Source organism: Clytia hemisphaerica, unplaced genomic scaffold (assembly GCF_902728285.1).
Source record: "Clytia hemisphaerica strain Z4C2 unplaced genomic scaffold, Clytia hemisphaerica genome assembly, whole genome shotgun sequence".
Lineage (NCBI taxonomy): Eukaryota > Metazoa > Cnidaria > Hydrozoa > Leptothecata > Clytiidae > Clytia > Clytia hemisphaerica.
In genome coordinates this window covers 1228036-1300124 of record NW_027103289.1, presented here as the reverse complement: position 1 = coordinate 1300124, position 72089 = coordinate 1228036, and the positions used below count along the sequence as shown (strand labels likewise).

The window sequence follows — 72089 nt, the reverse complement described above, 5'->3', positions numbered from 1 at the left end:
ATTTTTAAATGCTAATTTACATTGTTTTATAGGGGTCGTAATTAAATTATTAACATATAAAGGCTTTATAGAGAACAGGTCAAGTTTTCCAGCCCTTGAGAAATTTTCCAAAAGGGTTTCAATTTCAAATCTAATATAAATTGGTTGTGGTTAATTTCATGGGAGGAGCTTCGACTAACAACAAAAGATTAAAACTTTTTGACTAGAAATAGACTTTATTTTCATTTTCAAGATGAAAACTTCACACCTTTTACTAAACCATCCCATTCACCTCCTAAATGTAAAATTTACTTTATTTTTACACTTTATTGGACAAGTTACACTGACTAACTTCTGCTTTCGGTCACTACAATGGGCTGTCCCATTATTCACACCCATACAATACCGATAGGATTTTTACAGCCAGCTCAGATAAAATTAACGGGCTGGAACTCGCTGGAGAATAATATTTCCATGTTTTTTTTTATAGCTGGGGATTTTAATTCTATTATAAAGTCAAAAAGGTGGGGATGGGTATAATTATATACCAGTGGATACCCCTTAAAACCACATACCCCTTAAAACCTACAAAGTTGCACTTGGGTTCTCTTAGCCACCAAACTCAATTCAATATTGTATAATTCACTTTTTTACAACCTCTTATAAATGTACATTTCATAAAATACCTAATTTCGAGGATTTTAATTATCGCAAAGTGTCGTAAAATTTGAAGTTATTCAAAATTTTACCAAAAATCCCGTCAAAAAAGTTTTTCGGACCTAGAGATTACACAATTGAATTTAAGGACATAAAACCTATACTTTTTAGCCCGGGGGGCCACTCGATTTCGAAACGACGGTATGTGCCGCGCAAAATCTGCTTTTCAAAATCGTACCTTTACAGTGCAGTTCAATATGGCTTAAAAGGTATCCTTTCAGTGCATTTTCTCTTGATTTACCCAACCCTTATAGTGCACTATATTGCTCAGCTGTAAATCTGCGTGAAAGAAGAAGCTTGGGAAATTTTCTGTTTCAAAGAAAAACTGAGAAAATTATGCTTGTCAGCTGTAATTATCACACAGTAGAAACTTTTTCAAACAAACAAGAAAAAAACCTTTCTTTTTAACAATTATTTTGAATTTGTTTTAAAATTCGACCCTTGCAGTGCAATCTCACAGAAACACACCCTTACAGTGCATTTTGGGATGCTGAAAAACCCCACCCTTAAGCGCGGCACATGACGTAGGTCAGATCATACGAGTGCCCCCCCCCCGGCTTTTTAGGTACCAATACTTTATGGTAGGTATGAAAAAAGTATTTTCTTTTTCATCGTTAGACCCGAAAGAGATCGTAAGGCCCTCAAAGTTCTGTTTTGAAGCATCGATTTAGAGCTAATTTATGGTAGGAGGGTTTCAGGGGTACCCGATATCACAATTGCACCAACCGTCTAAAAATGAACCAAAATTCCGCCACCGAAAATTCCTTTGAAATTCAATATTTTCGTCAAAAATTCCGCGAATTTTGCCAAATCCAAAATTCCGCAAAACTTTTAGCTAAATTCCATTTTTCCGCACTAAAATTGTCTAATTTTCGCCAAATTCCGCCACTTCGTCCGAAAAAAGGGCCGATTCCGCTCCTCCGCCAACTATGAAACCCCCCATGGTAGTGGCCAATAAAATCTGAAAATCGACTTTCTCAAAACATGGTCATATTATTGCATACCAAAATGTCACAAACTTGATGGAGATTTAAAGTCTATTCACGATAAGTGTGCACTCTTTTTTCTTTTTACCTATAACTTTTGAAGGGATTCTTCAATCTTTATAAATTTGGTATCATTGGAAAGATATTAGTGAGTGGAACAATTTAAAATAAAAAAATCTTTAAAAAAATTCTAAAAATGAAGATGAAAATGAAGAAGAAAAAAATGAAGATCTTGTAGAAAAGTGCTATAACTTTCATTTTCACTGGAGAGGTTCTTTGATCTTAGGAGATCATCACTGTGAAGACATTTTATTAAAATATTTATTCAATATAAAGTTATGATACAAAGTTAATAAGTGATTGACCCCAAAAAACAGCAAAAAACTGCAGAAAACAGCGTTTTTAGACGTCAATCAGCTTATAACTTTGTTTGATATCTTTTGACTGAATGATTATTTTTGAGAATTTTTTTCACAGTGATGACGTTCGATGATTAAGGATTTACTTCAGTAGACTTTAGAAAAACATTCGTCAAAAATGAAGTGAATAAAATTTTTGACCCTTCAAAGCCGTTTTTTGACAAAAAACAGGCGCAATAGCATTATGGGTATGAAATCCTGAAAAATACAAATATTGTTTTGGAAATGGATTTCTAGCAAGTATCTGATCACAGTTCAGCACCTGGTTTGTAGTTTAATAGTTTCAGTAAGTTGTGAACAAGGGGTCAATGTTTTTAGGTTTTATGGTGTAATGTAGGTTTTAAGGTGTATTTTGATTTTAACGTACAGTTTTGAAAATATTTAGGTATTAATGATCTAATTGTAGCATTAGTAACTTTGCAGTGAATCACTGTCCAAAATTTGAGACTAAGATAACTATTTTATAAAAAGTTATTCAAGAAAAACCATTTTGTAGGTTTAAAGGGGTAAATGGCTAAAAGGGCATTTTTCACTTTCTCGTGAAAAACTGAAAACTGTTTTCTACAAAACATCACTGCTAGGGAAGAAAACCATAGACAGCGTACTTTCAACACAAAATGTTTCAGCCTCAAATTCTACCTAAATTTCCAGATAGAGTGTACCTCTTTTTTTTGTAGGTTTCAAAAAGTATCCACGGGTTGATGGATAAATAGCATAATATTTGTGATAGAACCAGTTTTAATCAAATTCAGGAAGCATTAATCACAGTCTTAGTCGTATTTCGTGTGAAAATTTTTATTTTTATCACCCAATAGACCTTTTCATAAATTACGTCACGAACAATATCACTTGCCTCGCATTCAATCAATTACCATGGTGATTATGTCCCTTGAGACATTAATGATTCTTTTATGAATGGGAATTAGTTTTAATAAAATCCGCTGGGAGTTAATCACTATGGCAATGATTTCAAAATGAGGTAAGTGATGTTCGTGACGTAATTTATGAAAAGGTCTATTCGTGAAAGAAAGAATTTGGGCTATCTTTCATGGATCCTATTAAAAAAATGCAGAAGAGGAATTGGAGATTCTCAGTTTGTCAAAGTCAAAGTTATACATTCAAGATCATTGAAGCCCTCATGTATACAGAAACAGTTGACCCAGATGACATGACAAGTTTAGGTGGATTGCAACAATTACCGATGTTTTTCAATTGACAAAACTATTTTGAGACGGTTCGTTACTGCGCTTGTATAAATTGTTGGGTTGGATTGAAGTGAATCGATTGATGTAGTAGTTTATGATTCTTTACATAATATAAAATCTAAGATGTCTGATATCTACAGTGGTCAGTGAGAGAAGGATCGAGCTAATCTCGATCTTCCCATAAAATATAAAATAACAATAGAAAACAAAGTCGATATAATCTATTCCACCTCATCCGCCCAACGGCTCATTTCGATTATCGTGAAACTGTAAGCGCGCGAAAAATACGCAGATTATGTAATAGTGAGGTCAGGTAGCACATAAAAACGTAAGTATACTTCAGATGGTGATTAAAGCATGAAATTTGGCACAGATGATCCTTAGAGGGTCTAAAACTTAATTTTAAACAGTAACACCAAAATTTGCCACCTGGCCACCTGCCAGATGACGTCATCAGGTGGCTGGGCAAAAAAATATTTTTTTGAAAATATTCAAAATCTGATGGTTTCAGCGGAAAGAGCATGAAATGCTGATAAAAATTGAGGTATAAAACATGCCTTGAAAATCTTCCTATCAAAAGTTATAGAGGTTGAAAGTTTTTTGATGACGTCATCATAAGCCTTTCCAGGCTAAACTTAAAAACCTCGTAATTTTGGTACAAATTGACCAAATTTCATGTTTTATACATGAAATCATATCAAAATTCATTGCTTTTTCCGATTCTGATGTTCAAATTGAATTAAAAGCTTTAAATCCTACAGAACACTAAAACTTAGATTTTGAGCTTTACAAGGCAAATCAACGCAGCGTTCTCCCTTCAGGAACACAGTGTACAACCAACTAATTTTTCTGGATGTTTTAAGCCTTCCTATGTTGTTTAGACCCAAGCATCAGATGGAACTTCGAATTTTGACATGGATTCATGTATAAAACACTAAATTTGGTCAACTAGTTCCGTTATTACGGGATTTTAGGTTTTGCCTGGAAAGGCTTATGATGACGTCATCACAAAACTTTAAACCTTCATAACTTTTGATAGGAAGATTTTGAAGGCATGTTTTATACCTCGATTTTCATCAGCATTTCATGCTCTTTCCGCTGATACCATCAGATTTTAAATATTAAAAAAATTTTTTTTTTGCTAAGCCACCTGATGACGTCATCTGACAGGTGGCCAGGTGGCAAAATTTGGTGTTACTGTTTAAAATTAAGTTTTAGACCCTCTAAGGATCATCTGTGCCTAATTTCATGCTTTAATCACCATCTGAAGTATTTTTGTGCTAACAGACCTCACTATAACAGATGTAAGAATCTTTACAGCGTTCTTCCTGAAATGTTTGTGACTATTTGAAATGAAATGTTTTAACGAATCTTATAAGCAAGCTACTGCTAAGCTGTATGGTAACCGTAGAGCAATACCCACCACGTGAATATACTTAGGTTGGTTTTAACCGCCGGGGGTCACTCATATTGTTAGACTAAATTTGTGGCCAAGAAGGCTAGGTTTTTAATTTTGATTCGTTCCATTTCGTATTTTTGATTTCCACGTCGGTACCATAAGCACCACATTTTGGCTTTCTCTGAAACTCAATTTTTTGCCCGATCAATTTAGCAAAAGTTTAAAAAAAAGGTTTCCAGGACAGTGCGACATTACATGGAAAGAATTATGGTTTAAATCGAGATTTATGATACAAATATTAAGAATTTTTTCTCTCTGTTAAATTCTTATATAGCAACAAAAAACCAGTGATGCATTGGGCCATTCCATTTTATATCCATACAGGGGGGGCGGTAGATGAAAATTTCCAGAGGGTAATCTGAGAAAAATTTCCAGGGGGTGTTTTTTAATTTTTCCAAGGGGTAAAAAGTTATTCTAAAATTCCCGGGGGTTGAAAAGTATTTCAACTTTGAAGAGCTTATTTTTGGTGAAGAAAAAACACTCGGAAAAGACTTTGGCGGTAGATGGTGTATATTTTACCGAACTTAAAATAGATTTTCGGGAAATTTTGCTAAAAGCTTATTTGACTTGGGAGAAAAAAGGAAAACAAATGAATAAAATGAAAATTATAAACATAATGGGTGTTGGCTAGAAGTTTAAATGTACGTGGTTGATGTTTTGATGTGGCTTTTAGTAGTTTTAGAGCTTGCTAAAGAGTATTTATGGCAAGTTGATTATGCATGTAGTATGCATGGTTATGCCTGGGTTTCCAAAGTTCAGAAAATCTGTCAACAAGGGTTCACACACAGACTGTGTCAAACATTCAGTATCAGACTATCTACTTGCACCAAGTTCTGTAATTTTTTAGCACTTTGGGATCTGAGATTTTTTTAAATTTTGAGCTTCGATTCCCAGGCTACCTGGTAAAACATAACTTTTATGTTCAAATACCAAAATCAATTTTTTGACTATGGTCAGAGCCCTTAAAGTGATTTGTGACAGGAAACGGTTTCAAACAAAAAGATACTTCTATAGTCACTTCATCGAAAAAAAATCTGTTCAACTCATCATTTCTTTGATTCTAGCGATGAAAATACGAACGAACATAGGGTTTGACAAATCTTCGTAAGAAATAATAAAAGACCCATCAGTTCGGAGTCTTGGTGACCCACTAATGGAGTCAAAAACATGAAGAGTAAGCAGCTGGCGAAAAACAAATCCACGTTCGGCGATCTGAGAACCTGTACGATGTTCGATGATATTGATGTTTAGAACGCCAGGGTCAGGTTGTAGAAACATGTCCAAGAATTCAACTTTCGAAACAAGACGAGAGCTCATTATTTTGCTACTTCTATTAGAATGAAAAAGAAATTCGGCAAACCCATCATATAACGAACGGTTATGGGCATGAATATCAATCAACATCTTCACCTGAATATTGGAGAATGAGCTGAAAATACTCAAGAAGTAATCATACAGCGGATCGGATGCATAAAAACGTCGACGAATCGAAAACCGCAAAACAAGTTTTCTACTTCTAGCTCTGTGTCCATCAAGAGAACCATAGTCTTTATATCGATCATAATCGGAGTTCATCATCAAATCGTATAAAGCTTTGTGAACATAACGGTTTGCCCTTTTGTTTTGAAAAATAATGACCCGATTCCTTGGTATCCAACCAAAATAATATTGATGATTTAGCTGACATAAAGAAATAAAGGTTACGCACCAGACCACAACACTCGTATTTGGGACACTATCTATTTCTTTTAACAAAAGCGACGATTCAGTGTAATAGTGTTCATGTAAAAAGTAAAACTGTTCGATGATCAGAAGCGTCTGTATCTCTCTGCCAACCATAATTGAAAAGCCGCGTAGAAATTCAGCGAATAAACTCCTGTCTGGTGAAGTCATACTTTGCATCTCCGTAGTTAGAAATTGTTTATAGTTATGTCTTTGTTGGCGAATCGAACGTGCTTGCAAAGGTGGATAAATCCAAACCATCACACATGGAGTGTCCAATAATGACCAGGATTGCTACAGGTTGTAGAGTATCTGCATTTTGATCCTGACACCGTGATAACTCAGTTTGAGTATTGAGCACGAGAGTTACATTTCTTATTTCGTCACACGTAAAGAATCCTTGTTTAACGTCGTCAAACATTCCCTCCACTGACATCGATGACCAAATGAGAGTATTAATGAACATGCAAAAAAAATTTAGTTTCATTTTCGAGCTTGAAAAGAAGCTTTTTTCAAATTCATGATACGCACCACTGCAATGTCTTCTGACATTACACCACGGACAAAACAGCTGATTGGTTGTTAGTGACGTAAAATCAGTCAATACGTCACTTTCAACCAATTAGCTGTTGGGTCCGAGGAAGACATTGCTATGGTGCATGTCATGAATATTCAAATAAACAATAACCCCCTTATAAATTGAGGTGTTTTTTAAGAGGCCAGTTCATCTTTCCTCACAGAGAATATGGAGTTCTCTTGATGCAATACATACGAGCAAAATATGACACTTCTACTATTTTTTGTTTATTTGCAAAATGACACTTTGGGTGAGTGCAGTGGTTTGAGAGCATTGTTATTGTTTTGAATCGATTTTACCGTCTACATATACTAAAATTCTGAATGAGCCGTGGGGGAGCCATTATGGATTTTTGAATGGGTGGTTCGAGAGTTACGTGGCCGATTGTGTGGATGGGTGGTTGAAAACGAAAGCGAAAGTGGTCAATGGAAGAGTGTGAAAATTAGCGTTTTTGTGAAGAAGTCGGGCAAATCTTTCGCAAATTTAAAAACCCACTTTCCCTTGGAAATGATTGACGTTTTTTGTTTTTTTTGGGACCCTCGGGGCATAAACTACCCGTTGACCGCAAAAATTTCAAAATTTGCGAATTGACCGTTGACAACATTAGGGATAAAGGGACCCAATGACGTCACAGATTTAGAAAAAACTTAAAAATGCGATATCTCGAGTTTGAATTGGATCGAGAATTCTATGCGGAATAAGATGGGAGGGGTTATGAGGCTTGAAAGCGACTTTGAAATTTGGCTGGATTTTTTTAAGCGTTTTCACTTGATGACCGTTTTAACCATTTAAAGTGGTAATTTTTCGTTCTTTGGAGAAGAAGCTGGTAACAGACGAACGAACGAACGAACGAACGAACGAACGAACGAACGAACGAACGAACGAACGAACGAACGAACGAACGAACGAACGAAACGAACGAACGAACGAACGAACGAACGAACGAACGAACGAACGAACGAACGAACGAACGAACGAACGAACGAACGAACAACGAACGAACGAACGAACGAACGAACGAACGAACGAACGAACGAACGAACGAACGAACGAACGAACGAACGAACGAACGAACGAACGAACGAACGAACGAACGAACGAACGAACGAACGAACGAACTGTAATGCCCAGTTTGAGTTAGAAATCGTCATTTTTGGTCTAACTCGTAGGAATTGGATTGGCATAGTGGGCCATAGTGGGGGTTGAGGAATTTCAGATTTTTAAAAATAGGTGGGTGTTGGGTTGATGAGAAATTTCAGGTGTAACCCTATGTAGGTAGGGTGACATTTTTCAGGTGGGGGTTGTCAAGTTTTCTGTATTTAAATCTTTGTTTAATTTCTTTCAAATATCTTTTTCGATATCTGTTACACATCTAGAGAGAAAAATATAACAAATGAATGCCAAAAAAATGTTATCTAGGTTACGAAATGCGAATATTAATTTTTTCTCAAGTCTCTTCCTCTCCAATTTGTACTCCTCGGGAGTTTTAGCCGGAACCTATCGTGCTCCTAACATTTAGGCAGGGGTAACCATATATAGGCGGGGGTAACCATATGTAGGTGGGTGACATTTTTTCAGATGGGGGTTGGAGGAGTGTTGCCCACTATGATTGGGCTTCATGGTCAAGCAAAAAAAAAAAAATCAAAAGTGAGTCTTTCCAGCGAGACTTTAAGCCAAAAAGTCAAAAAAATGCAAAAATTTGACAAAAATCCACTTTTTTAAGATTTTGACCAGTTTTTAACAATTTTTGGTCAACGAGTGATCCAGGAACCTCTAAATTTGGCTCTGTTTTACTTGATTCTGTCCTCTAGCGAATCGAATTGAAGTTTTACCACTGGGCACCTTTCCCCGGTTTGCATTGCACACCCTCTGCCAGGCCGCCACTGATTCTTCTTTATTTTTTATATTTGTTTCTCGTAGTTAAAGTAATGAAAATTATTTTTTCAATACTGGCAGTTTCAATGTTTGTTGTTCATTTGTTTCTCAATATTTTATATTCTTTTCTTTACGATAATAACTCACTCGTGAATATATTTTCAACGAGTGTTTGATAATTTTCTCCGAGCACAGGGTACCGTAAGCAACTGAGAATTACATGGTTGATTCGCAAAAGACAGCTGAAAAAACTTCCGATAGAATTCACTGAAATAGGTCGATAGGTGACATTTTTTCTATTTTAACATACAGTACGTCAACGCTTTGTTTTCATTCAGTGTAGTCAGTAAAATAATTTATTTTTGAAAAGATATTAAAAAGATTCAACTGAGTCTTAGAAATTATAGTACGGAACTACGATAAATAATTCATCGAGTTTCGCGATGTAAGAAAACCAAACTCGAAACGCAAAATCTTCAAAATCATAATTTCTTTAGAGTGGAAGAAGTCTTGCGAAACCAACAAATTGAAAAACCCGACAAAAAAATTCACCAACTTTGGATTCTTACAAAGTTTTTCTGATTGTTTTTATTACGGATTCCACGACTAGCCGGCTCGGTTATCTACGATCTAAACATTGAAAGGAGTTGGGGTTCGAACTAAGAACCCTTGATTTGCGGTGCTAACATTTTACACTTCTCAGCTACTATATTTCTTAAACACGATGGCTGGTGAAGTTGTTCCAAGTGCGCAACCTTCTTTTGGGAATGATTCAAGCGGCTCTGGTTCAGGCGGTGAAGACTTCAGTTGGCCAGGATATATTGATAGTTACACAAACGTCAGTGAACAAATAACAGGTTTTATAATTTTGTGTTTGGGATTTATTGGACTTGTAGGTAATCTATTCATAATTTGTTATTTTATACTCAAAAACAAGAAAAACTTGAAGAAAATGAGTATTTATCACTACGTTTTGTTAAACTTAGCAATCGTCGATGTCATGATTTGCTTATCAGAGATACCTAATAACCTGATGGTTTCAAAATTAATCTCATTTGACAATCTAGTTGCATATATGTTAATGTCGATTCCTGAGCCACTACATATACAGTCAATGTTTGGCTTATTTTTTGTTTCACTACTGAGATATCAAAGTATCGTCTATCCGTTTAAACGTAAATGGTCCAAAAGTCACTTTTTCTACATTTCACTGACAACTCTGGTAATATCATCCTTGGCTCTTTCACCAAATATAATTTCTATAATATTAGAAACGAGTTTGGATTATGACATACTGATGATCAATGCAGCTATTTCTTTTGTTTTTCTGGTGATTCTAATTGTTATGTATTACAAAATGTCAAAGGCATTGAAGGAAAGTCAAGAATCACGATCAAAAGAACGAAACCAAAAAGCGCTAAAGACTTTGAGAATTCTGATCTGGCTGTTTGCAGTGTCAATGGTTTTAGCAAAAACGATAGTTACATGTATGGCGAGTCTGATTTCGATTGACTCTATGGCAAGTATGAGTGATACTGAATATAAAATTTTATATGGCATTGAAACATTTTCGATAGAATTAATGTATTTAAATAACATTGGTAATTTATTCATTTACCTCAAGATGATGCCAGAGTTTCGTCGTTTCATGCGAAACTTGATATGCTGTTGTTATCAGAAAAGGGAGTAATCGAAAGAATAGTTTGTTATAAATGAATAATCCTTTCATAAATTAGACAAATTACAATATCACCTATGTGTCACAGATCCCCTGGGACCCAACACCCACTAGAAAATTCGGCTAAAATTTCTTCCCCGGTAGGAAAAATACCCTACAATTTCAGCAAATGGACTTTAACCCGATTTTAAACCCATCGGGATTTCGATAAATAATTCTATTCCCGCTGTAGCTGTAGGAAAAAGTTCCACCTGGGCTGTGAGTAATTTTCCCGGGGGGGTATCGTCCTTGGGGGCAATTGTCTGGTGATAGTATGAAGGTAATTGTCATGTGGGGCAATTGCCTGGAGGTTAATTGTCCTGGGGGTAATTAACCGGAGGGCAATTATCCGGGGGCAATTGTCACAGGTTGCAATTGTTCTGTCACCATCTTGAATTTCGCTTTGGTGATAATGTAAAAAAAGAAAACCGATTTATTTTCGGATTTTGCAAGAGGGACAATGGTCAAATATCCGTCAACAGGAGAAGAAAATGACCAGTCACCTCTCATGACGTTCGTCTTCTCTAGTTTTAAATTCTCAGTCTCAGCTTGAGATGGGGCACCCAAGCATAAATTATTTATCTTATTAAATTGTCTTGTTTTATTTCTCGTTATCTCATAGAAAGAAATCAAAACAATCCCACTGTGACTTTTGAGATGAATTTTCCATAAAGACCTTCGAAATAAATTGAAGCTATTTCAATAAAGAGAATGTCACCACTTTACCATGAATTCAATTGGGCTATTTCATTTCCATTTCCAGGGGAGGGAGTAATCCAAAAAGGATTTCCTGGGGATCATAAGGAGTGTTGAAGACTTTGTTAATCCTGCTATGGCTTTATGTAGTGTCAATCGTTTTTTCAAGAATGATTCTATTCATTACACAAGTTTTTGATTTCTGACGATTATTATTAGTGATAGTGAAATATTCATTATAACTGTTATTGATAGCTTGTTGGGAGTTGACAGTTTTGAATAGCATTGGCAATTACTGTAAAATGAGCGACCGTAGTGCAGTGGTGGAGAATCCGGCTACGGTTTGCAATGTTGTGGGTTCAACCCCCAGCCGGGTCATATCAAAGATTCCCAAAACGGTACTTGATGCCTCTCTGCTTGATGCTCAGCAATTAAGAGAAAGGTAAGTGCAGCTTGCGAAACACCGACACACAGTTTTTGGATCAAGTGCGTTAATCGCAAGAATGGACCAATATCCCTAACCAAAATCTCTTATAAGAAAAGAAAAGTCTTAAGGAACCAACCCCCCCCCCTCCTAACGTGTGCGCTTTAAATCTCCTTAATACCAGTAAAATGTCCTCGATTCCGAATTGATTCAATCAGTGTTAGATAGTCTGGAGTTTATTATAATTCATGTAATATACAGTGCATGTAGGTATATAATAACGTTGATTTATAAGAACAAGACTCACCGTTTAGTTTATCCGGCACCACATTAAACTTCCCAGCCTTTAAGTATGTATGACATTCAGTATTACATTCAGAAGATTCCCAAATTGAGACTGAATGTGCATATTGCCACAGCTATATCCAGTAAACCATTTTGTTTCGGTATCTACTCCATCAAAAAAACACGCACGTGACAAATCCATCTCAATCTTAGTTTCTTATTTTGTAAAAGTTCATACTTTTTTTTAACTAAAATGAAAGAAAATGATAATCTCATACAATGGAATTTTCTGAAGGTTTTACAATCATTATCAAGGTTTTAGTCGCTCTTAATTATTAGTCGGCCCTTAGTGACTAAATTTTGACGAGGTGACTAAAATTAGGGCCGACTAATGATTAAGGCCGACTAAGTTTTGGCCGATAAGGTAGTGGAATTTTTCCACTAGTGATATAAAGGTTGACAGAAAACGGCATTCTTCCTAAAAACTATTTATTCAAACAACTCAAACTTTATTTTTGAGAGTAGACAATAACATAATATCATTCAATCCATATTTGGGAATCCATGACAATGCTCCTCTATAGCTCATTGTGACAAACAAGACAAAGCCATGTGTACATACAACACAGCAACCAAACTGGTCTTCATCCATCGTCTCATCATCTCCTGTCTAAATAATGCGCGGCAACGATCTGTTCCTTGCCAGTGATGTATAAATTGCATCATAAACAGTTTGGTGAATTTTTGTCAACAGCCGATTAAAAGTTTTCATTCGTTCGTCCTTGTAAAGATAGGACACAATTTATTGTCTCAGAAATACCAAGTGTTTAGTCGTGTGTTTCGTGTTTTTGAGCACAACAATAGTTCCACAACCAATATTTCTCATTGACGATTGTTATAAAATTGCATTCGATTTTTTGACAACCAATATTCTTTGAAACACCCGCAGTAAGAGACTCTTCATTTTAAATCTGTTTCTAAATTTTTCAAAACCTAACATTCAATACTTTATTGTATAAGCGAAAGGGTTAGAAAGGATGTTGTCATCAACTTGAAGTTATATTTTGTTGTCCATCACTTTGTTTTTTGAGTTCATCCAGAACGTGTTGTGCGATGCGTGTCTTTTTACGACTGCGTTTCTGTGGAATAAGAAATAATAATATAATAATAATATCTTTATTTCCAAAGGACGTAAATTAAATTTTCGCGGAATTTAATTTCGCGGTTGAGAGGAATTTTTGTTTAAAATATTGCCTATTTTGTCCTAAAAAGACCAATTTTATAGGTGATTTTTTAAATCATGAGAATATTCGTGTTTCGCGGAATTTAATTTCGCGGATTTGTCAAAAAGCTGCGAAATTTAATTCAACGAATATTTGTTCCACGAAAATTTCTTCCATTGGTAACTTTGACAGAAATCTCTAAAACAATCAAAATTATATCACGCAGTAACGCCCTTATCAGTAATTAAAATTAGTGCCCGGAGAAGAAGATTGAAAGCACTCACTCGACTCTTTCAGCTCCAGGCAAGCACCCAACGATCATAAAAAACAGTGTATAGACACATGGACAAACGGGAAGCGTTGTGATTCTCACAAGATCGGGCCTGACAAGTGTAACCTGATAACAGCTGTTCATAATTTTCTTACGTGCACGGTAAACCTCTGAAGGCACTTGAAAATTATACATCTGAGGAAAATAGTCCTCCCGCGGAAAATTTTACAACAAGAATCTTGTTGTGCGCCAGAAAGTCAAAAACTGATACGGCGCCCTATTCATAAACACAATCACGCAACTTTGTTGTCATCCCCAGTCCTTTTAGACGAACGCGGTCCTTACGATTTCGAGATTGCATATTCGTCAGATTGTATGTTTCACCCATCCCTTTAGAGCTTCAGCGTGGTGGGCAGAAAACAACCACAATCTGATCTCAGGTTAGACAAGTGTTGATATCGCAACGCAGAGACTGGAATATCTCCATATACACTTTCGGTTCAACTTAACACTTTTTCTTTGTCAAAACTTTTATTAGTATTTTAACGTGTACATACCTTTTTTTTATATTTTACTACCAAATCATTTATTGTATAGAAATATTTTATTCCCTAGCCGTAATAAAGCTATTTTATTCATTACGTTTTTTATGACCAATTTGTTTTGAAAATCTTTTATTATTTTTATTGTGTAACCTCATTTTTCAACTTTTTCTAATGATTTGTTCGACCTATTTTATATTCCCTAGACACGAGAATTCTTTGTGAAAAAATTGATTACCTTTTTAGTACGGAGAATATTTTTTCAATAAATGTAGAATCAAAATCTGTACATAGTAACTTGAAAAGGAAATATCGTGAAAGAAAAAAATGTGTTATGTTTTATTTTGATTTGGTTACACATCGCAAGGCTTTTTATGTTTGACCCAATGCAGTAGAAGCCGAAGGCTAGAAGTCAATCTCTTTGGTAGGATTTGAAGCCAACAAATCCTACCAAAGTTGCGCGGCCTTGAGCGGCTCGCCTGGTTTTTACGCAAATGACAGATTAAAACTAAAATTTACCGCTAAATTTCGAAAAAAAATATCAATCGTAAACAAAGGAATTGCTAGATTCAATCTGTCGTCAAAAATACGGGGCATTTTTTAAGGCTTCACTTTTTCTTGCCAGAGAAAGGTTAGAGATTCTACTCTAGACCTTCGCGCTTTAAACTCAATGGTTTTACCCCTCCATATACACTTATATTTTTGTAGCGGTACCCAAATCCTCTCACGTGGCAAGGGTTGACCCAGACGAAATTTAAAATAAAATCTTTTCTGTTCAAAATCTTTTGTCAAAATTTCACTACTTCCAAAAGTTGCTGCTATCGACTAACCCCAACAATTGTTCTTGTCCCTTGAGATAAACGTAGACAATCCACATCTATCGCGCGAATTCTCCACGATTTACTATTAAAGTAATCGAGAACCGACTGAAAGAAATTGTTAAAATAAAATAAAAACACAAATTACCTTTGAAGGGTCAGTTTGTTTACCGAAAGCACCGCCATTTTTCGCTTTCTTTTTCTTAGCAGCCAATGGATTGACACCTTTCACTTTCTTCGGTTTTTTGAGCTGCTCTTCAACACCAACATCTTCAGCCAAACCTTTCATTTTCTTTAATTGGTCGAGTCGCTCTTTCTCGTAACCGCTGGCGCTCACTTTGACAGAATCGATCTATGGCAAGGAGGTAGTGAACAGTTCGTTTTTGTTTGTGTTATGATGTATACCGTATTACTTCGAATAAACGCCCTGGATGTTTAATAGCTTTTTGGTTTTTGGTTTACAGCGAATTTGTTAATTCGTCCGAGCCAGAAAAAAATGCCGATGTTAAAATGAACATTGGTAGGTTGAAAATCAACGTAATTAACGTTTTGGGGGGAATTCGGAGATTTTGGATGATTCACGGGGAAAAGGTGAGATTAGATTGCAGTTTTTCAATATCGTGTATCCACCAGAAAAAATAAAACTCTTTTTAATGCATGGACATTCAAACCTTTTGAGCTTCAGTGATGGAGTCTTTGGACGGTTTCTCCAACACAAGTGCATTGTAATGAATTCTCAATAATGGAACACCTAAAAACATGGGAAAGTTAACACTATAGTAGCTTGGTACCTTAATGGACTAGAATGATGCTCTTGATGAGCTGATTTCAATAGAATTAAAATTTTTCATAACCCCTGTTAATGTACCCCTGTACCTTAATAGACCAGAATGATGCTTTTGCATAGTGTGCACCCCCCCCCCCAGAATAGTGGGGGGGGGGGTTGCTGATTTGGGTCGAAAATTTTCAGGTGGGATTTGGGGTTCCAGGTTTTAGGTGGGAGAAATAAGTTAAGGTGGGAGATAATTTCTTTAGGTGGGACTTTGGGTGTTTTGGAAAAAGTTAAAGTAAAATTTCTTATTTTCAGATTTTATGATATATTTTTTTATATATTTCATAAATGTATATAATAGACATATAAATATATCATATGTAATATATTGCATCTTCATATTACGGTAAAGAAATTTTGTTTTGTTCCTCGGATTAGAATATTTTTTTTGTTTTTAGCTGGGATCTGGGAGTCTGGGCTGAAGGTGGAAATTTTAGGATAAGGTGGGACCTGAATTTTCAGGTGGGACCTGGAACCCCCTTGCACACTATGTCTTGATGAGCTGGTTTCAATAGAATTAAATCTTTTCATAACCCCTGTTATAGGTTTAAAATCAGATTTTTTATCTATTAAGCATTTGTCCTCCTATTTTTTTCTAACAAACGTACTCTAATAACAGAAACTTTATACTCTGTTTAGATTCCTTTAGAACACAAGTAAATAAAATACGTGCATCGTAAAGGTTGTAATTATACCTGGAATCGTTCTGAGGTGATCTCTTAATTCAGAATCTTGGCTTGCAACAAAGAAATGATTGTCATTCGTGTCACCTAGAAAAATAGAAAACAATTAAAATCAATACACAACCAAAAAGGGGTTTCCACCATTTTCCACTTTCCCTTCCCCACCGTCAAAAGGAATAACCGGAATTCCGCTGACGAAATATTCTTTGAATTGATATTTTCGTCGAAAATTCGTGAAATTTTGAGTGATTCGCAAAATCCGACCAATCCGACTCAACTCCGTTTTTTCGGACATTTAAATCCAATATTTATTCTCCAACAGTAGACCTTACGAATTTCGCTATTCTGGACAAGAAAAAGGGAGCAGTTCTCATTGTTACCAACCGTGACCCCCCTCCCCACTAATATCTTGGATAGAGCTTTTATGCGCAAAATACTACGCAGAAATTGCTTGAAAATTATGTAAATTGATGTATAACGCAAATTTTCTAATAAGGGTTGATATTGTGTTCACGCACCTTTATTTTTGCTTAGAAAACGTGCGCGAAAATTTTTTTGCCTTTACTTATATTTTCATTGAAACACTAAAAAAATATCCCAGAATTTACAAAATACGCGAAAATATATATAAGTGCGTGCGAATAAATTTAGAGAAGAAGAGCATAAGAGGCGCGTTTTCTTCATTTGTAATCATAAAAAAGTTATTGAAAGTTACCTATCATTGAAAAAATGCGTTGCTGTGCAGGAACCACGCTTTATCATTTTATACTAAAGAAATATCTCATCTATTTACAAGATGCTCGAAAATAGAAGGCGGATAAAATTAGAAGCGCTAAAATAAATGGAGGGTAAAAGAAAGTTATTAGGGTAAAAAAAAATTACCTATCATTGAAAGGATGCATTCTTGTGCGGGAACCGCTTTACTGTGTCCACATTTTCTCAATTTGAATTGCTTACATATGTGTACTGCACCACCTAATTGTTTTCCCAATTGTTTGCCTTCCTCCAATATGCAGCTTGTGGTAACTTCACGCACAGTTTTCAAGGTTAAGGAGATTTTGATCTTTAAATTCATCATTGTAATACAAGTTTTATAAAAAAACAACAGTTGACGCTCTCTAATTCGACGTTCTACTATTCGATACGCTCCATTATTCGATAATATTGAAAGCCGTCACCGTCAACAAGAAACTCTCATGAACGAAGCTCCACTATTCGATACGCTCCCTTATTCGATGAAAATCAAATTTCCCTTGAAAATCGAATTAGAGAGCGTAATTGTCGACCTAACATAATTTCACGAATCTGATTGGTTCATAAGGAATTTGCGAAGTTCTCAATTCAGACAGCTCCAACTTTGGCTCCCGTTATACCTAAACTTCTGAATGCTCAAAAAAGATCAATATTTCAAAAGGGTTGGTGAAAAGATACAGAGTTGCGATTCGCCTTCGATGTATTTCGGTACTTGTTCTTTGATGTTGACTTTGTACGTCAATGCATATTGGCAAAATGTCAGGTCAACTGAAAATAAAGAAGTTAGCATTGAGGTCCAACTTTAATGAGATACATTTTCGCGGGGGTTAAAATTCGCAGACTTCGCGGGTCCGGGTGTCATCCGCGAAATCAAATTCCCGTTAAAAATTTGAATTCAACTTTTGATATTGTATTTCATATCCCCCAGTCTATTCCAAAATAGATAACTGTTAGTATTCGATTTAAAAGAAAGCTTTGTTCGTTTTCTTGGAAAAATTTTATTTCAAGGTTTTGACCCTTTTCAAAAAATTTCATTTCTACTTGCGTGAAAATCAAAAAACCCCACATCCACGAAATCTTAATCCCCACGAAAGGCTTATCTCGTTGTAGTTTTTTTATTCTTACAATCTTGGGAACCTTGTACATAAACAGGATGAGAACAATACCTTTAAAAGGAAGAAATTTTGGCGGAAAGAAAATTTGGCGGATTTGGCGGATTTGACTGAAATCCGCCAAATTAAGTTCCCGCCAAAATTTCTTGTTTCCGCCATCCGCCAAATTAAACATTTTGAAAATATCATCTCTTTTAAGGTGTTTTTGCTATTTTTTCGCTGTTTTGACGCCATCTTAAGGGCTCTGACCATAGTGAATTTTTCATAATTGCCGTGTTTAAAATGTGTTTTCTGACTGATGTAACCAACAAAACTATGGCATGTTATACATTTTCTGTTAGACAAACTATTCCTGAATCTGAAAATTCAAAAATTGCATTGAAAAAATTTGATGCAGAAGAAAATGAAGACTTTTGCGAGGAAGAGTATTTCAACTTTGAAGAGCTTAGTTTCGGGGAAGAAAAAACATTTTGAAAAAATTTTCGCAGTAGATGGTGTATCTTTTACCGATCAATAAAAATTTTGGCGGAAAATTTTTGTAAATGCTTCTTTGTCTCGAAATCTTCAAAATAGTGGTTTTTCATCAATTTTTCATCCGGATTTTGCTTAAAAAAACAGTAATAACTTTTGACACATCTTTTTAGAAAAATTTTCCGCAAAATTTAAAATAGTTCAATTCTTTGCGGACAGTGTAAAGAAATTTTGAAACAAAAAAGTTAATTACCCATTAAAACTAAGCACTTTTTGTAAAAGAGGGTGATGCAACATATTACTAACATCTTTTTAAAGTTCATAACGTCATTTTTGCAATTAAATTCTTAATTACTCTTAAGGGATTCGATTAAAAAGCAATTTATAAAGGCAATTCTTTGTTAAAAGTGTTAAGGAACCTGAAATATAACTTTTATGTTCAAATACCAAAATCAATTTTTGGACTATGGTCAGAGCCCTTAAGGTTAAATTTTTAAGCGACCGCCAAATTAAATTCCCGCCAAATTTAGTTTTTTCGTCCATCCGCCAAATTAAATTCCCTCTGAAAAACCTTTTTGGCCATCCGCCAAATTAAACTCCCGCCAAAATTTTTTCCTTTAAGGTATTAGGAAAAATAAGAATGGCCGAAGGTCAACAAAATTTTACCGGTTCTTTGGAAATAGTGTAAAAAAACACTACAATCATCTGAATAGCTCGACAAAAATTGAATTTTATTCAAAACTATGATGCCAAGATTTAAGAAAAATTTCACTTACCCAAGATTTGGTACGGCTCTCTAAAGCCGTATGTAGTTTTGTAGAAGTTCACATACTTCTTGCAATGTTTTAACCGCTTTATCCTCATGATGTCAACTCATGTATGTTATTCGTCGTCTTGTATCTTTTTTGTTAGTTTTTATTGTATTTTTCTCTTTATTGTGTTACTGTGTTAACTTCGTTTTTTATTGTTCCATTTTTATTTTTATCTGAAAAAGAAAGTCGAACGTTAAATTCTGGTCACAATAATGGAGTTAGAACCACAGTTGACTCTCGCTAGTTCGAACTAGAACGGGAAATATTTTTTGTTCGAATTATAGAGATTCGAATTATAGGAAGTATATTTAGAGGGTTTCTCCTTAACGGGGAATAAGTTCGAATTATAAAGATTCGAATAATGGAAGTTCGAAAAAGCGAGAATCAGGAAAAAGTTCTGAAAATAAACCTTCGCAACTTATACCCAGATTCCAGAGATCATTTTTATTCAGAAGTAGAACTCTAAGAAAGGAAAAGGAAATCAAAGTTTACTAAATGAACAAAATAGAAATTAATGATAGAAATTTCGAATAATACCTAGTTTACAATGCTAGAAAATAAAAATCCTGGAAAATTACGTGTTAATAACCTACTATCCTACAGTGTTTAGAAACAAGTCTTACCTTATAGGCCATTTCACAGTCACAAAGTGTAATGGGTAATCAGGACCCGGGGGGGCACTGGGTTTGCGGACTGACGGTATGTGCGGGCCAAAAATTGGCTTTTAAAATTGCACCCTTACAGTGCAGCAAAAATCAGTGAAAATCATACCCTTAGAGTGCATTTTCCCCCAAATTTTCGATCCCTTTCGTGCAAAAAATGGTCAAAATTCTAGCATTTTTGGTCAAAATATCTAGATTTTTCAAGAATTTCTGAAATTTCTACCCTTACAGTGCATCTCTAGTTTTTCCGACCCTTACAGTGTATTTTAAACATAATGGAAAAGGTACCCTTAGGACCCGCACATACCCGTCGGTCCTTTTGCCCAGCTGCCCCCCCCCCGGGAATCAGGACTACTATGCGCTAATGACGACTTACTATTGGTCCAAAGTTTTGAAAAAATTTTAGTCAACCGGAAGTCATTGCTAGAGCGCAACTAGTCCAGATTACCCATGATTCATTTCGACTGTAAAATGGCCTATTATTTTTTTCAAAAATAAACCCATGTAGATCTAAAATTTGAAAGTGCCAAAAATGAGAACAGTCAAGCCTCACCAAAAATCTTCTGGTTCTTAGTGTGTGCGTGCTATGTAAAAGTTCTAGTCGAACAACAAAACAAAAAATGGTAATATCAGACCATAGTCATTATAAAAACACTGGTCTGGAAGGCTTCTGTAAAACTTTAATACCTTTAAGTCTGCAAACTTTTTGATCATGTGATTAGAAAATACACCAATCCCAAGAGGAGATTTTGGTAACGTGATCAAAAAGTATGCAAATCTCAACTTGTCTTTTGTTTGTAATAAAAGAAAATTGAACAAAAAGCTAAGACAATACATTGCCAGACTGGTGTTTTTTTATAATGACTATGGTCAGACTGCATAAATAATTAAAACACATAATTTATCATGGGTTAACAATCCTCGTTGAAAACTTAACGAAATGATAATGACACTTTCTCCCGTCAGTCCGATACAAGTTGGCCTAAAAAACTGATATTAGTCAAATACCTCAAAAATAATCTGGGAAAAACACAGAAAAAAATTCCCAAAACTGAGGATACCTAGAACAATAGAAGTTAAGATAGGAATTTTTAATGGGCCCAATCTCCTTATGAGAAAAGTTTCAAATTGAAATTGAAATATGTACATAAATTATATTGTTTATCTGAATAAATACGAGCTTGAAATTAAACCACTGTCTATGACAGATGTGCAACGTTGAGGAAGTCCAATACAATTATCAATCTTAAATTTGCATGGAAATGGGATCAGCCTTGCGAGTTTACCAGGGGTAAGTGACGATCAATCAATGGACCAAAAACTCTCGGTACAACGACCTTTATAAACATCAGACTAAGCCATCTCTGATTGGGTTTTGTTTAGTACCATGCCATTGAAGATTTTTTTGTTTTGCTTTTCATTTTGGCGGCCGTCAGATCAAGTGCCTTGTATCTCATGAGTTTAAAAAGAATCATACAGGTGGTGCTTTTTTCACCAAAGCGCTTCAATAAAAACTACCATGACGCGAGTATCTCATCAAACCATCTATCTACCCTTCTACTCAAGCAAAAAAAAAGACCTTGATCTCCAAGGATGGCACATAATTCGCATCATTCACCAAGGATTGCACATAATTCGTTCAATCTCTCCTGCGCTTTTGGTACATCAGCTAGCTGTGCTTCTAATCTCTCTTTTTCTTCGTTTAACGTCAAGCGCGTGTTGGCGTTCATTTCTTCAATCGACCAACCACCTTCGCCGTCAAACTTCAAAAGATGGCTGTGAAATTTCCTGCAAACAAAGAAAATAGTTCACATCATTTTCAATTTCCGGCGAAACTTTTTGAAAACAGGAAAAAACAGGAAAGTACTTAGCAGTAGTATTTTGCCTCGGTTCAGCGAATTACAAAAAATCTGTAAAATTCCCCTGTTGAGCTCCCAGAAGACTCCTTTATAATGCAATAGTGCGAGAGAACCAACCATCACAGTTTTCCACATCTGATTTTCTTGCCCTTTTGTTTAAATTTTTCTGAGTTTCTGAGATACGCCCTGAAATTTTACTTGTAGCGCCCTGAAATTTTACTTGTAGCACCCCTCATCTGTAGACATGAACTATAAATGCATATAAAGTCTCTTGTTTAAACCTCTAAAAGACCCCGTTTTTCAGATGTTTCATTTATGTGGATGCAACATTCTGCAATTTTTTAGTTGTAAGGCTTAGGAATTTGACTTCCGCGCTCTATGGAACTTTTAACACTGACCAAGGCTTGCACGTATAATTCCGAGGCTTTATACAGAAGTTTACACGGTTTTTTCCTTTATCATCTACGAGCAAAACATATTGCCCAATATAGACACAAACTTGTCATAGAGGGACAGAAAATGGTGGAGAGAACGCACTGATAAAAGCGTCCCAAAACCACCAGAAAAAACGTGCAATCGATTCGAAAGGTTTAAAGAGAACGACAAAAGGTTTAATAAAATTCTCTTTAAAAAACGCTGAGTTTTGTTTTTTTGTTCGTTTTTGTGACGTCAATTCTGGTTTGGAGTTCGAAAAAGAAGACGCTATATAATGTCTAAACGTCAGAAAAACGTTCGAAAATAAACGTTCATAACTCAAAAGAACTTTCGTTTTCTCTTTCGAATCTTTTAAACCAATTAAAACCCGTGCGAATATTCCATGGAACTGGAACAAATCTCGGGACCCCCTATTTAGCTCTCGTCATTCTCTTTAGGACTCTTTAAAAAAAATTACTATTTGGTCAATTGTAGCCCCCCCCAAAAAAAAGCTCATATTAGCCATATTTTCTGGTGACGTCATCAGATACCCAGTAAGTCAGTAAAAAGCTATGCACTTATGTTATTATGTTATTATGTTCATTAAGCATACAAATCCTTATGGAAAATCTGAATCGGCAATATTTATCTGATATACCGATGGCGGATTGGCGGCCACCAACGCTAAAGCTCTGAACGTGCGGGCCAATTTCCTATCGGAGATGATTGATAGTTGGTCTTTTATGTGCCGCATTCTCAGTCTGCTTCAATTACCCATGCACGTAAACCCTAAAAATGTTTCGGTTGACCACGTCAATTCCACTGCAAAATCCTTGACGCTGTCCTGCATAATTCCGTAATGTAAACCTTCCAAATGTTGAAAATTTTCCCGACCTTCAGAGATTTAGCTTTTCGGATGAAAATAATCCGCTAATGGACCATTTCATTTTATATCTAAACAGGGGGGGGTGGACGAACATTTCCAGGGGGTCATCAGAGAAGAATTTCCAGGGGGTATAAAAAAGTATTTTTCTCATATTTTTTCCAGGGGGTAAAGGGTTATTTCAAAACTTTCAGGTGACAAAAGACTGATTTTAGTTCGTCCACCCTCACTTTTAAGATAAATGAGAAGTGATACTTTTATGGACCTACCTGGTTATGTATTTAACACATATATAATTGATATCTACGTGAGCGTGACCATTAAACAATCATTCAGAACACAAATAGTGACGATCTAATAAAATTAGTCGTTTGTTTCTTATAAAAAAAAACGTTTAGAAACCAAAATTTCATGCTCTTGAAATATTCTTTCATATTCAAGACTTCGTGAGCAAAAAAAACATCTATCTCATCAAAAATTTGAGTAATTGGCTAAGAACATTGATGCTTATTAATAATGATTCTTATAGATAAACATGCGTTTTTTGAGCCAACAAAATTTTTTTGCAAAAATCTGCTTGAGCCATCTTTTACCTATGACGGTACCCTACATGCAAAAAATCAGAAAAAATTAATGATCCAATTTTTCACAAAGTCCAAAAAACCCGTTTTTTAGCCATAGGTTCAGCCAGGTTTCTAGCTCCCCCCAACAAAGTAAGGTCCCCCCAACAATTTAGCTCCCCCCAAAAAATTGCCTTGTGCTAGGTCCCCTAACACTTCAGGTCCCGTCCCCGTAGAGAGAAGTCAATAAAAAATAAATGAAATCTAAATTTTACTTGTATTAATATTTATGTTTATAAATCTTTTGCTTTTTTATATTTGATTTAATAGTAAGATAAGAGATCTTTTAAAATTAGCTGAACAACCCCCAGAATCTCAGTCAGATCATCTAGGCCCCCCCCAAATATTTTGGTAATATTTAGCCCCCAGGTCCTTTAAAGGCCAAAATATTTCTTAGCCCCCAACCCCCCCCCAAAAAAAAAGTAAGGGGGCTGAAGCTACGAAGCTCCGTCACATTCGAGGGTTTATAGTTACACATCTTTGTACAAAAAATCAGAAAAAACTAATGAGCCAATCTCGAAAAAAGTTGGTAACAGACGAACGAACGAACGGACAGAGGTTAATTTATAGGATCTTCACTGGGAAAGGTCCAAAAAGAATTTTTCCAAGGTTTTTTTTGCAAATTTTGACATTTTCCAGGGGTTATTCACACATTTCTAAAAATCTTTCATTGCCTTGAAAAGGTTCGTCCATCCCCCTGTATGGAAATTTTATGGAACAGCCCACTGTATAGCACCGATGTTTAGCAAGGGGTTTAGGTAAGGCATTTTACTTCAATTTCTAATATTAGGAAAAAAGTAATTAGTTGATTGATAGATGGATGGATGATGTATTACGAAAACTCTTAAAACAGTTTGAAACATATAATTGGTAGCAATTAACCTCTCTGCATGCATTTATGAAACTTGTATTATGAAACAGTAATTAATCTAAATGCCTCCGTGTGGAAGAAAATAATATTGACAGTGAAGACGTAAGGTAGACCACGTAATTGAATCATTTCAAGGAATCTTTTATTGGTTTCTGAGCGGTTTCTTCTCGATTTACATATTTGGAGGCCCATTTTATGTCAAAAAGGAGGTCGCGCATAATCTTATACATCAAAGGTTGATGAAAACGAGAATTGCTAAATAATTTACACAGATTGGTTTGCCATAGGCTGGACTTAAAGAGAATCCCTTTAATCCTGAAAAGAAGGCCTACACCTATCAATTGGAACGCGTAGCTCTTTTTAAAAAATGTGTCAAAATTTTTTTGATAAAGTCAACTCACTCTCTCTGATCCGAACCTCTATTATTCGAATCTTTCTGTAAATCGAACTAATATATTGGTCCCCCGAGTGACAAGTAGTTTTAAATTAACCTCGGTAATTCGAATCTTTCTCTAATTCGAAGAGAATTTTTGATCCCTTGAAGATCGAATTAGAGAGAGACAAATGTCCATTCTAAGGTTATACACGTTCTTTTTATAAGAACATAAGGCTTCGATGGCAAAAATGTTAACAAAAAGTTAAGAACATTTTAAGGCTTTGCTGACTCTAGAACACCGAGTTTCATAGGAAAATGAACAAAAATACTCATTAAGAACATGTTAAGAACATTTTTAGGCTTAAAACTCATAAAGTTAAGAACATCCCAAGGCTTCAAAATTTTTGGATGTTCTTATAAAAAAAACGCGTAGCGTCTTAGCGTTATATACTCCTTGTTTCCTTTGACCAACGCAAAACAGATCTACGGGGTCAAGGCGTATTATAGTGTAAAGAGATCGAATTTTCCTAAGTAAAGTCGGGGATAATAAATTAAGTAAGTTTACCAGCTTGCTCTCAGGGCGCTTTAAAGTATTGAATGAATTTCAAATCAAATTGACCCTAAACAACTGAGTCACACGGTTTCGTGTCTTCGTGACCTAATTCCCGTAAAATGAGGTAATTAACCTTGACATGGCTTTTCGAAAGATGCCCCTGTGACTAAATTGATCTCAGTATTGACCCTATAGTAGAGGCATTTCGAAATAGTGACATTACGGATAAAATGTAGTGGTATATGAAAGCTTATCGTCAAGTTTAAATGTGTCTTTATTTGACCATTTCATGAGGACTTACAACATATACTTTATACTTTCTACCTGGGTATAGCTACTCAAGAAGAAAAGCAAAGTTCCTTTTTCGCTCTAAAACTTTTCATGATTTTTTAATCCTAAGAAATATTTTTTCTAGGCAACACACTCCCACCCCCAAAGACTTTTTAAAAGAGCATGGCTTCGATGGCCAAAATATCAAAAACAATTTATTATTTAAGATCGTGGACTCAATGGCACAAAAAACACTCAGAACATTTTTAGGGCTTAAAGTTGAAAACATCCGAAGGCTTTAGAAATTTTGGGTGTTTTTTTTTTAAAGTGTATTAGTAGCGCTTCTGGTAAGTTAAGCCAGAAGAGTTGATTAGAACCTGATATTATGATAATTTTCTAAAGGAAATAATAACACTTATGTAATTAAAGTATGTTATTTTCAGATAAGACCAACTCAACGTGCAGAGTATCATGTTTCACTAACAAGACGTGGAATTGAGTGGCTCTTTTAGCACCCTCCTTCATGTCGAACGTTATTTTGAGTTTTTAGGCTTAAATATTTTAGGATTTTTAACTGAAAGCCGAGGTGGATATTACAACAACCTCTTGTTAAAAATCATTCAAGTTGTAGAACTTGCACAAAATATGCAGCAAACTAAAACGCCAAAGGTAGCGTTGGTCAAATGGTTTACGTAAATTTACCGGACCGTAGCACTGTAGCACTAAACATATCCAAGATGGAGGGTTTGTTTTGATTTCAAAAGTTTACTTTCATTTTGAAAAGGAGTGTGCTAGGTGATAGTAAAATGATTTTGATTATGAAAAAAAATGCATGTTAAAATTTTAAATGACCTACGTAGCCTTTAATTCCTAAAGCATCGACATATTTAATAAAAGCAATGAACAAATAACCAATAACTACCTCACAAAATTGTTTGGTTTTTATCACTATATCTTTTTATCAATTGCTTGATCAAATTTAATTTGATGCTGATAGTGGTTTGTAAAGGCACCAGGCAAAACCACAACGGTTTCTGCACACAATACAGTAAACAGAGGTTCGGGTGCTTTATTGAAATTTAACCCAGCTAAAAACAGTTAGAAAAAAATATCTAGGTCAATATCATTAGCCTTTGTTGATTGTAGCCTCTGGATATCCAGACTTTATTTATTTTTACTTCTAATGTTTCTGTCTTAACACCTGGTTTTCCTAAAACAATTTGCATTCCAATATCGGAAGGTAGAGCAAAAAAGCATTTACAAGCATATAGGCAGACCAAGCTGTTCGGATGTTCTTAACGTTTTGAGTTTTAAGCCTAAAAATGTTCTTAACATGTTCTTATTTTCACAATTTTGTGAATATTCTTGACCATTTTCCTATTAATAAATGGGGTGTTTTTGAGTTCACAAAGCCTTAAGATGTTCTTAACTTGCTCTTAACATTTTTGCCAGCGAAGCATTTTGTTCTTATAAAAAAACAATGTGTTACATGGCATGGACCAGGGGTTTAGGTACCCCCTAAGAAAATAGGTACCCCCTGAATTTTAGGTACCCCCAAAGAACAGATGTTAGTAGGTACCCCCTGTGATTGGTACCCCCTGTGACTTGAGTATATGTCAAGAAATTAAAAAATTGTATATTTTTACAATTAAAAAGAAAAATGATAGTTCGATAAAAGCAAGATAAAATATAGTTCCCAAGCCCCCAGACCTTACTGCATAAAAGTTAGATACCCCCAGAGATCATAGGTACCCCCTGAAATTGAAAAAAAATCCAGCCCCCAGCCTTTTTCAGGAAGATTTTGGTTGTAGCCGCCCCCTGCGGGCAGGGGGGGGTTCATGCAATGGTGTAGTTAAAACAACGTGTAGTAGAAACATCAAAATAAAAGAAAATTCCAAAAACTTCATCAGATCTTCTTTCAGCTATTTTACAAAGAACACTAAAGTGTTTCTCTACTTTCTCTCGCGCCAGTGTGTTTTTAGGTTTTGAGGCCACCTGCGGGAGCAGAGCATATAAGAAGGCATTCCTCGGGTAATATTGAGATTCAATGCTTGCATATTTTTATAGTGGTGTTCCAATCTTCACTGCTAGAAGACCTCCACAAAACCGTTAATGTATTTATGATCGAAAAAATGAATGCTTTTCTATATAAATCTGTCTCCATTCAAGAATTCTGTTCTGAATGTTAATTGAAAATACTAACGTTTTAACATACGAATTCTATTTCAATTTTTTTTTCAATTGATGTAAATGTACTGCTTCAAAACAACAAAAATGAACGTCATAAAAATTATGAAAACATGAATGTTCGCATCTAACGACGAAAAAGAGAAGAGAGCAATCATGGCTTGTTAAATGTTGTGACGTATCAAAAGTAATTCACCAACACTCTCGAGAGTGATTGAAGCTTCAAAAGCGTAAGAACGCACTCCTACACAGAGACATGTGTTAAACACAAACAAACGAACTACGTCAAAGCAAAGATGGAGAGCAAGTGTAGATACACGTTATAAAAGAGATTTTCTCTTGTGGATTTTCAAAACACAACATTCGGAGAGAAGCTAAAAGTGAAAGCAAGAAGTTTAAAAAGCTGATAAGCTCTTTGAGCAGCTAACACACAAATTTCGTTAGAAAGAAAAGATTTACTGACTCTTTTTGATGCTACAAGACTTCTGAATACACTTTTATTAGTCGGAGACACACAAAACAAACAAAATGACCGAGGTTGAGAAGAAGAACGCTGTAAAGCCTGGATGCCAAGTTGGATGTTGGTGCGTTTCAAAAGTCGACGAATCCAAATTTGCAAATAAAAGTACTCACACGTGTGACAAAGATCAGAAACAATTATTACCTTTAGACACTGCTAAATGCGCTTTCAAAATCGGACATCGAAAATATTATTTCTTAAAGAAAACAAAAGAGAACGAACTGGTTTCATGTGAGACTTGGAAAATACCTAAAAACAGCACACAGACGAGTGAAAGATGCTCGATCTGTCTAGAGAACTATGCATGCAAAGACAAAGTAATGAAGTTATCATGCGAACACATTTTTCATAAACCATGCCTGTTGAAATGGCTGCAACGCGAAAAGAGATGCCCACTCTGTCAAGCTGAAGTTCAACTGACTATATACGGGGAAAAGAAAGAAGAGAAGCCTGACTATGACGCTTTGTCCTTCTACTCAACGCACCCTTCTCCGTCAAGTTTATTCTACTCGTCTGGATATACGAGCTATATGTTTTAAAACTTTTAACGATTCTACTGAATCATTAGTAGTGTTTTTGAATCGTTTTAGATCACCACGGTTTTATTGATGAAAATCTGCTTGTATTACCTGAAACAGGGTATATAAAACCTGGATGATTTTTAATGATTTTTCAATTCTATTACGTTTTAAAAGAAATGTTTTAAATTTCTATATTTTATAGTGTAAATAAATTGACTTTTAAGACTTTATTTTTGTACATTTGATATATAATTTTCATGGTAGACAAAAGAATAGTTTGAAAATCAAAGAGGAATTAAAACAAGTTTCATTTCTTGACCTATTGATTGATTGATTGATTGATTGATCGATTATTGACTTGATGTTTAGTAGCACATTAAAAAAATTTAGGCGTTTTACATCTACACTCGTTGCAGAGCTCTCGAATTTCTTAAAGACAATGCGTGAGTACACAGTAATACAAGCCTTTCTTTCTGCAAAACAACCAACTATAGATTCAGAGGAGATTAAATAAGAGATTATAATCACGCATTATAAAAAGAATGTCATCTTAATAAGATTCACATCATTTCTTTCTCTCTCGCAATCTAAAGTTATATCGATATGAGGAATTTCATCAATAAAATCACGCGTTTGGTTTTGAGAGATCTATTTTAGGAATGCTGTAACTGTTTCAGCTCCTCTTTTTTCAAAAATGATAGCAGTATTACCCCCTACTTAAGATTAATATTTAGTTTAGAGAATGATCTGATAACTTCAATGCTTCTAATATTCACATATTTGAGTTTTTAATTCATTTGCTATGCTGTAATGGTGGAAATATATTAGCAAAATTTCGAAATCAAATTAATTCATGTGCTAAAATGATGGCAATATTATGAGCAAAATTACAAAATCAAACTTATATTTATTAGGTGTAATTTGACAAGAATATGCATCAACAAACATATCTTTATTCAAAAAAAAAATCTTTCTACGCTTTATATAATTCAACAAAATGGATCAACTTTACAGTTCTAAGTAGCCTCAGGCTGCGTCAATAATTATATAATAACGACGTCTTTTCACGTCAAAGTATTTGCAGAAACGGTATCATGAGAAACAGTTCATTTATATAAGTGTTTGAAGTAAAAAGATTGCCTGACTCTTTGATGTATTGTATAATTTTCGTCAATTTTGCAGTTTAATTATATTCCTAAAGGATTCTGAAATCCTGCATAAGATATTATGGAAATCAAAAGTTTTATATCAACAGTACAACACTCTATAAAGAGGCAAGGTAGATCGAATTGCCAATCGTGAGATGTGTGTTTATATTCAAAATTTCACTCCCAAAACCCTTGTTAAAAAAGGGAAATATTAAAAAAAATAATCCGATTTATTTCGTAGTCCCTTTCGTAGTCGTACAAGGGTTTCAGAATGTCAAATTTTGGCGTTTCGGAGAATCCTGGTCCAAGAGAATGAAGCAGAAAAACGGAATTATAAAAGTAAATCAGTGTCGATTGTTGAAAATGATACGACGGGAATTGCTGGCTCCGGCCTAGGGAGCCTGTTTAATGAAGGTATTTTATCATAACAAATTAAGAGACACTATCCCACTGAATCGAATTTGTGGACTCGAGATAAAGCTTGTTTATATAACACGCACTAGAAAGTAATCAACTTCCCTTATACAAGATAAACAAGGATTAAAATGGATGGATTGAGCTTGGAAAACTTCTTGACTTGGGATTTTAATCTTATCGATTGAAGCACGTACAAAATTAAATAACCATCTTTTTATATTAGCTAGTTAAAATATTGCAGAGGCATGTAGAGAACGTGATAAATCAATATTTCCAATACTGCCACAATCTATAAGCCCCCGATCCAAGCTCGCATTTTATTGGACTGGAGTCGTTTATAATGTGGGTAATACAGTGATATAGGTTATTGTTTATTGATTATTGTTACGGGATTTGGTTTGTAAAATTTGTTCCCTCCATTACTTTTAGCTTTATTTCTACTATGCCTGAATTAGTCGTCTAGCTTGCTAGACTAGCATTTTATAGATTTGATTTGCTTGTAAAGGTATAAAAACCTGTTGGACAATAAGCTCTATACGTACATACCACCCTCGGTCTAAAGTTCTCTAATATTACCGTGTCTAAACTAATTAATCTCTTATCAAAGATTCCTTTTCTCAAATCATTATAAGCTCAGTCTAAGAAAGGTCTAAGGCTAGTCAACGAGTGATGATTGATTATAATTCTATAAAAAAGCGAAAACGTAAGATTTTGGATTCACTTTTAAGCAGCAGGTCCTACTCAATTCATGTACGCATTGTTCTCTTAAGGCGGCTGGCTCGTCCAAATCCCGGGAAATCCATTTAAGAATTTATAGCAGAGAGCATATTGCTGACAGAGCGAACGGTAGAAAAGTAAAACATTTATTTTGATCGACATTCATGTATTTTTTATTGAGGTTTTAAAGGTCTTATCAGTTTTTTAAAAAGATCATTTTGTCAAAAATGTAGATACGATGAAAAGTTCTCAAAGAAATCTGTTGGGAGGCCTGGCTGCCAACATTTTTTACTATATTTTTCGAATTACTCATGGAAAAAATGCACAAAATTTTAAATTCAGCAACAAAAAAAATTGTATCAAAAAATCAATGTACAATTGACAGGAAAATAAAATATAACAGTTGTAAAATACTAATTACCTGTAATGATTTCCTAAATATTACCCATTATAAGTCTACGATTGCATTGTCATGCCCTAAACGAGCTAGATGAAAGGAATTTACATTCAAAGGATGTTCATTGATTCTCCACACGGGACCCAAAGTTTCTAAAAATACACGTTTTTTATAAGAATACACTTTATAAGAATGTCCATAATAAAAATGGCAAAAAAATTTAAGAATATGCTAAGAATGCCATTTTTAGAGCATTTTCAATTATAAATTGTCAATTAATCTCAAGTAAGGCTCACTCCTTTCACAAAAATGCCAATTTATGCTTGAGACGTATGTTATAAATGTTTAATCTAGTCTGAATTAGGATCCTAACCTATAAAGAATGCTGTAAGAATATTTTAGGATGATTTCCCCAAAACAGTTAAGAATATTCATGATGAAATGGATTTACACGATTCTTATAAAAAAAGCGTGTATGCAATTTCGCTATCAAAAGAATCATCGAGAGACCTTTCTCGGGTTTTCAAAGGGTACCATCGCTGTTGTTCGATTTACAGAAAGTAAAGATATTACTCTAGGCGACTGCCAAGTTTAAAGAGAATGATTCATCAGGCTAGAAATTTCTTGTCAATTATGGTCATTAGATTAAGAAATTCAAAGTTGAAGACTGCTCGTTAAAAAGTTGAAAATTACCTCTAAGAAGCAAATTTTATAGAAGGATTCAAACTGCATGATAATGATGACTTAAGTCTATCCAGATATAATTGGCAGTGGAAACAAGAATGCCTGTAACTTTTGATAGTCAAATATAATTGCGAAAATTTTTCTGCTTGTTTTAGAGAATCAAAAGCGCTATATTTGAATGTATTTTTGGTTGAAAAATTTGCAATTTTTATCGATTAAATTTGCGATTGCAAAAATTGAGCTTTTTTTCTACTTATGCTACAACGTTCATTTTTACACTAGTGGTAGATCAACCTTAGGTTAAAAAGGTTGTCAAGTTTCAAGGCAAACGGAAAAGTCCTTCGGAAGATATGGCACCACTTGGTAGTACTTTTCTGTGAAATATCCAATCTCCAAATTTTCTTACATGAAAGGTGAAGCCACTTATTTCTCTTCTAAAACGCGTGACTCGCCAGATTTTCGCACAAAAGCACCGGATAGAAATTAAAACTAGTTTAGTCGAATCTTGGTCCGAATATTCACTGCAGTTTTCCAGTCTAGCGGAATTTCAGATTATTTGACTAATTGCAAAATGAAGGCGTAGTAGTGTAGTGGTTATTAATCTTGATTCCCGTCTGGAAGGTCAGGGTTCGATTCTCACTCGGTGCTATGATTCAATTGGCAAAGTAAATGAACCTTTGCCCGGGTCGACCCATGCCTTGTGAGGGGAACTGGGTACCATCACTCTGATAAAAGAGTATGGGGAGTGTGCTAGGCATTGCATGTGGTGTGGTGACGATACTCAAAGGTTCAACACCAGATGATTTCGGAGAGTTCACTTCTCTTCTCTCTTCTCTTCTTTAATTGCAGACATCGTACAAATGGATTTTCACTTAAAATTTTGTTATTCGACAATTTCAATTTGTCAGACTGAAAAATTACTAGTGAGGCCAACAGGGCTAACTTAGGGAAAATTCTTACTCACAAGGACATACGAGGTGGCATTATTAGTATATGTAATCACATGATAACGAGTGCAATTCGGAAATAATTGCACGAGAGAATTTTTTGGCCCAGCGCTAGCGATAGGGCCTTTCATTTGCAACTTTCCGTCCTTCCGCTGTCTGTCCGTCCGTTTTGGTAGAAACGGCGCTTAAAACCAGTAACACACTCTTTAATTTTGCCGTTTGGAGAGGGAAAAGGTTGCTAAAGTCGGATACTGGCTATAAAAGATATATTTTCTGAATCCGCGCTCCTTCTAAAACAATTTTCAAAACAAAACAAGATGGCGGTCGAAGCGAGGAGGTTGATTCATACTTTCTTGAACATTTTATTTGCTTTAGTGGTCAAGAGACTTTCAAACCAAAGATATTTTGTAATGATTTTCTTTTATAAACCTTTTTCAACATTCTGCCATATCTTATAGTCTTTGCTCAAGTTTTCATAAAGTTTTATGAGTGAAAATTCTACCTTAAATCACTTTTATTTTTAGTTTATTGTTTTCGAAAAGACTTTATTTTTAGGAAATAATGGCTTCTGATATAGAAATAAATAAACTGAAATGCAGCTCATGTGTAAATCTGAATAAGATTGGAACTTTTTCCTTGATGCTACACAAGGAAACAGTCACTTCTGGATCTGTCGCTAACAACGGTCAGTGGTGGGACGTGGTATGACTTTCAAACTCAACAAATGATTATTAAAAGTAAACTGATTCTGGAATTTGGTAATGGACACTAAAACGGAGCTCATGTGTAAATTGGAACAAGATTGGTACTTTTTCCATGAGGCTACGCGTGAAAATGGTTATTTCTGGATCTGTCTCGTTTGACGATTGGTGCGGTGGCTTGATTTTTCAAACTCGACACAGAATTATTTCAAATAAGCTGATTATGGAATATGTTAGCGGAGACTAAAATGCAGCTCATGTGTAAACTTGAACAAGATTTGGACTTTTTTCATGATTCCACACATTAAATAAAATGGTCAATTCTGGATCTGTCGCATTAAACGGTCGGTGGCTTGTGGCTTGATTTTTCAAACTTGACTCACATACCGTCGACCGTCTCTAACTTGGGACGATTGGTCGAAACATGGGACTGTTGAATATCTGGTCTGTATTTTCACTTACTGTAAAATCGAAAGAGAAATCGTGTATTTTTAAATACGCCTTTCCTTAACTCAAATCAAATGACTTTGGAAGTTCGGTGAAATGGTGGCCGAATTGCCGTCCCATGTTTTTTCAGATAGTCCCAAGTTGGAGCAGTTGATAGTAATTATTTAAAGTATATAAACTGATTCTGGAATCTGTTAATGGACACTAAAATGCAGCTCATGGGTAAATTCAAACTAGATTGAACATTTCTCATGGTTGCAAGGCATGAACAGTTAAAATGGTCATTTCTGGATCTTCGCATTAACTGTTAACTCACATGAATAATTTTATTAGCTTGGATATGCAGACCGTAAAACTTTTTCACCGTCTAGTTCTTTAAAGATAATTTTTCTTGTTTACGGTCTGGTCCAACTAACATGCCTGCAGGAATATTTCTCCCTGAATATGTGAGTGCACCTAATTCGTTAAAAAGCGCCCACTCACTAAGCAGAATATTCGGGGAATTTGTTTATATTTTTCTATGGGCGCGCATAATTTATTGAAAAAGCTGACCTGTGAAAAAAGATGAACAAATGAAAATGAAAACACAGGTTCATTTCTAAACAAAATGGAAAGGAGCTTTTATAAATGTGGCTGATGTTTTGATGTAGTTTAAAGTAGTTTTGAAAGTTTTTTGAGTTTGTAAAAGACGTTATATTATATGGTAAGTTAATTATGTGTGTCTGCCTGGGTTTTGATAGTCTGTTAACAAGGGTTCACTCACAGGCAGTATCAAACAAACTGGATCCGACATTTTTAGTTACTACACCAGGTAAGATTCTTTTTTCTGAAATTTTGAGTCTGGATACCCAGGCTAGAATTTTATTGGAAAGTTGAACCTGCGCCTGTGTAGGCCCGGTTGGTAGGAGACCATTCAATAAAATTTCAAGCGTCTAACCAATGAGAAGTACCGCGGTGATTTTGAAATTTTTTTTCCTGTCTTCACTTTGATCCATGTCAACGAGGTCATACATTTGCTGTTTTGCACGCTCGTTTTCAACACGTTACTTTTCGCTGGGCCTTCACGCCCAACGGGCTTCTTGTTATTTTTTTATTTTCCGAGTCAGAAAGTACGAGGAAAACTCGCAACAAAAATATCACGAGTGTAATTTTTCGAATTGTACGAGGTATCAAATGATTAATAGCTAAATCGCACATTGATTTTCAGAACTTTTTTTCAATATCATGAAAACAATGAAAGAACGATGTGAAAAATATCAAAACTCAGTTTTGAAAAATTGGCACAGCTTCGTGAGTGAGTTTAACGATTACTTGCTCTCTACAGGATGCAATTAACGATTAATTGCTCTCTTTGAAGGCGCGCCAAATAAGAAAAAATAACCCATCGTGCGATTAGGCTCATAATAGTACGAGAGAAAAATGCATTTAAAACAATTACACGCCTTAATTAAAAAGGTTCATTTCAATTCAAAATAATTAGGAAACAATTAAAATCTAATCAACTATAGATATATGAAAACTGAAAATTGGGTTCTCAATATTGTTCAAATAAAAATAATTTCTTTTGGTTCAAGGCCAATACCTTTTTCGAAAAAAGTGTCAACTAGAACTAGTTGTTTGCCTGTCTGTTGTAACACTCTCTTAAGAGTGGCATCTTCTTGGATTTTCGGTAATAAACACACAAATTGATTGATCTTACTGAACTTTACTTATTTCTGCCAGAAGTTTGAAAAACGAATTAACCTTTCTACACGGCATCTTGCATAAATTTTTCGGATTCAGAGATAGGAAGATGAATATATATCATTATTAAACTCTACACGTTTCTACCAGAAAGTTTACTGTGCCGTTGATGCCAATTTTCGACTTGATAATTTTGAAAAAGATAAAACAATAACCAATTTAGTTGAATTTTATGCAATTTCACATCGATAATTATAACAGGAACATGATAGATTGATTCGCTTTCGGAAAGTTGATGCGATCGAAATGTTTAGTAAAGAAAGAGGAAGTTTATTGGTGAAAGTAGCGAAAGTAAAATCATTTCCCCTCTCGTTACCTCAAATGTAATCTCAATCTTCCCCGGAAAAGAAAGTACAGAAATTTTCTTCCTCATTTCCATTAGGTCGAAAGTTTTGAATTAATGTGTAGGAGATCCGAAAGATTTTATCAAATAACACGTATGAAAGCAACGCGTGTTGCAGGTAATGACTGGAGTGGGATTCGAACCTCTAACGATAGCTTTTACACGGCCTAAAGACTTCAGCGTTCAATAATTGACAATGAATTTAGAGAAAAATTAAAATGAAGTTAAGCGGGAGTTAAGCCAAAATGAAAGTAAATCATTTAAATATCCAGTTACTAATCATCTTGAAAACCCTTTGCAAAATGGAGTAATCTAAGCTCTAGTTTAGACGGCCCACTTTTCGCCCAGCCTATTCTAATTGTGAATTGAAGTGGCATAAAGTGGGTTGTCTAAAGTCAATACATTGCCCTCTTTTGACGTCAATACAATCTTTCAATCTTTTTCAAGCATATATTTTAACTCGGTTGTTTAAACTAGAGCTAACTGCTAGGCGGTATCAAGAGATACATTCGGAATCCCTTTTCTGTTTAAAAAAAGAAGCAACGAGTCAGGAGTTTAAATCGAGAGCTTATTGTTTAGCAATTCGATATAATTCTTCATAATGAAAGTCAACATGGGGTGATAAAAAGTTTGTACCCCTTTGTCGAGGAGGTCTTTTTTAGGAAAGAGTGCTGGCCCCCTGGATTTTTTTTTTCAATTTTTAAGGACCACCCTGGATTTCTAACCTCATTTAACTGACCATCACGGGTATTCAACCTCATTTTTACTGACCAACTTGGATTTCCAAACATTTCATTGACTACCCTGGATTTTCTTACACTCGAAAAAAAAGACCATCCTGAACTTTTGAATTTTCCAGACCACCCTAGACGCCACACCTCCTCAACATAGGTGGTACAGACTATTTCTGAAATAGCCCAATGAAAGTCAACTTGGAGGTGATAAAAAGTTACATTATTTTCCGTTATAGCTCTAAACGGCAAAAAAAATGCCTGAGCTGAGACTCTTTATAGTGAAGAATTTTTTTCCTTTTACGGTACAGAAAAAACGAATAGGAAAATTTATTATGGCCATGGTCATTACCGTCAAGACGAAAGTTGTTCATCTAAATTTCAAAATAAAAACTGTCACAGAGTGATGACAATAATTTGCATAACAGCGAGGTACTCAAAAAAGAGAAAAAAGCCATTTCGATAATTGAAGGAAACCCATTGTTTAGTAAATACCAGAAAAAGAGTCATTTTTGATGGATTCATTTTGGCTTTTGATCAACAACAAAAAATATTTAGATAAATGGTTTTGGTCAACGCGACGAAGTTTTCTTATTGTTACGTAAACAAACATGTTTGAAGCGTAACTTTAGGATGCACTCATGTCGTTATGTAATAATAGGAAGTTTCTTATCAAGGTAGTTGATGTAGTTGATTGTTCCAGTAGGGAATAGGTAGATTCTTGAAACAGAGAGCGATATTTGGCCAACCTCTTAAGCATAGCATTTGAGCTGAGGCTTGGCTTTAATTTCTATCGTTCTATAACAATGGATCTATTGTTTTCAAAATCAAGTGTCAGCCCGGCTATGGTAAGCATTATGGTCATAAATAAAAAAAACATAGCCCTAATATTTGTTTCGTGTGTAGAAATGAAGTTTCTGGATGTGATTGAGAAAATCAACTACGTAAAAGCACAAACACTTTTTTAAACCTGTCTTGGCTAGTTGATATCTGCTTAAGCACTTATCCTTTTTATATTTATTAGCCTGTGAAAATTTTGGTTTAGTGGGTTTACAAAGAGATAAAAACATTTCTGATTTGTGGTTACGGGGAATAAAAGTTAATGAAATAAAATATCCAAAAAATCAATCGTCAGATAGCCTGAAATAGAAATAGTTTGATAGTATTTCGTGATATCAGTCGTTCAGTATAGGAACCGATATACTCAAACTTGAACTTTAAGGCTGAACTTCGGCCTTTCTTTTATCCAGTGCAGTAAACATCATTGTCGTCATGGCTACCATAACCCATAACCGTAATCATAGCGACCCATATTTGATCAATTCATTCTTAGGTCTACAAAGGGTATGTAATTTCCAAAAGTTGATTCTTAAAAATTGGTTGTTATAAAAATTTTTCTCATAAAAAAGGAGTACCTTATCGGGGAAAAAGATGTCGGAGTTTTAATTAGTCGGGGTTTTTTTTCGTCGGGGAAAAATTTCGTCACCTAGAGGCATTTTCGTCACTTTCCCCCGACATTTTTTTCCTCGATAAGGTATAATGAAATCGTTAGGAGATTTGATTCTATAAACAATTCCGTTTCTTTGAAACTGAATAAATTGTTATCTGATATTCCAAAGGCGGATTGGCGGCCGCCCACACTAAAGCCCTAAAGGAGCGGGTCAATTTTCCATTATAGTCAGTCAGTCAGCTAATACCGAAGGTACATACTGTATGTATATACTTACATGAAAGCGCCTTTAAAAAACACCCACAGAAAAGTCAGAAAAAAGAAAGACGTAAAAAAGAGGAGATAACCACAAAAAACACTTCTCTGACATTGCAAAGACGGTCGTGACAAAGTGTCAGCGCTAGAGTTTTTACGTACATGCATTGACACAAGTCCACAATAGATGCGTCATTTTAAAGCAACAATACATGATGCTAGCTTTTCGTACACTATCTCACCATAGATGGGCATTACAAACTTTGTTTTCAATTAGAACCCAGTTTATAAGAATACTTCGGTCAGCTTTGGCTGAAATTTGGGGAAAAATAAGAACATTGTACGATCACGGCCAGCCTGAGAATTGAAGATATGATGGCAAATTTGTTCAAAATCATCTTTATTCATAAGAAAGCATTTCTTATACTTCCGAAATTTAAATTAGGCCAGATTTATCTGACTCGAGGCTTAATTGTACAACCCAATTTTATTCTGCGTATCAAATCTAATTAATCTAAAGAACGTCCATAAGAGAACGTTTCTGACTCGAAATGGATTAAGCAAATCCAGGCTCAGCTCAAGTTAAGACGTTCTAATAAATAAGCAACATTACTTAATGGCAGCCCTAAAAGTGCGATTGGAAGAATCCCCTAGAGTAAGACGCAGTTTCCAGATTCTAATAAAATCTCAGTTCCCAAATTTTGAGACCTGGTTATAGGTGACCAGAGATAATATTTAGAGTTGAGACACTTAAATCTGAGATCGTTTTAAATGCTTATATAAAAAAAAAGGTAGCACAAGTAGGAAACCTCATACGTTTAAATAAATGTTTATTAAACGTCAAGAATTATACTCTGTGAATTTTAGGAGTCTCTCGAGGAAATGTAAACAAAAGGTAATGGGTCATCCATATGTCGAGAGGCGCATTACACAAATTTAGTAAACAAAATGTCAGGAAATGGTTTTCAGGCCAGAAATAATAACAAGTGTTTTTCCTTTTAGCTTTCAGGCTAGTATATACCGATCCTTGGTAATGGCTAATAGTAAGCTCATCCTTGCAACAAAAATCCCCTCTTCAAGATTCACAGATTTTATAGAAAGGCCACTACTGTTGCCAAATCTTACTTATCTAGGCCAGTTTCCGGTTCATAATAAGCACAAAAATGAGTCGAAGCTGAACACATTATACCTTTATAAATTGTACCTGCTCTAGAAAGCTTAGTGACGCTTTTTAGATACTCAAAATGTCAGGAGCAGCGCTCGTTAGACTAGGGCGGCACTTAAAGGTTTTGTTTTTAAATAAGAGCAATATCGTTTGCTTACTCTTCAATTTTGATTCACATGTTTTTCACATTTGATTGACACGGATGTGGAGCAAGATTGGTCAGAAAGAGGAAAAGAAAAACAGTTTTTGCTTATATCAGTATAATATAACAATAGGCAGACACAGGACAGTGACACATATCAAATATGTGTCTGATATGAAACGGGAACAATTATGTAAAAATAAAACCTTTAATAAAATAAGGAGATATTCTATGTTGGCACTAAAGTGGTCAAAGCAAGGTCGTTTGTCTGAAACGGAAAATTGATTTCACACAGCAAAGAAGCACAGTATTCTTGAAATTTTGGTGGTGGAATTTTGCAGAATTTGGAGAAGGAAAAGCCCTTAATATCCTTCGCCGAGAAGAAAATCCGTCTGAGATGGAAGATTTCTTAACACTGACAGAAGACAATTAATTTCAGTGTGTACCTTATTGGAACTAATTTTCACAATCGAAAAAAAGAAATCGGAAAAATTGCATTTCACGGGTTTTTATTTTTGTTGTTTTGCCCTTTTTTTGACAAATTCCTCTCAATTCCCTAAGGATTTTTCAAGTTTTTCGATAAAATTGGAAAAATTGTTTCAGATTTTCGCAGTTTTGCCGAAAAACCGCGGAAAACGCCAAAACTAATTCCCGCGTAGGTAAGAGGTGAAGAAACCAAGAGAATCGAACAATATAAAACTGAAACATACCACAGCGACGGTCTATGTGTGATGGTTAATAAAGTGATACCACTGTCCTTAGCTGCTTGGTACATCTTTCCTTCGACATCTATACTGACTGCACTAGTACATTCATCCAATAATGCAAATTTTGGCCTAAAATGGCAAGAAAAACATATGAGATCGTACTTTAAGGGGGAAACAGCTGCATTATTTGTGGTACATTATCGGCCTTTTTTACGCCGGCCCTTATTGTTGGCGTTATTTTTGGGTCTTTGGCGTGAAAAGGGCCGGCGTTAAAAGGGCCGATGAGGTATATGTATTAAATCCGTATTTTAAATCTTTTTCAGGCAATAAATATAATGATACCTTTATGCGCAGAAACTATGAAAATAATGAAAAAGGAAAGGTTTTTTTTTTGCAACTTTTTAGGTGAGAAATAGGCTTCATTTCCCATCCAAGATCACCTTCAAAATTGTAAATTCAATGGCAAGTCGCAGTCGAGGGTGACCCGAAGGCTCCCTATTCTCTAGCTGTCTACCCGAAGGTAAGGGAGGGCGCCACACCTTTCCCTTGATTTCTCCACTTACCATTGACCCGTCTCTTTGATTGCTGAGCATCAAGCAGAGAGGCATCGAGTACCATTTTGGGAATCTTTTGTATGACACAGCTGGGGATCGAACCCACAACCTTGCGCACCGTAGCTGGATGCTCTACCTTCATGCTACGGCCGCTCAACGGCTATACTACTATCACAAAGTGCTTGCTCACACACCACTCAGAACTCAAGCAGAATGTGGTCAATAATCATACACCTTTTAGAGTCTCATAAAAAGAGCTTACTTGTGGTAAAACATTCTAGCCATGCCCATGCGTTGTTTCTCACCACCCGATAAAACGTCCATCCAATCACTGACGGTGTCAAAACCTGTTGAGAAAAGACCGAGGGAGAGTTTAGCTTCTCTGTTATAAAACCTATTCTCCCTATTGTAAATTATTCTTGGTACATAAAAGCCAGTCCAGCAACAAGGGTCGAAATTGAGCTACTTATATACCCTTACAATATTGGTAGCGGATTTGTCATTTTATTGGATTTGTCTTTTAAAATGTGTATGTCGGATGGAAATGGTTATTTTTAGGTGTGTGGCATTTGGTCGATGGATGTGTACTAAGTGGCAGTTTTTACACTAGACTTGGATAGTGGTAGTATTCGAGCATTTGTTTTGAACTATTTCCATCAATGATCTTTATTATTGATTTTGTCGTATATATTTTTTCTTTGGATTGATTTGCAAGTTTTGGGTTCAGCTGTTAAACTTTTTCTTTTAGAAAGGTAGGTTTTGGCCTTCATCGACAGATCTGTATTGCTTTCTTCATATTGCAACGAGAAGTTTCAGTTGAGTTAGCCCATGGTCAAACCTTTTATAGACTAGATGGCGCGAATAAATTGCCTATTGTCTATGGTAATTGTTGATTCTTAAATTTTGCTTAGGCGGCCGGATTCTAGTAGTTTTTTGGAAGGTAAAATAGATTTGGCAACGTTTTTATTTGAAAATAGAGTATATTGCAAATCTATTTTTTCATGTTCAGTTCTTATTTTTCACCATGTTTTATCAAGTCAGTCATATTTAAAGGGGGGTCATAATTATTTGGTATGGGTCAACAAAGGGACACTCGGAATAGTCTTTAAGACCTGAGATGAGTGTAAAAAGAAAGTCTAAATTTGAAAAAAAAAACAATTCACACCTCCTTCTCTTTCGATGACATATTTGAGATACACTTGCTCCAGGATACCTTCCAGAGTTTCGTCAGTCCATCCTTTTCGTTTCATTTCACCAATGCTGTCAGGATAAATCACTTGATCACGCAATGTACCAAGAGTCATGTAAGGTCTACAAAAAAATAATACAAGATCGAAAGTCTTAGCTTTTATTTGACTTTTTTCCTATGCAGTAACATATGTTATAGATTTTTGGTGAGATACTCGCTGGATAGGCTATCATTTATTTTTATTTTATTTTTAACTTCATGAAATTTACATCTTTCTGAACCCCTGATAAGACTTCTCTTTACAATTTTGAATTTCACTTATACATCTAGATTTCCAGCTCAAAAAAGTGTGAGAGTAAGCTGTCCTTTGGACCTTTTGAAAACAATTTCTGCAGTCAAAAGTAAATTGGCTGTTTATAGGTAGCTTAGAAAAATTTCCCAACTAACCTTTGTGGAATGTAGAATGTATCTGATGGATAAGGAATGGAAAGTTGACCTCCTCCATACACCGGCCATAGTCCACTTAAGATGCGGAACAAGGAACTTTTACCACAACCGTTTGGTCCAGTGATCAGAAAGTGAGACCCAGGGCTAATCTAAAAAAGATGAATGGTGTTTAATTTTAATAATACTCAATAATGTTTGGTGAATCTGAAATGTTCAAAATTAGAATCAAATTCTACGATTTTTCTACTTTAAAGGCTTGGTTGGTACTGAGAATTCAACAGCAGATATTGGTCTACAGACAGAAAACCTGACAGACTTCAGCTTTTTCTATGGTAAAATTCAGAGATTCCTACCAGTAAGCTAAAGATTTTAATTGTAAGCTTTTAGATTAAAAACTAAGGTTTTAAAAACTAAACTTCTGGCCTCTATGGCTTTAGTGACTGTTCATTAAAATGAAGATACTTCATGCCAGTTAAAAAGAGAATCTAAAATTCAAACCTTGATGCTGAGGCTCGGGCAAACCACATCTCCACTTGGTGCAATAATGGGAACCTGTCTCAATACGATATCTCCATCAGTCCACGTTGGTGTGGTTCTGGGTAACGAATTCAATGGGACCACCTGACCATGTGAGAAAACAATGTGATCTTCTGAAGCATCTTCTAAGTGCTCTTCTACTGTGGAAAAACTCTTGGATGCTGGGAGACGGATGTAGTGCTCCTTGTGAATGTCCTCAAATACGCTGAGCATCGAATGTACTCGCTCTGTGTAACCAGCTAGTTCGATGATCTAGAAGAAGGCAAAATCATAGTTTGCAAACAAAGTTTCATACTTTTTATAAATGATTTTTTTTTAATTATTCTATGTACGCGTTTAGTGTAACCAGCTAGTTCGATAGCTAGCAAAATAGACAATCACAGTTTGCATAAAATGTCTCAAATTATTACATAAATGTTCAATTATTCTTTTATTGGCCCAGCATTAGGCTTAAATTAGCATGTCGCTGTCCCTAGTGCTGTATGTTCGTTTTTGGAGAACCAGCGCTTTGTCAATTCAAATTCATTTTTGGAAGAAACAGCGCCTTGTAACAATCACCAAACAAACATTCGACTATTATTGCTATGTCGCTGGGCCTTCATGTTGCTGGGCCCTCATGTCGGCGGGCCTTCATGCTGCCGGGCCTTCATGCCGCCAGGCCTTCCTTCATGCCGCTTTGACTTCTTATTTATTTTCTTGTAAAGGATTTTTAATGTCCTACCTCTTTAAATGATGTCATGATTCTTTCCACAGCATCAGCACCAGACAACAATAGATTTCTTGATGTGGTGAATGCTTGACTTCTTTCACTGATTTGCTCTGACATTGACCCAGAAACATCTGACAAAAGAATATAAAATACTCTTAGAATGAGTTTTAATGAGTGCGTTTTACTTATGGACAGATTCAGTGCACTTCTCCATTCTGTTAAAGTTAAGAGGTTGAGTGGGGATTGAAAACCTTTCGCAATCTTTTTTTTTAAGAATAAGATATAACAATGTCAGTTGAAGGGGGTATACAACAACTGCTATCAGGTGTATTGAAAATCGCTTTGAAGAATGATCAATAAGGCTGGACTGTTGGTTGGTTTGCGGTCAGCTGGCTGACTGACTCTTCTCTAAACTTGCCAACCTAAAAGCTTTTATTGCTATTTCGACAAAGATAATTTTTTTTTAACAAAAATTACAAAATGTAGACAAAAATTGAATGACCAAAATAAAAAAAATTTCTGACCGACTGACCCACCTCCAAAATCTAGGGTCCAGTGACGGCAAACTTCTTTTTAGTCTAGTCTAAGGTTCTAGGACAACTTTATACTGTGCTAGCTAGACTGAATCTAACATTGTGGACCTTTATGTCTTCATACCTAAGCTCTCACTTAGCAATCATTGTTGTAGAAAATGGTAAGAAATTTTAGCTTATTTGAAACCAACGAAAACTGCGAGCATGATTTGAAAAAAGACATTCAATAATACCTTTCCCAAGCATAATAGGTAGAGAAACCATAATAAGTCCTGAAGCACTCCACACATACTTCATCAAGAACTGCTCCAACATCACGTACCATAATTTTTTTCTTAGAATCAAATTGATTTGACCAGCAAGCGATTGATATGTCTTTTGTAAAAGATTGTGCTCAACCTAAAATACATAAAATGTGTGTGTTATTAATTTGGACTGAGTGCTTTTCAGCCTCATACATAAAAACATTCTTACGGCTGTCCAAGCATTGAAAAGCTATTGATATTTGGTGCTAAATATTTTATATTTGTGGACCTAAAATATAGCTCATATTTTAACCAATTCAAACCTCAAAATCTAGGAAGGCTGTTTCTTCTTCGTTCTTAACTATTGGGCCATTTTATTTTATATCCATATAGGGGGGGGGGCATTTCCAGAGGGTAATTATGTGTATATTTTCCAGGGGGTCAAAAACTGGTATTAGTTCTTCCACCGATTTTCCAGGGGGTATCCAAACATTTCCAACAAATGTTTTTTGACTTGAAAAAGTTCATCCAGCCTGATCCAGCCCCCCTGTATGGAAATTTATTGGAATGGTCCATTAAAACAACTGAAAATGAAACTAAGTTCGTTGGTTATTCCTCTAAAATACTCCCGAATTCTTAAACTTGCCGTTGACCTTGGCAAACTGAAACTCATCCAAACTCTAGAGTAAGGGTTTTAAAATATCATAATCAATTATACCTTGTGTCCACCGTAAAATGCTATTTCTTCTGAGTTGGTGATAACACGTGAATGGACTGTTCTCAAAGTTCCACGTCTTGAGGATTCTTCTGATACAAGTTTCCCAAATGCTGGTGAGCTCATCTTCAAGATGTGACCAGTGGTGACTGTGACCAGAGATGCAATACTGATAGGTTGAATCCACGACTGTCCTCTTTTATTGGACATTTTGCTGAGTGTCATACAGACGAGGAGCAAATCCAGTATTGGTTTGGTCATGTGTGAGTATAAGTGAGCAATAGAATCACAAAATAATCGCAAATCCTCGGTCAAAGATTCATCAGGAGAAGATAGCCTTGAATCAAGATTTCCTACTTTGTAGTAGGTTTGTTTGTCAAAATAAAGTTTATAAGCATGTCGAACCAGCTGTGTTCGGAAAGCCAAGGACAGTTTTCCTTCAAGGTATTTCAGTAGAGAATTGATAAAAGTTGCCGGTACTGCAATCCCGATCCATTGTGTGAGTAAATACAAAAACCGCATCAATTTCTTTTCTACAATACATTTAGCAAGTTTACCATCCAATGTTGCAACATAAATTGATAAAAAAGCACGGCAAATCAAAGCTATTGTATGTGCTGACAAAAATGCAAATTCTTTAGTCCAAACTCCTGGAAGAATAATTTTAATGATTTGCATCAGTTTCTCGTAATATTCCTTATTGATTTGGTAACGCTTCTTTGTTCCTTTGTTGTTTTCCTCATTCTTGTCCATTTCCTGTGGATTGTATGACGAGAACCCTTTAATAGTCTCATTGTTGTCTCTGTTTTTCAGTTTTGCATAAGCATAGTAAACTCCATAGGCTCCAGCAGTTGCAACAAGGGTATTGAACGCAGTTGGTTGTGTTTTGGCCAAGTGTCGAATAAACTTCTTTGTCCCTTTTGCTGACAGAAGATTGTTCATTTTTTTTCAATCTAAAAATATTCAATTGTTACTTTAGGGTTCGAAATACGAATATGAAAAGCTTTGTCAAAAATTATGAGTAAAGCAAGGCAGATAGCGTTGCAGGCGTAAATTTTTTAGAATCTTTGTGATGTAATTTGCCATTAAGTGCAATCGAATATACCTATATTTACTAAACTTACTCCTGTTTTAGGTAATCAATGATACCCAAAATAACCAAATTATGCTTTACATTTCTTATTTCAAGTGTCCAAAACCTGAAGTTGCTTTGCAATAGACGATATCGGCTTCACATGAAAATTTAGATTTGACCCCCAAGAATTCCCCACAATGCTTTGTGCGGAAAAAAATTCACCGTGAATAACTCCAGAAGATTTTTCAAATTTTAATATTTTTTTCAAAACCTATCCTATTTTGTAGAGCTTTGAAAATGAAAGAAAATTGCTTTGCGTACTCTTCACTTGAGAAAATGATTGACAGATTGAAGTTTTTCATCCGCACGAGAGCTCGCGGGTGTTCTGCAAGCGTTCTCGGCTCAATCCTCGGACCGCGCTAAAAATGGTAGACTGAGCTGTGATAGATCATTTCGATGTAAGTTGTTGGAATGTTTACAGGCTTTTCACAGAAAATCCTTTGTTTTATAAATTGGGCTCTTCCAGAAAAAAACCATTCATGGGGGTGGAGGATATATTGTCCAGGGGTATTGAAAAAACCCTGAAAAACTGCCATGTCCATGGGGTGAATCTGCGATGTCCAGGGGTAAATATTTGTGTCCAGGGGTTCAATTTGATGCTTGTCCATGGGTAAAACACGTGTCCAGGGGGTGAAAAATCGAAATGTCCAGGGGTAGATCACAGAAAAAATAATATATCCTCCACCCCCCATGAACGAATTTTTCTGGAAAAGCCCATTGTCAATGATGACAGTGCGGTCATTAATTTTTTTACTTTATAGTTTTGATTCCCATTGACAGACTTTCTGAACTTTGGAAACCCAGGCAAACACACATAATCAAACTTACCATAAAAACTCTTTCACAAGCTCTAAAGACTTTCAAAACTACTGAAAACCACATCAAAACATCAGCCACATGTATTATTTAGACTTCCAGTCAGCAGCGATTTTGTTTCTATATGAACAATTCTTTTCATTTTCATTTGTTTTCCTTTTTTCTGCAGTGTCAGCTTTTTCCATAAATTATGTGCGTGCATCGAAATTATCAAAATGCGCGCAAAAGTACTGCTAAGTAATACGCACAAAATCTGGCTATAATCAGACTGAACCTGCATTGCAGGGAAAAATGTCCCTGCAGGGGAGTTACCTGCATCAAGCGTTAAACAAGCAGCAAAAATATCATATACTAGACTGTGAATAAAGTTTAACGCTTGGATTTCCAGGCTAGATGTTTTGTTTCAAGAGTTCTTGCAATAGTTTATTGTTCAACTTGGAGAGGGAATGTTTGTAAACATAGAATTTTTTTCATAACAGTTATTTGGGGGGTCGGAATTAGGCAGGGCTGTCAGATTTAGGACCACTCACGGTATATATAAAATGAGGAAAAAGAAATATGGAAAGTAACTTGAAATAATGCAAAAACGTTCGGCACTTTACCAATTTGCTGCCTAGCCCGTGCCCACACACAGTGTTATATACTTCCTCTGGAGGCGTTACCCCAGACGTAATTAATCAAACTAATCGAACGGTATTTTTAATCAAACTTTGTCGAGCTTTGTTGGCCGATTAATGCTTAATCAAACTTTTTTTAAAGAGACCTCGACAGTTCGATTAGTTCGATTACATTAATCAAACTTAATTGAACTTTGTCAAGTTCGCAATCGAACAAAAATTTGAGAAAATCAGTGCAACTGAAGGCCGCTCCACTTGCGTGTAATTCGATTGCCTTTTTTGCCGGCCTTTGACGACACTTTGAGGAACTTTGAAGCACCCCTGCTGGTGCAGGCGTGTACCCTCACATCCCCCCTGACCAGTGGGCACCAATCAAACTCCCGGAACCTCGGCCGGGACCCCCAGGGGCTGTCCACAGTGGTGCCCAAATGAGGTCATTTTTCCCAATTTTGACCAATTTTTGCCAATTTTCCAATTTTTGCCGGCTTTTGGCGACGCTTTGAGGAACTTTGACCAATTTTGACCAATTTTTGCCAATTTTCAAGCCTTTCCAAGCCTTTTAAAGGCTTTGGAGCACTGATGGAGGATGCTGGCTTTGAGAGAGAGCAAGGCAGAGGGTACCCAAAGGGGTCCGAAGGGCTATGGGGGGCTGTGGAGGGCTGTAGAGGCTTCAATTGGTAGCAGCCTCAATTGAGGAGGTCATTTTTGGCAATTTTTGCTGGCTTTTGAGGAACTTTGAAGGCCCCCAACGGTACAGATGTGTACCGTCACACCCCCTGAACAGTGGGCACCAATTAGACCCCTTGGACCTCGGCCGGGACCCCAGGGGGCCGTCCACGGTTGTACCTTAAGGAGTTCATTTTTTGTTGTGTTGAATTTGTCAAACATTTCTGGTTGTCGAGCTTTGTCGAACTTAATACAGTCAAGAACAAGTGCAAATTAGGATACCTTCAACAATCTCTCCTACTTAGGAGAGTATCTTAAATTGGATATAAACAAGGAAACAAGTAATACTTTAATGGACCTACCTATTTATAAAACGAATAATTAGAATTTAATGGAAGTAATGTATAATTTTAAATTTCGATTTATATATCTATTGGAACGGAGAAAGCAATTAAGAAACGCATCGATGTTTAACGGTGAAAGAAAAATAATATCGACACTTTATTAAATCAATCATTCAGAGAAAATTAAAACTGAAGCAAAAAATTCAAATGGCTTCGGATTCAAAGGATGATTTTTTTGGAAATGAAACGATGCTAAGTTTTGGGCATCATCATAAAGAACATTTTTCTGTAAAGAAACAATTAAATAAGTTGAAAAAATGTGACGGAAATGTGAAAAAACGACGATTTCCGGCACATTTCCGGTTCTACAGACTGGAAAAAATTTTTTTTCGGCAAACGGTTTTCGACACCTTTTCGGCAGTACTAATGTGCATCTATGTGCAAAAAATCGCAAAAAACTAATGATAAAATCTCGAGAAAATCTCAAAAAACCACTTTTTTCGGGACATTTCCGGTTCTACCGGCCGGAAAAATTTTTTTTTCGAAAATCGGGCTCCGTCACATTCGAGGGTTTATAGTAATGCACCTTTGTGCAAAAAATCAGAAAAATTGAATGAGCCAATCTCGAGAAAAGTTGGTAACTAACGAACTAACTAACTAACTAACGAACACGGGTTAATTTATAGGACCTCCACCCCACCGGGGTAGGTCCAAAAAGTATCCAAAATAGCAAACAACATCCTAATTAGGATACTAAAAAATAAAAAACCTGTATTTTTCACCAACCAGAGACATCCGCGCCATCTTACCACTTCCAAGATGTAAATAATAAGCAAATGAGATTGTGTACTGAATTTCATTGAGTTTTGCTGGCAGGATGCAAAACTATAGCCCAAAACACCACTCAAATGTGCTAACTAGCATACACAAACGCTTTTTTTGTGCGAAAATCGGACCGTAGCGGGACGTTCCGTAAAGAGAAAAACAAATATTTAGCTCGTGTTTGCAAAATTTTAGGCTCTGAACGGCAGATTATTAAGGATGTTAATTTTTGAGGAACTCGCCAGAGAAAATACTTGAAATTTTGCTCAGTGGTGCAAGTCTCAATGAAGAAAAGGTTTGCATAGTTTTCCAAACGCGGATCGAAGCAGTAACCTCAAAAATTCCGGTCAAAGTGTCTGCTCTCCTATTTAGGATACCTAAATCTCCAAATTAGGATACAACTCTCCTTAGTAGGTTGTAATATATGTTTTGTTGAACTTAATCGAATACTCACAATTTTAGCGACTTTTGAAAAGTTTGATTAAAGAATTTAATCAAACTTTTGTCGTTCGATTAAGGGGTCACTCACATATCGATTCTTCCCACGACTAACGCCAAATTGACGCGAAGGGGTGGGTGGGTTAGAGTCTTTGACGCTAAGAAATTTTACCAGAAATATCGATTTTTAATAAGTTTATTCTGTGACAAATGTTACTTTCCATATTTCTTTTCCTCCTTTTACATACCTAAATATTCGTTCGCTTCGCTATTTTACAGAAATTTTAACCAAAACAAACGGCCAGATGTTTACGTCTCGAGTTCCTTTTGTTCAGACAGTCCGCACGACCCTTGAATTTCGCCGACGGTCGGTCTTTTTTTTGTGAAATGCGGCTTTTCTGTTGATTTTGATTATGGAGATAATTAATTCTGGCAACTTTCTGAAAAAAGTTTAGAAATTATCTCCATTATCTTTTAAATGTAAACTGCCTGAGCAAGCCGTAGCGAAATTAAAGATGGCTGACGAAACAACAATGAAAGTGAAAAAATTTTCATCAATTTTTGATAATTTTTGAACTTTGACGTTAAGAGGTGGGGGTGGGGGGTTTCAAATTAGCGTCAATTTGACGTTAATCGTGGGAAGAATCGATATGTGAGTGACCCCTAAGTTCAACAAAGTTCGATTAGTTCGGTAATTGCAAACTGTTCAATTAAAATTGTAATTAATTACGTCTGGGCTACCCATGTTTTGTCAGATAGTCCCAAGCAGCAAGCTAGAGCAATTGACGGTATCTCAAGAGCTAAAAAAATTTGCCTCCTCACTTTTTCTCTTATGATAAGGCAAGCATAAGGGCTTTCAAATGGCATAGGTTTTGAAAAATAAGTTTTGACTGGCAGGTCTAGTCTAATTGGGCCATTCCAGAATTTGCCTGTAACAGGGGGCAGGCGACACAGTATTTCCGTGGGCAAAAGTTTTCACCAAAATTCGAAATTTCCAAGGCGAGAGAAGAAAATGTATGAATTTCCAGGCAATTGAATGGACCTTTTTTTAAAAAGGACGTCTTGTTGAATAATTATATACTCCAGCCATAAAAACAATGATAGAGCCATGCATAATTACTGTATCATGCATATTGTAATAATTATGCATGGTTTTATCATTGTTTTTCTGCTGGACTACATAATTATTCAACAGGGTGGCCTCTTCCAGACGTCCGCGCCCGATAGGATCGATCATCGGAACGGCTTGATGGCGGATCGGTATGTGATCGATGGATTACTTAACGATCCGGATAGGAGATCGATAGAGGATCGATACTCAAGATTTTTTTAAGCTTATGATTAGTTATCGATTATTTATCGATCTATCATCGATCTTTTATCGATCTTATCGACCCTATCGACTTATACTCGATTTACGATCAATAACAAATCGATTAACGATCGATGACGAATCGATTAACGATCGTTGACGAATCGATATACTCGATTGAAATACTAGCTCGATAACGGATCAACGAAGGATCGATACTCAAGACTTTTTAATGGCTGAATCTTCCATCGATCTCCTATCCGGATTGTTAAGTAATCCATCGATCACTTATCGATCCGTCATCGAGCCGTTCCGATGATCGATCCTATCAAGCGCGGACGTCTGGCCTCTTTGAAAAAAGGTCTATTAAAAAAGGCAAAAAAGAGTGGAATTTCCGAGGCATTTTGCAAAAGTACATGGATTTTTATCGGAATTTCCGACCACCACTGGAAAAGAAAAATTATTTCCGAAGGCTAGAGAAAATTAAAAAATGAATGTCGTCCGACGGGGGGTAACAAAAATTTTTGCAAAGCGAATTTATGAGCGAAGCAGTTTTGCTATATTGTGCACGTACCTTTAACTTCTATCCCAAGCGAAAATTTGCTATAAAATTTGCTATATAAATCACATCTTCAAACCGATGATTTTATCAAAATGACCTTGAATGGTTTGGCTTGAAGCCACGAAAACTTTCTCGGTTTGGTAGCTAGGACTGCGAAAAATGCCGTTTTAAAATGGTGTACCCTAACAGTGAACAGCAACAAAATTACCGGAAGCCGAAACACAGACTTAGAATCTGAAATTGATCAAATTGCCGTGCGGGCGACACGCATCTAAGCAATCTAAGCAGTGGTCCTTCGGTTTTAAATATTTATTGCGAAGCAAATTTATTTTGCTGTTAAATGGAAAAAAATTAGTTTGAACGTTGACAGAAAGGATCTTCATCATCCCTTGACTTTTAACAGCAAGTATCAAGTATCAAATAAGGTCATTTTTAATGAGAGGTTTTTACAAGTCGCGCGGGCGGGCGGGAGGAGTGCTCTTTTAGTGAACGAAACTTACCTTGCAAAACCAAGTGGATATTCTATGATAAAGAAGTACGGAGGTAATCAAATTTATTGAATTTGTCAAGAAATAAATCAAAACTGCCCAAGAACCAACAAGCCATCTTTGTACATTTTTGTTTTTGTTTTATTTTTATGTTTTGATGATTTCGACAGACGATTCGTGATTCGAATAAAAATGTTTGATCGTTCGACTAATATCGTTCGATTTTATTAAGGCACCATTTACACTAGAACAACTAGAAGGAAAAAAAAAGAGCGATGCGCGGCGGGAGCGGCGGGTGGCGGCAGTTGTTGTGCCGCAGTGGATTATGTGCAGATGTGGTGTGTTTGGGGCATCAAGGCTCTTACGACCCTGTCTCTATATAGCGGCTTTATTAGAGGGATTTTTAGAGTGTCTCTTATTGCGAAGCGAATTTATGAGCGAAGCAGTTTTTGCTACATTGTGTGCACGTACCTTTAACTTCTATCCCAAGCAAAAATTTGCTATAAAATTTGCTATATAAATCACATCTTCAAACCGATGATTTTATCAAAATGACCTTGAATGGTTTGGTTTGAAGCCACAAAAATTTTCTCGGTTTGGTAGCTAAGACTGCGAAAAATGCTGTTTTAAAATGGTGTACCCTAGCAGTGAACACCAACAAAATTACCAGAAACCGAAACACGGACTTATAATAATTGCCGTGCGGGCGGCACGCATCTAAGCAATCTAAGCAGTGGTTCTTCAGTTTTAAATGTTTATTTTGCTGTTAAATGGAAAAAAATTAGTTTGAACGGTGACAGAAAGGATCTTCATCATCCCTTGACTTTTAACAGCAAGTATCAAGTATCAAATAAAGTCAATCAATGAGGAGAGGTTTTTGCAAGTCGCGCGGGCGGGAGGAGTGCTCTTTTAGTGAACGAAACTTACCTTGCAAAACCAAGTGGATATTCTATGATAAAGAAGTACGGAGGTAATCAAATTTGTCGAATTTGTCAAGAAATAAATCAAAACTGCCCAAGAACCAACAAGCCATCTTTGTACGTTTTTGTTTTTGTTTTATCCAGGGGATGTCAATCGAAAAATTCGATTACCGAATCAATCGAACTTAATCGAAGCCAATCGAATGATTGATTTTCGATTAGCCGAATTGATCGAACGCCAATCGAATTTCACATCTTTTTTTTGATTGGATTCGATTACCGTTCGATTGGTGTTCGATTGACGTTCGATTACTTTCGATTAGCTTCGATTGTATATACTTTTCGATTGATTCGATTAGTTTGATTATTGTTCGATCAATTCGATTTATGTTCGATTGGCATTGGATTAATTCGATTTATGTTCGATTGGCATTCGATTAATTCGATTTATGTTCGATTGGCATTCGATTTCGATTGATTCCATTTATGTTCGATTGGCATTCGATCAAATTTTGTTCCGGTTTTTTTGTACCGTCGTAGGACGGGGTGAATCGGATAGAATTGAAAGGTTTTGGGCAAATTGCCTCTTCCAGACGAGACCTACCACCTAGTTATATACCGCAGAACTTGGCGAGTGGGGTCTAATTTGCGAGTTTAGAAAATTTCATTTTCAAAAGTTTCTTCTACGAGGAACAATCTTCAATCGAATACAACAAAATTGAGTCACTCGTTTCGGGGTGAAGTGGATAGCATTTGACGGGACGCCATTCGTAACATAAACAAATACTTTCTATATTTTGTGGTGGAGCAATACCATTTTTCAAAAAGTATGTTTTGCCGAAGTTATAATTTCAATTTATGCAATTTTCACTACCTAATTATTCATTAGATGGAGCGTCAAAAAAATGTAATACCTAAGGGATATCTATTTTGGGTAGTACGTTAAGTATCATTGATAATAAAAGTTTAATTAGTGTGCACTATGAAAAGTGTTGGTTGAGGAGCACGATAGAAAGTGCGATGTAAGAAAATGAAACGGTTATCAAAGGTCTGACTACATTAGCTAAATCCAAGTTTGTTTGTTTTTAAATTTGACGCTTGCATTTCGTTCCAGAGGAAAATAAGAAGGGAGAAGTAAATAAATGAATAAAAATGTAGAGCATTAGAGAAACTGGGCAACTTACGAAAATATCAAATTTTCATCGAAGTATCGACTGATAGAGTCAACAAACACATGGTCGTTAGTTATATGGTCGTTATATTCCGCGGTTACGATAGATAGCATTGAATTTAAAAGCAGAAAAATATCATACCCAGCAGGTGCGTATTTCTTTTAACCCCAGAAGAGTCTAGCATACCCACACCCCTGTTTCACATTCACAGGCTAGGTTAGGTTAATAGAAAATTCACCCGAAAAAAATCAGTGTACATATCCCGTTGTTTTACGGGCGTTATAAAAAAACGTTTTTTGACGTTTAGCGTCCATAGAATACCCCTGTCTCAAGTATCTACTGGACTTCTACTAATGCCCTATGAAAAGCTAGCTTTTTCCAGTTTTGAATTGATACTGGGTGTGATATAGCTGAGTCGATAAAAAGAGTAGAGAAATTAACCTGATCATCGTATATTTTTGTTTTCCCGTTATTTCAGGTGGTACTGAACAATCTTAGATACTTGAGAGATGGGAGAAGATTATCAATAACGTTCTGGTTAACTCTAAGATTTGTCGATAAAATGATAAGAGAAAACGTATGATACACCCCCTGTATCAGTGACCCCGTCACAGATCCCGTCTCGATGGAAACCGGTGAAAAAAATTACAAAGAATGACCTAACTCTAACACGTTCACTGTCAAGCCATTTTCAGAAATTTGACTTCATTGAATTTCATCGAAAGTTTGACTTTCAGAGGCTCCGGTGGCCTTAGTTCTGCATTAAGTGCGTACAAATTGTATACCGATCGACGCAGAATTTAACGAAGCAAGCAAAAGTATTTGTTTCAAAGGTTATGGCCCTATTGGTGAACTGTCGGTATTTTGACACCTCTACTGCGACTAGGTCAACCCGGTCAGAATCGAAAAAAATTATTAATGAATTCTAGGAATAATGCTTAAAAGAGAATTTCTCCGTACTCCAGCGAGAATTAAGAGATTACAAATACAGACCCGGTGTATGTGACGTTTTACTTGTTTCATAACTTCTCCGATGGTCAATTTCAAGTTTTCATCGAGTTACTGAGACAGGGGCATTACGGTGGCACTTAAAGAATTCAGAACCAGCGTGGACTCGCCACAAAGACAGGAGACAGTATTAATTATATATGGTATTCAATGCTCAGATTCATAGTATACTCGTAGTTGGCAGCAAACTTTTTAAGCTCTTATTTGGAAAATATGTACTTTTTATTCCTTTCTTAGAGAAAGAAAATACTTTATAACATTGTCTCTCTCAGTGCCTGGTGAGAACTTTTATACCTTTTGGAAAAATGAAGGATAAAAAAACAGTAAGGAATATAGAAAATACAAATTTCTCAGGTTCTTAAATGTTTGGGGCAAATTTTCTCACCGGGCCCATCGACGCCGGGCCGATTATTTATTGCCAATTGTTCCACTAAGAAGGGGCTCCACCTTGTCATACTTTCTTGCCCCTTTTTCCAATTTCCACTTGCAGAAATATTTGCACCCCTGTCTCAGGGGATGCGAGACATCCGAGAGAAGGAACAGAACGGGAAATTATGTATTGCTTTATACTGTACCCTGTCTCATTATCAAGCCTTTAGAAATAATCCCTTTCGTCAAAGACATTTCCTAGGAAGGACGAGAGACCGCGGCATCCGTTACTTTAATAAATATTCTTATCTTGTTGTAAAGTGTTTGTAGCCTTACCCTTCCCACTATTTCCTTCTGGAAATTCCTAGCTACTGAACACTAACAAGCCTCTTGGGATAGTGTGGCAGTAACTAAAAATGACATGATGACGGCATTTGATATTTTTTAATTATTCAATAATTAACTCCTTTCCATTTCTCGGTTCCGTATTAACAACGTCTTCAACTTGGGGCGCAAATGAGCGATTCGCGTTTTAACGCGAACAATTTTCCGCCCTAACTTTAGAATGAAAATACGAAGAATAAACATTGTTTCTCGTTCAGTAAATCAAACATTGCATACAACTGGCTTTTGTAGAACACAATGCCAAAGGAATCTCCAATCACTGTCGCTTCATTATTTCTTATTCGGTATTTCAAAAAAGGGTCCGAAAATCAGAAGGTTTTCTTCTTCAATTTCCGAAGAACATGTTCCAAATCTTCGAAGTCATATTTTTCCGATAGCTTGATCGATCAGTGAACGGGATCTAAAAACAGAATGGAAAAAGATATCGTCAGTGAAGTATGAGAGGCGATTAAACAAATTATCTGATTCACCACGGGTATCCGATTCACCCCGTCCTACTGTAATTTCGCTTTTCGTGATTCCGTATTTCCTCTATACCACCGCCCTGTTTTAAGCGCCTCCCTTAATATAAGAGATACAACGTAATCTCAAGTTTCGAAATAAGCGCATCCCCCAATAAGCCCCGCCATCCAATAACCGCCGGATTGATTGAGTGCGGCTCGCTTATAACGTGGGAACCCCCACAGAACTATCTCAGTAGTAAGACACTCCAGAAATATGAAAAAATCTTCCAAATTTAGCCCAGCAAAATTTAAACTTTTTAAAGTAAAATCGAAGTTGATCGAACGTTAATCGAAGTTGATCGAACGTTAATCGAAGTTGATCGAACGTTAATCGAAGCTCGTTGAACTCAATCGAAACCAATCGAATTTCACATGTTTTTTGGTTTCGATTAGAATTCGATTGGTGTTTGATCAATTCGGCTAATCGAAAATCAATCATTCGATTGGATTCGAGTAAATTCGATTAATTCGATTGATTCGATTGGCAATCGAATGTTCGATTGACATCCCCTGGTTTTATGTTTTGATGATTTCGACAGACGATATTTGTCAGTCCGTCACAAACCGCCATATGAACAAAATTCAACATTCTCACAAAAGTGGTCTTTTTGATTTCCCAAACATTTGTCTAAAGTGTTCACTTCCACAATAATTTATGTAAATTATAATTTCGGTCAGTCCACAGTCGGGTTCAACATATACACGTGTTTTCATTTACGTGAGCGAAGTGTCTACTAAAACAATCCGGGGGTAAGTGGCGAAGCAACAGAGCAGATTATTCGCAAAGTAAAGAAATATCTTTCGGCATTGGCAATCAAATATAATATATTATATTATTATATCTTTAATTCAAAAATCTAAAATTCATTTTTCATTCGCGAAAAAAAAAAAAAGAATTAATATTACTAAGACGCCCCCGTTTTTTACTCTCGTTTAATTCCCAATCTCGGAACGTGCAAAACGCCTGTCCGCCCAATATCCACCCAATCAGCTTAATTCACTTTAATTGTCCTTTGACTTTCAAAAAATAGTATCTAAAAATTATGAATTTATAATAATTACAAAAAGCAAAAAGTTTGATACTTCATCAGTGAAATATTCAATAAATTCCTAGTTTCAATTTTCAGTGGGCGTTTTTCTAGGTCTTCGTTTATCGCGCGATTTCTGCGTCACACAAACTTTCTCGGCCGCTCGTAATAATTATGCATTGCCAAATTTGGTTCTCCATTGTCAAGTCAGGAGCGATGGTGACGTCACCTAAGCATAAAAAAGAAAGGATTTCGTCAGTTTTATGCATATATTAATTTGCGAGATATTCTATTCGCCGCGCGAGCGCACTTTTCGTAGACTAGTCGGAATACTTTTTTTTACTCGCGGGATTGATGGTAACTTTTCATCTTCGTTATTTTTAAAATGAAGCACAACCGAAAAAAAACAAAACTTCAGAAAGTTGCGTATTTCCACTGAGTAAACGATTCTGACAGTAAACAAAATTGATGATGATGATTTTTTTTCGGTCAGGCAAATGTCTCGTATTGGGGGTTCTAGTCTTGACCCCTAAGCCTACGCGAGATTGAAGCGTTTGGGTAAACGAGACAAGACTCCAAAAAAGCTGGTGTTTTGAAGCGCTTCCGTGCGATCGAAATATCGCTGTTTGTGACGGACTGTTTGTGATTCGAATAAAAATGTTCGTTCGTTCGACGAATATCGTTCGATTTTATTAAGGCACCATTTACACTAGAATAGACCTTTTTTTAAAGAGGCAGCCATATTATTGAATAATTATGTACTCCAGCATAAAAACAATGATACAGCCATGCATAATTACTGTATCATGCATATTTCAAAAATTATGCATGGCTGTATCATTGTTTTTGCGAAGCGAATTTATGAGCGAAGCAGTTTTGCTATATTGTGCACGTACCTTTAACTTCTATCCCAAGCGAAAATTTGCTATAAAATTTGCTATATAGATCACATCTTCAAACCGATGATTTTATCAAAATGACCTTGAATGGTTTGGCTTGAAGCCACGAAAACTTTCTCGATTTGGTAGCTAGGACTGCGAAAAATACCGTTTTAAAATGGTGTACCCTAGCAGTGAACAGCAACAAAATTACCGGAAGCCGAAACACGGACTTAGAATCTAAAGTTGATCAAATTGCCGCGCGGGCCGGCACGCATCTAAGCAATCTAAGCAGTGGTTCTCCGGTTTTAAATGTTTATTTTGCTGTTAAATGGAAAAAAAATTAGTTTAAATGGTGACAGAAAGGATCTTCATCATCCCTTGACTTTTAACAACAAGCATCAAGTATCAATTAAGGTCAATCAATGAGAGGTTTCTGCAAGTCGCGCGGGCGGGAGGAGTGCTCTTTTAGACAGTCTGAGAAATCCTTCTTGTTGCACGCTTAACTTCCGCGGGTTAGTCGTGCAATAACACTCTTACGCAAAATTTGTAAATTTTCTAAGAGTGCTATTACACGTTTACGAAATAATCAAGAGGCAGGCGTAAGCGCGTAATTGTGGCCTTAACAAGTTAACTATTTTGAAAACGCGCAGTTGCGCGGTTATGATTTTGGCCTTAACAAAGCTACCATTTTGAAAACGCGCTATTGCGCGGTTATGATTTTTGTTAACAAGCTACCATTTTGAAAACGTGTAATTGTGCGGTTACCCGCGTTTAAGCTTGCAACACACGTTTTTGGAAAACTCTTCAAAACTGCTTCTTTTGAATTTGGGCTTGCTACTGAAGACATTTGTGCAGAGAACCCTTTCAAATCTCATCCAAAACTCTGAAATAAAACAGTAAGTGATCTTCTTAATCTAGTATTGTCTCTATAGCACCTTATTTCTTCATTTCTACATTGCTTAAGTTTGGCCTCAATGATAAAGGAATACAGTCAATGATTTTTGATCCTTTTAAATGAATTTTCTGTTTTAAAATAATATTATATCCTTATTCCTACAAAATACGAAGTTATGTGTATATAAAAACTGCCTATCAACTTTAAGTAGGGAAAGTTTTATAAGTATCTTTGTATGAATTGTACAAACAAGATCTCTTATTAAGCTAAAGGCTTGTGTTTGATTTCGTGGAAATGAATTCTATAAGAAAAAAAACTATCTAATCCTTTATAAATTGGTTTTTAGTTCTTGAAAGTCTGAGAATGTGATCACATTTCTAGTTAAAATAACAGTTAAGAACATAATATAAAACAAATATTATTTATATACTTTATTTCAGTTACAAAGATGAGCCAAGAACACGTATTTGAAATCGTTACTTTAATTGATCAATCACCCCTAACGTTACACGTCACCACAACCCAATCAACATCAACTCAACCTCTACAGGGATTAACAGTAACCCAATCGCTACAGGAATCAACATCAACCCAATTGCTACACGTATCAACACCAACCCAGTCAACACACGTATCAACACCAACCCAGTCGACACACGTATCAACACCAACCCAGTCGACACACGTATCAATATCAACCCAGTCGACACACGTATCAACACCAACCCAGTCGACACACGTATCAACACCAACCCAGTCGACACACGTATCAATATCAACCCACCAGTCGCCGCACATATCAACATCAACCCAGTTGCCGCACATATCAACATCAACCCAGTTGCCGCACATATCAACATCACAAATTTTCACATCACCACTAAACACCACCTCAACAGCATCAACCTCCATTCCAACAAGGATCCTTTGCAATGCCATACCTGTGAAGCCAAGAAGGTCGAGACTCAACCCAGCAATCCAAAATGCCAAAATTAAGGCACCAGAATCAGTGGTTGTTTATAATAAGGATGGAGAAGAGGTATCGATCGTTGCACGAAAGAAAGAGGGTGCTGTACATCGTGGGGAAAAATTTGCTGATGTTTTGAAGGACAGAACAGACGCAAGACGTACATACACAAATTCGTTCATCAGTAAATTAATACAATATAAGAAAAGGACCAGTGATGATGGCCTAGTTGTCCTTCATGACAAAGACAGAGAAGAAAAATATTTCTACACCACAGACAAAGACAATCTGACTTACGACCTGAATTCATCCGATTTCGAATTTCCTGAACCCCTCTATTTCACTCAAGCTTCCTTAAGCAGGGCGGAAAATTAAACGTGCAATTGCACGGGGCGTATTTTGATAAGCGTATAATTACAAGTTTACGCCCGCGGAAGTTAAGCGTGCAACAAGAAGGATTTCTCAGACTGTTAGAGAACGAAACTTACCTTGCAAAACCAAGTGGATATTCTATGATAAAGAAGTACGGAGGTAATCAAATTTGTCGAATTTGTCAAGAAATAAATCAAAACTGCCCAAGAACCAACAAGCTATCTTTGAACATTTTTGTTTTTGTTTTATTTTTATGTTTTGATGATTTCATCGACAGACGATTCGTGATTCGAATAAAAATGAATGTTCGATCGTTCGACGAATATCGTTCGATTTTATTAAGGCACCATTTACACTAGAATAACTAGAAGGAAAAAAAGAGCGATGATGCGCGGGCGGCGACGGGTGTTGTGCCGCCGTGGATTATGTGGTGTGTTTGGGGCATTAAGGCTCTTTACGACCCTGTCTCTATAATAGCGGCTTGATTTTTAGAGTGTCTCTTATTTTGCTAGCAACATGCGAATTGAGGTGGAGTCTGGATCGCTTCGCAACCCTTATACAATACGGCTAGTTATGCTGGAGTACATAATTATTCAACATGGCTGCCTCTTTAAAAAAAGGTCTATTAATCTCGGCCTTTTGCAAATGAGTTTGTAAATTTCGACTGACATCGCCCTAACCCTCTACTAACTGCAAATGGAAAAGACTCCATATCCAATGTTCTTACCTACTTACCAGAGAGTAATAAAAAGCTGTACTGTCCTAGGATGTTTGAAAAATAAAAGGCTATCGAAAACGAAGAAATGGACCACCTGACACCACCTCGCTGCTTATACTACCATTATGGAATCTTTTGAATACCTCCGCTTATCAATCTACCCGGGTTGTACTAAGATGCATTCCGCAACGTTGCGGTTTTTCGCAACACGCTTCTCCCCCCATCAACGGACGACCGGTGACAGGTGCGCTTTTATTTTACGCAACGCTTCCACCAACCGAAGCCTTACCCTTAGGCTGCTGGCATCCACTAACGGATTTGTGCTCCTTATAACAATACTACCTGGGGTTTTGTAGAGGTCTGCGATTCAGACTACCGAAGCCTGTGTGATTTAAAATTATGAATAACCGGACATTTTTCTTTGAATCACAAGCAAATCTTGGTTCAAAGGCAAGCGTAGCGGAAAAGCTGCAAAGTTTGGCAACATTGAACGCTAGCTAAAGTTTTTCGGAATTTTGCAGCGTTGTCATTCTACGCAATTTCCCGAACTGGAAAAGAACCATGCCGCAGTGACGGTTATAAAACGCAAAAATCCATTCAACAATCAGATCGGTTGTGCTTTCACATTTTGAAATTAATTTCAACATCAAAGGAAATGTAAAAATACACAGAAAAACAGTCGAAATACCTCTTTGATTCTAGGTTAAATATTCTTATTATGAAACGTTTCAGATAAGTGACAGGTGCGCTTTTATTTTACGCAACGCTTCCACCAACCGAAGCCTTACCCTTAGGCTGCTGGCATCTACTAACGGATTTGTGCTCCTTATAACAATACTACCTGGGGTTTTGTAGAGGTCTGCGATTCAGACTACCGAAGCCTGTGTGATTTAAAATTATGAATAACCGGACATTTTCATTAAATCACAAGCAAATCTTGGTTCAAAGGCAAGCGTAGCGGAAAAGCTGCAAAGTTTGGCAACATTGAATGCTAGCTAAAGTTTCGGAATTTTGCAGCGTTGTCATTCTACGCAATTTCCCGAACTGGAAAAGAACCATGCCGCAGTGACGGTTATAAAACGCAAAAATCCGTTCAACAATCAGATCGGTTGTGCTTTTGCATTTTGAAATTAATTTCAACATCAAAGGAAATGTAAAAATACACAGAAAAACAGTCGAAATACTTCTTTGATTCTAGGTTAAATATTCTTATTATGAAACATTTCAGTTTATAAAACATGTTAAATTTGGATAGGCGGAGAAAAGGATTATAAACTTTAATAATAAAATACCCTTTTCAGTAAAGGTAACAGTGACTCAAAATCAAAAGATTGAAAGACTATCATAATGAACAATGAGAAGGAGAAACATCTCTAACCATGAAAAGGCCTTGGACATTTATATGCTATATCTCCTCATCTTTAAAGTGATAATACTTTATACTGTAGTAAGTTTAAAACGCGTTAGTCAACGAAATACAGTGGAGTTGAACACGGAGATTTGGGAGACTAGTTTTATAAGGTATCGTTAACTGAAGAGACAAGAAAACTTGTTTGTTTGAATTAAGAGGAGACATTCGAATAAAAGAGGTTCGAATACTTGAGACTCCAGAGTATATTAGACTAGTAAACTAGTCGTTGAAAACAGACCCATATACAAAAAATTCAATCTCCAAAAAAAAAAGAATCGAAGAGGTGAGGTTGCGTGTGATTTCTGAATTTCAACGACTAGAAGCTTCTTTCCTCAAAAAACGTTGTTTAAGTTTACAACCTTTTTTAGGTTTTTGAGAATCCATCCAACTTTTTTGACTAAATGATATTTCATAGTAACATTAAACATGGGAACATATAAATAAATGAGTATTTCCAAAAATACAATAAACAGAAAGAAAAATAAATGCAATCCCGCACGGGTCAGACATACAGAAATCTGTATGTCTCTCCTTACGATTTTAGGTGAAGAAAGAATTATTTCTGATAATCCGGTATTGACCAGTATCCCAGTATTAACGGGAAAATGACCGGTATTACGGTATCAAAAGACAGAATTTTAGATTTTCCGGTACTATTCGGAACATTTTTATTTTTATTAGGGAAATTCTTGGCCGCTACTTGTGGTTTTATTCTATTGACTATGGTTTGAAGAAACGAAAAAGAAAGAAGACAAGTTTTTGTGAATAGTTCATACTCAAATTTCATGCGGTAATCTTAGAAATTATAGTGATTGAAATTGAAAGGATCTTTTCATAACTTCTGCTTACGGAAAGCTTCGATTACATATGGGGACGGGTACCATCGGAGAAACGGGTTACGTTAGTGTCCGCATTTAAGAAATTTTTAGCTAGGATCTAGCCATCTAGGAGCTCCGATTTTGAAATCAAATCATTTCAGGGTGTTGGGAAAACTGCAAGTGTGTAAAACAAATTTGGATAGTAGAACTAAAGTGCTTGAAAAAATCATTTGTGTTCTATCCTCGTGTATGTGGCCAGTTTGATATTCAATGTCCGTTAATTGAAAAATTAGAATAAGGCCACTAATCAGAGGGGCCGCAAAGTGAGGGCCCGCTTTTCGAAAACTTTTTATGGAGATTTGGCACATACCTCCTTCACTTGCCCAGGTGCCTTCTTTACTCCATAACTCAAAATTTCCTCGAACAATTTTGTGTTTCTTGTGCGTGTTCGAGTTATGAAAACTGCACGGCACGGAAAAGATTACTTACTTGTAAACTTAGACCTAAAATTTGAGAGAAAGGGAATCATATCAAGTATTTTCAAACCACAAATAAGATTTGGATGATAATGTAAGCCAGCTTAGTGGGGGATAAAAGGGGTCTTATTAATGTGCTTAACAAGTGACTCCAAAAGAGCCGCAAACATGATAATGAAGAATATCTCTCTGCCATTTCATTTATAAGTCGATTGAAAACCACAAGGAATTAGATATATAACAATTCCATTCAATTATTTTCCATTTTATTACAATGAGATACTTTATTTCGAAGGCACTCACGGAAAATGTTTTATTTCAAAGTTCAGAGCCTCCTTTTAAGATGTTTTTAGTTGAGATGAGTGGGTTAGTGGTAAGACAATTCTTTTACAACCGTGTCTTAGTGTTTTATAGAGGAATATAGTTGAGTACATAACTTTAAAATACTCAAACCCTCAAGATAAGTGACCTACCGTAGGTGCGGCCAATAAGGGTGCGTTTTTAAGGCTTCCCGGAGTGCACTGTAAGGATCGAAATGAGAGAAATTAGAAAGTGCAAGAAAGTGGACTTAAAGGGCGTAAAAAATTAAAAAACAAAGCTCTTAGGGCAAATTTTTTGGAAATTCTGACAATTTTTTGCTTAAAATGCACAAAAATGTTCAAGAAAATGCACCGCAATTGTTGATATCTCCCCCAAATGTATTTAATTTTGGCTACAAACCAAAAAAAATTACTGGAGTGAAAAAGTTGGATCATTTTGTCTGGAGAAAGCATAATCTTTATATTTTCATCTTACACAATTAAACTAGCTTTTACAAAAGACGCTGGACTTAAGCTTTTAATTTAAAGATTTGAATAATGTAACTAAAGAATGGTTTTCATGCAGTAGCGTGGTGGGTCGACCAAAATTCGGGCAAACTGGGAAGGCAATTTTAGAAGATTTTGATTTTGTTCCCCCTTATTAAAAAGTAAACATCTTTGAAAAAATGACACGAGCGAAGCGAGCACGAAAATTTTTGGATAATTTCTCTCTTAATTACCATTTCTAATAAGTTAATGAATTTCAGGCAATAACTGCTTCCTTTGTTAAACCGGATTTTATTCTCTAAACGCAATGATTAAAACTGCCCCAAATAGTTCGATTTTTGGATGTTCAATATTTCACTTACGTCAAAGGAAGTCGTTTGTAAGAAAGTTTGGAAATATTCTTTGTAGATTGTTACACGTTCTTTTTTTATAAGAACATCCAAAATTTTTGAAGCCTTCGGATGTTCTTAACTTTTTGAGTTTTAAGCTTAAAAATGTTCTTAGAATGTTCTTTATTTCACCATATTTCTGAGTATTTTTGTGCGATTTCCTAAGAAATTGGGAGTTTTAGGATTTTAGAGCCCATAAAGCCTTAAAATGTTCTTAGCTTGTTCTTAACATTTTGGCAATCGAAGCCTTAATATATAGGCGTAGCGAGATACCCTGCAAAATTTATGGATGAGAGCGGTTTTATACTGTAATTATTGTCTTTGTTTTATTAAGAGATAATCAATATGTCATAAACGTCTGCACACTCCCTCATAAATTTTGCAGGGTATCTCGCTTCACCTATGATGTTCCTATATAGTTTGTTCTTATAAAAAACGTGTATTTCAATTGTGTAACAGTATTAAAGCCATCAACCAATATTATCAGTTTGAAGTTACAGAAGTTGGTATTTTAGATTTTGTGGTTAAGGGAACGGTTTTCCTGGTACAAGGTAGATTATTTTTCAAAACATGCGACAGAGATTGTAAAAGGTCGTTGACATTGTCAACAAAATAAGGAAGGACATTGACTTTAGGACTACAATTTTTGACAAAACTGGTTGTCTATCCTCTTTCTTCCAATATCAATGTTGTTGGGAACTTGTTGGGACTGGGGAAAATCTTGAAAACAACATTGAATTTGGGGAAAAGGGGGCTTTAGAGGTTGAAAAGGGTTTATGGACAGGGGATTTGTAGAAAATACTCCAGAAGGTGTTGGGGTCCGAAAAATTTTGGGATTTTTTGAGAATTTTAGAATTAAGATTCTTGTTGTGCACCGGAAAGTCAGAAACTAAATTTTATGATACGGCGCCTTATTTACAAACATAATCACGTAACTTTGTTGTCATTCCCAGTCTTTTGAAACGAGCGCGGACAGCAAATTTGCGTGATTGTGTTTATGAATAGGGCGCCGTATCAGTTTTTGACTTTCCGGCGCACAACAAGATTCTTGTTGTAGAATTTTCCGCGGGGGATATTTTCCTCAGATGTTTAATTTTCAAGCGCCTTTAGAGGTTTGCGCGTAAAAAAAACTATGAACAGCTGCTATCAGGTTAGGTGGACAAAGAATAATCACAATCTGATCCCAGGTTAGCTTTTATGGGAATTTTTTTTTTCATCTAAATTTAGATAAGTCTCTACTCTGATTCAGATAGAACTGTGAGCGGCGCGTGCTAAGATGTTATGCATTATGCACGAAAAAAGCCTGTATCAACTCTAAAACACAGTGACTTTTTTAACTAAAGCTAAAATGAATATAATCTTGTTCTTCTGTTTGGTACAGGCCTAGGTTAATTTTTCGTCTGTTAGAGGCTTATAGAGAAACACAATCAAGTGAACAGTGTCGCGTGTGTTTTATGTTCATCAAAGCTATAGTTAGTTTTCCTCAAATTTAAAGGAATCTTTATGGAAATAAAGAGGCCGTGATAAATAATCATTCAGTATTTTTATTCCCAGCAAAAATGAAACACTTAAAATAAAGGACTAAAAAATAATTGAAAACAATGAATATTATTTTCTTTCAGCAAATTACCCCTTACTGCGCAAAATTGAAGTGAAATAATTAGGGTTAAAAATGAAAACAGTAGCATTTTAATCTGGTTGTTGTGTGAAGATTTTGGGTACGAAGCACTGGGCTCCTCCCACTTTTGAAGCACAAAGTTTAAAATGCTTCAAGCTCTAAAAGTCCTCAATAAGAAGAACTAAAGTTTGGAGCTTTATCAACTTTCCTAGTAAAGAACGGATATTTTACGGATATTTTTTGAATATTTCCATGGAGTTCACGAGCATCCGAAAGGATATCTGTAGCTTTAAAGGAACATAGAAAAGAGCGGGGATTTGGACTGGAGATAACGCGTCGGTGATACAATCACGAACACCCCCGTCTCCAAATATTGAGATTTTTTGTGGGACGGTAAAAAAGATAGACGGATGATTTATGCGTGGATTATTTTTAAGACATCTAAAAGTACTCTAATAGTCGAGAAAAATATGGAAAAAGAGAAACCATGAATCTGACGAAAATTACTACTTTATACAATTTTGAAGATTTCGAAGTCTTATTTTGTTCTTGAAGGGGGTTTAAATTGTTCTATCATAAAAAAAAGTTTTGGTTCGTGTCACACAAGGCGGTAAAATTCAAAAGGGGGAAAATTGCTTGAAAAACGCAGAAATAGTTTTGAAATCGGGATCCCTAAAAATTTTTGTTGAATATTCTTTTTGAATATTTTTATTGACTCTAACTGCAGTCAAACTGCGTCAATAATTTTTTATTTTATTTCCTTCATGTGGAAGTTTATTATTTTTCTACCTGTGAAGATTCAACTGCGAGGCTTTTAATACAATGGGACCAGTTGATTAAAATATTTATGACAAGTTACATTTAATATTTTCTTTCTCGGGCTGACGGTTTTATAATGTTTATAATTTCTTCATTTGCTTTACTTTGAATTTTCTATTCTTTGAAAAATTATTTTTCTAAAAATTTGTCGCATTGTGTGTGTTTTGTATGCTGATGGGGTTTTATAAAGTGAAAAATTTTTCCTCAATAAAATCTTTTTATCAAGTTTTTTTTATCAAAATTTTGATTTCTTCTAAAAAGTATTACAATCTTTCAAAAAACGAAATTTGCTTTTCATTATTAGAATTTTTTTTGGGAAATATAAGATCTTAGCATGCCTTTGATTTGAAAAATAAAATTTCCTCGAATAACGAATGACGTCATATTTTAAAAACGATCACTGAGATAAAATCAACTGCGAACTTTTGATTTTTCCTGATTAACTTTAATTTTGATAGAAAACAGTTTTCTTATTGGTTTTGAAATCGGATCATTTGATTGGCTGATCACTGGGGCGGTGTGTTTGCGTCAAAGAATTTTGATGAAGGGTTTTAATAATTTGTATAAAGTTGCATTATTTTGAATAGTTGGTGATTTTATACTTTTACTTTGCCAAGGAAAATCGAACTTGTCATCTTGTTGTTTAGCAGATGGTTGCTTGTTTCTATCACAGATATCATATTTTTAACACACTAAATAGGATAACTGCTTACAGATTTTCCTATGTGTGCCTAGTTAAAGCCGACTAGTCCGCCATGTTGTTTTCTTATTTTTCACAACATTTGAATTGCGCTGTTACTGAAACAGAGTTGGAAACAAGATGGCGGACTAGTAATGGATACGTTTTTTTTAATGAGAATACAAGCAGGTGAGAATAGATTCCTATTTAGAATAGAATACCATCTTCTCTTTTTGTTATTATTGTTTCATGATTTAACTTAGATTTATCCAAGTTATGGCAGTTTGTCACATCTTGATGTACTAAGCAAGCTAAAACATAAAAAAAATTGAGCTTTAATATTTCTCAATTTTTGAAATCAATCACTTATTTAGTAAAGTTATCGTGAAGAGACTTGAGCTCGAATTCCATTTCAGTCTAACTCCCCCCTTCCATCTCAAAAACACACATTTAGGGTTATAGTAAGAGGATTTAGGGTTCCCATATGATATTTCAAATTTCATCCAACTTTTTCCTTTTCTCTAGAGTCTCAAGAACCATGGATCAAGTGGAATACAGTAAAGCAGTTAGAGATCAGTAGTTTCTTGTAGTTATCAAGTAAAAGTCAACATTATTTATTAACACGGAATGAAAAGCAGTGCACTAGTGGCGGGTGTTCGTTTTATTTGATATTGGATGATGACGGATTGGTGGTCGCCTACGCTTAACCTTTCCAGATTTCGAACCTTTTTTTTTTTGAAAGGATTAGACAATGATTTTAGTACCATTGAAAAGGTATTTTTAAATTCAAGCCGTGTATATACGTCTGCCGGGTTTGAAGGGTTAAGATCTAAAGGAACGGGCCAATTTCCCATTGGAGAAGAATGATAAACAGTCTTAGATAACCTGCATCTCCAGTCGGGCTCAACGGCACTTGTATGTAAACCTGGAAATATTTTGGCTGGACCCGACGATCTCCAAAGACGAGGGCTGATGTTCATACCTCCCTTTGCAAAATACTTGACGCGGTCTGGCGAATTTCTGTAATCTAAACCTACCAGATGTTGAAATCTTTCTGACTCTTTTTAAAGCTTTAGCGTGTCGGAAGAAAATTTCTAAATTCCGTATCCAAAGGGCTTTTGATGTGTTCAACAAAACACTCTACTCGGCGGGTGCGACGCCGGGTGACGGCTAGTTTGTTTCTAAGTAACTAACAGCACTCAATAGTAAGTCATTCTCGATGCATTTACACCGCTATTGAGTAGTTCTGCCATTAGGGCACCACTTTCAAATCCAATCATAGATTTTGTTTAGCTAGGTTTGAGAAACTGCCTCCTAAGTACGTATAAAGCTTGGTGATATCCCTTCTAAATTAATGGTGTAAGGTAGTCTGAATCGCAGACCTCTATAGATATACTTCCTATATAGGTCTGCTTAATAGTGTACGGCCTACCTTCCCGCTATAGTGGCTGTTATGGTGGCCGATTGTACCTTTTCTTGGCGAGTTTACTCGAACTATCGAGTTTGCGTAAGAAATCTTTTTCGCTAGAGGATGATCAGAAGCCTAGGTGTAAGGGAGAAGGTAGCAGAGAAGGAGGATAAAGAACTAACTCCATAGAATACTCAATACATTTTTTAAATAATTTCTTCTCCAAACTAGACTGTTCCCACAGAGCCAGAGAATAGTCTGCCGGCAAAGCACAAAAAGAATATCTAATGAGTTTACAAATAATATTAACTTCTTCTTCCTCACCCCTTATTTGTACTGAAAAGGTCATCCTTTTTGATTTGATTTGATTTTTTTTCGGGACTATTTCTTCGAATTCGTTTTAGATTTCAATTTACACTTTTGACTTTGTTTTTTGTTTACTGTTTTGTATGATGACACCTCTAGCGGTTGGTGTGATGGAAAGTTTTTATTGCGTGATGACGTGAACTTTGGGTCCACTGGGGGGGGGGGCACCTTGTATGCTTTCTAAAAGTAGAATATTGAGGTTTTGAGAAATCATGTTGAGTATTTTTGTCAATTATCCTAAGAAATCAGGTGTTTTAGAGTTTGCGGAGCCTTATGTTCTTATATAGTTTATTCTTATAAAAAAACGAGTATTTAGCATGTTATGCAAGACATGATATTCAACTTTGGCGATACAGGTAAACGTTTGGCTGTTGGCTGGAACATTTTTGACAATAGAGTCTGGATAACTTCGGGGGGGGGGGGCACTCAATTCAAAAACGACCGTACGTGCGGCCCAAAATAAGGACCCTCACACTTCAGAGACAAATTTTCCAAATCTGAGTAAATTTGGGCGAAAAATCGACCCTTACGGTACATTTTCTTGAACATTTTTTACCATTTTAATTCAAAATATGGTCAGATTTTACACCCTTTGAGTGCACTTTGCTCATTTCGACCCTTACA

General features: G+C 35.9%; 3 protein-coding genes across 3 annotated transcripts; 1 reads left to right on the top strand and 2 right to left on the bottom strand.

Annotated features, from left to right (window-relative positions):
* Positions 1–13042: 13042 nt before the first annotated feature.
* LOC136809690 (rRNA-processing protein UTP23 homolog) lies at positions 13043–19753 on the bottom strand. Its single transcript, XM_067066232.1, has 7 exons — positions 19543–19753; positions 17862–17951; positions 17313–17456; positions 16443–16517; positions 15587–15666; positions 15064–15267; positions 13043–13200 (listed from the first exon to the last, which is right to left on the bottom strand). Exons 1-7 carry the CDS (start codon positions 19628–19630, stop codon positions 13108–13110), a joined length of 774 nt encoding a protein of 257 aa, XP_066922333.1. The 5' UTR covers positions 19631–19753; the 3' UTR covers positions 13043–13107.
* A 1623-nt stretch (positions 19754–21376) lies between these two features.
* Positions 21377–47190, bottom strand: LOC136809680 (ATP-binding cassette sub-family D member 1-like). The gene is made up of 9 exons (XM_067066227.1): positions 46241–47190; positions 45511–45676; positions 44757–44875; positions 43997–44287; positions 43499–43647; positions 43028–43173; positions 42125–42209; positions 41312–41437; positions 21377–22028 (listed from the first exon to the last, which is right to left on the bottom strand). The coding sequence occupies exons 1-9, from the start codon at positions 47177–47179 to the stop codon at positions 21851–21853; spliced, it is 2199 nt and encodes a 732-aa protein (XP_066922328.1). The 5' UTR covers positions 47180–47190; the 3' UTR covers positions 21377–21850.
* Positions 47191–60793: 13603 nt separating this feature from the next.
* On the top strand, positions 60794–61614 carry LOC136810173 (putative uncharacterized protein DDB_G0282133). Its single transcript, XM_067066746.1, has 2 exons — positions 60794–60797; positions 61169–61614. Exons 1-2 carry the CDS (start codon positions 60794–60796, stop codon positions 61612–61614), a joined length of 450 nt encoding a protein of 149 aa, XP_066922847.1.
* Positions 61615–72089: the final 10475 nt, after the last annotated feature.

Excerpts from the sequence above, each read along its gene's own strand:
- LOC136809680 (XM_067066227.1), bottom strand. The coding sequence starts at position 47,179 with ATGAACAATCTTCTGTCAGCAAAAGGGACAAAGAAGTTTATTCGACAC. Across the intron at positions 44,876-45,510 it reads ACCTATTATGCTTGGGAAAG|ATGTTTCTGGGTCAATGTCA; the intron begins GTATTATTGAAT and ends TTCTTTTGTCAG. Across the intron at positions 22,029-41,311 it reads ACACATAGACCGTCGCTGTG|GAAATTTCACAGCCATCTTT; the intron begins GTATGTTTCAGT and ends CTTTGTTTGCAG.
- LOC136809690 (XM_067066232.1), bottom strand. The coding sequence starts at position 19,630 with ATGAGGATAAAGCGGTTAAAACATTGCAAGAAGTATGTGAACTTCTAC. Across the intron at positions 15,667-16,442 it reads TCACCTCAGAACGATTCCAG|GTGTTCCATTATTGAGAATT; the intron begins GTATAATTACAA and ends CCATGTTTTTAG. Across the intron at positions 15,268-15,586 it reads CCATCACTGAAGCTCAAAAG|ATCGATTCTGTCAAAGTGAG; the intron begins GTTTGAATGTCC and ends TCCTTGCCATAG.